Source organism: Ambystoma mexicanum, chromosome 9, assembly GCF_040938575.1.
Source record: "Ambystoma mexicanum isolate Mex_15411 chromosome 9, UKY_AmexF1_1, whole genome shotgun sequence".
NCBI classification, from domain to species: domain Eukaryota; kingdom Metazoa; phylum Chordata; class Amphibia; order Caudata; family Ambystomatidae; genus Ambystoma; species Ambystoma mexicanum.
In genome coordinates this window covers 713495179-713567267 of record NC_090931.1, presented here as the reverse complement: position 1 = coordinate 713567267, position 72089 = coordinate 713495179, and the positions used below count along the sequence as shown (strand labels likewise).

The following is a 72089-nucleotide window of genomic DNA, read 5'->3' as shown; positions in this document are numbered from 1 at the left end:
GGAGATTCTGGGCCCTGAGGTCGCCACCACTGGTGCAGCCACCACAGGCTGAGCCAGGGCCGCCGCGACCGTTTCGATAGAGGGCTTGGTCGGATGGATCAAGGCCTTCACCACCTTAGGTGCGCTCACCGCCTTATCCTTGAGGGAGGGGGCACTGCCACGCTCCTCCTCTGCCTTAGAGCTCGACCGGGGCCTCTCCAGGAGCTTCGCCGGGTGCTCGGCCTTCCTCTTACCCGACCCAGAGCGTTGGCTCGTGGTTGATGGTGCCGGGGAGGGTGCGCCCTGCCTGGCGCCCGCAGAGCCCGACCGTTCGGCGCTCCCGGTGCCAGCGGACTCGCGGTGCTTGGCCTTATGTTGGGCCCCCGTCGCCGGGGCGCCCTCAAAGGTCTTAGAAGACCGCTCGGATTTCTTCTTCTTCTCGCCAGACGGGCTCTTACCCTCCAGCCAGTTGGCGAGACGTTGATGGCGGTCCTTCATGGTCCGTTCCGACATGTTGCCGCAAAACGCACAGTCCTTCTCCACGTGCGTCTTGTCCTCATGAAGGCAGTAAAGGCAGAAAGAGTGTTCGTCCTCCTTGAAGACGTTCTGCAGCTGGCATCCAGGGCAGACCCTGAACAGCTTTCCGGGCGTCGAGCTTCCCTTCTCCTGGGCCATCTCCGAGACAGGGCCTGAGAAGCTTCTGGAGTCCTCCGAAGTGTAGCTCGACGAAATCTTCACCCTTGAGGGGCACAGATGAATCCGACACGGGTCCCCGTTGATCGGATGTAGGATCGGTGGAGCTTGAGGCTCTTTTGACCGAAAGAATCGAAGTTTTTGTAAAAAGCGCGAAAAAATAGCACTAACGCTCGAGAGCAATAGCACGAGGATCCCAACACATGAACGTGCGGTAAAAATCTGAAGATGGCCGCCAGAGGCGGTGCTTAGGTAGAGGGCAGTCATTGGCTGTGATCAGTATGACGCAGAGACCAGTGATTGGTTATTACTACGAAAGACAGATCAGAAACGAAACTGATACTGGTTTTTTCTTTACCGAGGATTCCCAGCCTGACGACGGGGAATATTCATGAGCATGTGAATCCATGCCAGACCCCATGCTGGAGAAAGACAGGTACAAAACCGAAGAGAATGTAGAAGGATCCCTATTGAATGGAACTGGAGGTGGATTAGATGTCATAACAAATGAGAATGGAATGTTTTTTTTTTTAAATAGATTAGATCTTGACACAATAGTCGCCACACGAGTTGGGGCATAATGTCGGACGAAGAAAGGGAGGAAAATGAGGGTGCATGCAGGCTTTTAATAGAATGGAGTGCAGAAGAAAGGGGGTAAAATGGTTCTGGTGTCCTTTTTTTTTTTAGGGCCCTCTAAATCAGACCAACACCATATACTGAGCGACCACAAGTACAATCACGCAGTGTAGGGGATTCACATATGTAAGCCGGTAAAGATCATTACCAGGAAAGAAACAAACGGGCGAGGCTAGCTCAGCCTTGTAGACAAGGCGTGTAGGCAAGTGTGATTATGGACCGGGATTTTCACAATTTCCATTATTAGAGAAGGGGGAGGATGACCACAATATTTACCATGGCCACAGATGGATAAGGCCAATTAATATGTAAGTGGTTGAGTTTGACTTCTGGTGCAGGGAAAAAGGATTTATGAGTTAGAGAGAATGACATCAGGAACGATGTTAGCTATAGGTGATGCAAAAGGGCTGCTAGCAGCTATCCTAGGGGAGAGGGCTGACATTTGGAAGCAAGCATGATATACATGTGTGACAGGACAAAACACGACACATGGAGCGACATTTAATAATTGCAGAGCGGATGTATGGTGGGCGCTGAGAGTAAAATACCCCGATACATCAGACATGAATAGGAAAATGAGAAGTATGAAGACTGTTTACATTCAAGATATTCAGGATAAATGGCAGCAGGAGACTTGCACACCATGGGATAAAACGGTAGCATTATTTTGCCACAGGCAATTGAAACGGGTGGGAATGAAAGTGAAGCCATGGCCAGAAATACAATTGACAATCGTGCATCACTGCCAATTAATGCAAGAGAAAAACAAGAAGTTGAGAACAGAAAGCAGTAGGAGGCAAAGTTAGTCTAGAAAATGTTGTCCAAAATATCCATCGAGGGAGTGGTATTGAGGAGTAATGAAGGAAGGGGGTGACATAGGCGATGCAGTCAGGGCAGCAAAGTAACGCAGGGTATCCAACTGACGAGTGGGATAAATATTTGGCTTAGAGGATATGGACCGAGGAATAGGACAAGGTGGATTTCAAAACTCTCAGGGAAGGAGGATTTAATGGTGGACAGCCACAACAATGTTGGAGTTGTGGAAGAATATGACACATAGCTAGGACATGCAGATGCAGATGAGGCATGCAACAGAATAGGCAAGCTCCAAGAGGGGGGAGGGTATGGGGAATACTCTGCAATTTAATACAGAAGCATCACAGGAATATTATTTCCAAGATCACACGCAGGTTCAGACATATGTGCCGCAATCACAACAAATTTAGCCAGTACCGCGTTAAATGCAATCACCACATGAGCACCCACAGCAGGTACCCCATGCAAACACAACAGACAACCACAGCAAGTACAGACAGCAGGCTAGGATAGCACAATGGAACAGGACCTCTGGAGCCCAACAGGCACCCACACCAAATTGGGGCTTGTGGTTGTGATGGTACTGGGATGAATTTGTATCCACAATAGGCCAGCCCACAGAGCAACCTGATGTGTTCAGTACCATCAGTGACACCAGATCCCCCTCACCATTCCCCCACCCAAGAGGAACCAAGGGTCAGGGTAGCGATGGCAGGCAAGACATTCTCATTCTAGTAGACACTGGAGCCACTCGTTCTTGTGAGCGCGAGGGAAAATAACCAATATGAGGTACTGCCATGAATGCTCAAGGATTCTCTGGGGCAATGAGTTTAGTACCTTTTACAGATGAATGGCCAATCTCTATAGGAGAACATGATATGTCAATGCCATTACTATATTCTAGCAGACGCCAGTTGATATATTGGGACATGACTTAATGACAAAACTTAAAATGACAATATCTTTCACAGATGAAGGAATAGTGTGCTCTAATCCAGGGATACACTATATGAATGTGGGAGTGTTTATATTAGCCTTTACAGGCCAGAAGGCATTACGAGGAGTGCCTCTAGACAAGAGTATTTCTGTATGGAGTGACTATTCTATTATGTTGCCCAGGTTGGTAGATAAAATATTGAGACTACCCGATGAATTCTTGTTTAGACCAGAGATTGTTTAGACCAGAGATTTCCATGGATAACGAGGAATGGCAGATAATTCCCTTAGAGTAAGAAGCAGCAGTGATCAGAGAAGAAAGGGTGATGCTTCATGAGACAGATGAAGGGATGGAGGACAGTGATAGCCCTCAGTGAAGGATATAGGTTGACAGACGACTGAGGACTACTCAGACAATGATAGTGTATTTTTTAAAAGTATTACTTATAGGATCAAATTAAAGAATATAGAAATACCGGAGAGAATGGTTTTGCTAAAAAGAAGACTGTCATTCTTTCAGAAAGACCAAGAAAGTGCCAGAGATTTTATGGACTACAAGCCTATGATGCGGGTTTCTTAAAAAGGATGCGTGCAGGAAACATTAAATTAAAACCTGTAGCTCATTTACCATAAGCAAATCAATACCCCATATCCAGAGAGGGAGATGAAGTAATATTTGAGACCATTATCACTTTAATGAAGCAAGGCATATTGGTGCCATCAGACTCATGCAACACGGCTGTGAACCCCATGAGGAAATCAAAAGGGAGTGGGGTGAATATGCCGATTTATTCAGGACCTTCACCCCATAACAATATAGTTGAAGCCGAGTTGCCTTTAGTTCCAAAGCCTGTGACAATATTGTGCCCATTTACAGTTAATTTGAAGAATGCATTCTTTTCAATTCCCCTTCTTGAAGACTCACATGTAACGCTCACCGGATTCCCGCAGAGGCGCCGGTCTTGACTGGGTGAATGCCGTATCTTCAAAGGTGATGTGTAACACACGGTTGGCTCTTTGGGCTGGACCTCTGTGCACTGTATGTCTGACTCGAAGAGTAAGATGTCTGCAGATAGAAAATATGGGATTAATGAACTGGGGTTATTGGGTGCCTCTCTCCTCCTCCCTTTCTCTTCTCCTGTAGAACCCCAAAGGTTAACGCCCTCACCTTAGGTAAGTGAACGCCGAGCTCTCCATCTGCCTCGGGGCAGGGTGCCGTAACCAGTTTCTTCACTGGATAAGGGTGCAGGCCTCTTGACCTCAGAGGACTGCTGTCCGTCGTTAACTGCACGAACGGTAAGTTCTGGGCACTTCAAATGTCTTAAAAGTCTTTTGTAATGATATCTCTTGTTTTGCAGGGTTCCGGCGATGGTGGATGGCGGGCTGATGAGAGTTGAGGATCGAACCCGCGTGAGGAATAGAAGCGCCTGGAAGCACGTAAGTAAGCGCTTGTAGCCTGCTTCACGATGCGCACTAACTGTCCCTTTTATTTTGCAGGTACAAGTTCGGAGCTTTAGAGAAGCTGAAGGGTGATGGAATACCCACTGGATTCGGCGTGGGAAGGAGTAATGGCACGTGAGTAATAAAGTTTCCCAATGTCTTTAAACGCACCTTCTTTTGTCTTTCAGATGCGGGATGCAGCGCCGAAGGCCTCCGGAGCGTGCGAAGAGCTGGTAAGCTTTTGTCTTTCAGATGCCGGAATGCAGTGCAAAGACCTCCGGAGCATGCGAAGAGTAGGTAAGCCTTTGTCTTTCAGATGCCGGAATGCAGCGCGAGGCGTTGGTGACAGCCGATGGACCAGGTAAGAGATGCGCTGCCACTGAAGACCGTAGTGCTAACCTGTTCTTTCTTTGTCTTTACAGGTGCTGCTGAAGACTGGATTCCAGGATGTTAAGCCTTTGTTCCCTTAGGCCCAGGATCAGAAGCAGAAGACACGATGAGCGTTCTGCTGCAGAGAATGCAGAATAACGCAAAGCAAGATTCATCCATCGGGTGTGGTTTAAATAGCCTCCTGTAGTGCTTAGGTGTCTCCTTCCACAGCCTCACCTAGGTGAGAAAAGAGTTCCTGCTTTCCAGAAGAGTTCCAGTGTTCTGAACCTAGGGAGTGGCTCCTGCCCCACCGAACAGGAAAAGTAGTCCCAAACAGAAGAGGATCAGGGGCTCAACTGGCAGGTAAGTAAGCAGCATGGTCTGCTGCAGGTAAGTCCACCCAAGCATTATGAGCCCAGCGCTTCCAGCGCTGGGACTGGGCATTTTTATGAGCCTGGTGCCACTGGTGCCAGGACAGGGTCCAAAAGGTCCCAATTGGGACTGGCTGGCACTCGGAACCGGGGTTATGGGTCTGCTTCCAAGGGAGTCGGGCAAGTCCTGATCTTTTGGAAGCAGAGATCATGACAGCACCCCCCCTCAAGGCCCCTCCCAAACCGGGCTTCTCCGGGGGTTTGGGCTGGTTAGGAAATGTTCGATGAAATCTTTCGATTAGACGAGGGGCGTGGACATATTCTGCAGGTTCCCAGGATCTTTCTTGGGGACCGTAGCCTTTCCAGTCAATCAGGTAAAATAGTTTAGATTTGGAGATCTTGGAATCCAGGATGCTTTTGACTTCAAACTCGAGTTCTCCATCAACTAGAATAGGTTTTGGAGATTTAGTTAGTCGGGTTTGAGGTTGCACGGGTTTTAATAGAGAGACGTGGAAGACCGGATGTATCTTCATGTGAGGGGGCAAGTCCAACTTGACCGCTACTGGATTTACTATGGTAGTGATGGAATAGGGACCAAGGTATCTTGGGTTGAATGTGCGTGGTTCTTTTAGAGGTAGATATTTGGTGGATAACCAGACTTGATCTCCTACTTGATATTGGGGGGCTTTCCTTCCGATGTTGGTCTGCTCCTTTCTTGTATTGTTCTTTAGCCCTTTGAAGGTGAGAAACGGCTTCCTTAAAGGCTTGGGCGATTGTAGAATGCAGGTTGTCTACTGCTGGTGTTCCAAGATCTTGGAGTGGATCCAACTCCGAGGTTCGAGGGTGACTACCGTATAAAAGAAAAAACGGGGTCTTCCCAGTTCCCGAGTGGACAGAGTTATTGTAGGCATATTCGGCTATCCAAAGGATATCTTTCCAAGTTTTTTCAGTTTGTTGTAGCATGCAGCGCAAATACTGTTCCAGAGTTTGATTGGTCCTCTCGGTTTGTCCGTCGGTTTGAGGGTGGTGGCTGGTCGAAAGTCTCACATCAATTTGAGCCGACCGACAGCAACTTCGCCAAAAATGAGAAATAAATATGACTACCTCGATCCGAAATGAGAACTGAAGGAAAACCGTGCAGTCGGACGATGTTTGAGAAATTCTCGGGCCAGAGTTGCTGCTGTTGGTAAGCCTTTGAGTGGAATGAAATGCGCCATCTTGGAGAATAGGTCCACGATTACTAGGATCGTATTGTATCTGGAGCATGGAGGTAGATCGGTGATGAGGTCCATAGAAAGCGTATGCCAAGGGCGAGGTGGGATGTCAATAGGGCGTAAGAGGCCGGCTGGTTTTTCCCTTTTGACTTGTTTTGGGCGCATACTCCACAGGACATTATAAAGTCTCCGATATCTTTTTTCCAAGACGGCCACCAGAAATAGCGCTTGATCTTTTCCGAGGTCTTGGTCATACCGGGATGTCCTTCCATTAAAGAATCGTGATAACAAGAGATTACCTTTTTCTGTAAATCTGTGCTGGGCAGGTATAACCGTTCTTGGAAATATAATAGGTTATCCTTCACCGTAAAGTCCTTTCCCTGCAGATGCCAATTCTGTATGTCTGCTGGAGTTACCAGTAGCCTGGCTTTATCCTTAACTTCCTCTATGGATTGTGTGGCGATTACACCTAGAATTCTTTGTTCGGGAATGATAGGTACAGGTTTAGGATTGATCAAATGTTCTTCCACTCCCATCCGAGAAAGGGCATCAGCTTTACCGTTTTTTGTACCAGGTCGATAGGTAATTATGAAGTCAAACTCGGCAAAGAATAGTGCCCAACAGAGTTGCCTAGAGGATTGAGCTTTTGCGGTTTTCAAATATTGCAGGTTTCGGTGATCTGTAATCACAGTAACGGTGTGTCGGGCCCCCAGAAGATAATGCTGCCAAGCCTTAAAGGCGGACTTGATAGCTAGAAGTTCCTTATCAGTAATAGTGTAATTGATTTCAGGAGGCGAGAATTTGCGGGACCAAAATGCCATGGGATGCAACTGATTGGTTACTGGGTCCTTTTGTGATAGAACTGCCCCCATGGCAAGGCTCGAAGCATCAGTTTCAACGATGTAGGGGAGTTCTGGGCGAGGATGTTTTAAGATCGGTGCAGAGATGAATCTAGTCTTCAAATTCTGGAAAGCTTGTTCCGCCTCGGTAGACCATTCAAAACGTTTGTTTTTCTTTAACAAGGCGGTGAAGGGCTGGACTATTCGAGAGAATTCGGGGATAAACCTGCGGTAAAAGTTAGCGAAGCCTAACATGCTTTGAACACCTTTTACGGAGGATGGCGATGGCCATTTGAGAATTGCATCGACCTTCTTTGAATCCATACGCACTCCGCTAGGTGATAATATGAATCCCAAGAATTCAACTTCAGTCACGTTGAAAACACATTTTTCCAACTTAGCGAAAAGTTTGTGTTGACGCAATCTCTCGAGGACCATTTTCACATGTTTCCGATGTTCAGTTTTCGATGAAGAATAAACGAGGATGTCGTCAATGTAAACAACAACACACACATCTATGAGCTCTCTGAGGACATCGTTCATAAAATATTGAAAGGCGGCCTGGGCATTGCAAAGTCCGAAGGGCATGACCTGATATTCAAATAGCCCATACTTGGTGCGGAAGGCCGTCTTCCATTCATCGCCCTCTTTTACTCGTACCAAGTGGTAGGCTCCTCTAAGATCCAGCTTTGTATATATGCATGCTTTTCTGACTTGGTCCAGGAGTTCAGGGATCAAAGGTAACGGATATCTATTCTTAACAGTGATCTGGTTCAGGGCGCGATAATCTATACAAGTTCTAAGGTCCCCTTCTTTTTTTGGAACGAAGAACAAAGCTGAGGAAACAGGGGACTTGGAAGGACGAATAAACCCATTCGCTAGGTATTGATCCAGGTATTGTCGGAGGTGAAGATTCTCAGGCTCGGTGAGGGCATAAATTCTACTACAAGGAGGAGTAGATCCAGGTATCAGGTCTATCTGGCAGTCATAAGACCTATGAGGAGGTAGAGAGTTAGCCTGATCCTTCCGGAAAACATCTTGGAATTCTAGGTATTCAGGAGGTAACTGGGGAGCCTCCGAGGAAATTGCTGCCAGTGCAACACCAGGTCGAGGGTGACAAGTAGAGACACATTCTGGAAACTGAACTGTTCTTGCCCGCCAATCGATCTGAGGATTGTGCTTCTCTAACCAAGGAATTCCTAGAATAATCTGGAACTGAGGGGCCTTGATCACATCGAACACGATCTTCTCATGGTGTCCATCTTGACTTACTAGCGTCACTTCTTGGGTGGTATGCGTTACTGGTCCGGAGGCTATCTCCGTACCATCCACCGTAGTAATGACGTCCTTTACAGCCTTTGGACAAAGAGTCAGATTCATCCTCAAAACCATTTCATGATCCACATAATTGCCGATGGCACCGCTGTCGACGTAAGCTTCAATCGCATGTAATCGATCCGGATGTTCAGGGCTAATGAGGACCATAGGTATCACGAAATGCGAGGTCACGGAACTGGTTTTAACGCTCGGCAAGAGGACCTCTATTCTTGTCGGGCGAGGTCGTTTCCCTGCTCAGAGTTTGTGACCCTGGTAACTGCAGCTCCTACTGCCTTCTTGGCTGGTTTCACCGGACAGTCTCGAAGAAAGTGCCCCGAGTTTCCGCAATAGAGGCATAATTGCAGCTGTTTTCTCCTTTCCCGCTCCTTTTGTGTTAGTGGTCCTTTCAGGCCCCCTATTTGCATGGGTTCCCCGGAGTCTAGTCCTTTGGTAGGAGTTGGTGGTTTGGAAAATACTCGAGCATCAAACTTGGAACGATCGGCCTTCCTGTTCTGCAGTCTGTGGTCAATTTGAACGACTAAGTCAATATAGTCCGAACAGTCTTGCGGGGGATTCACTACTTGGGCTAGCACATCTGAGCTCTCCACGTAGACCTCTATAAAACAGCGTAATCCTTTTGTCCTCAGGCCATCGAGTTTCCACTATCAGTCTGTTGAAAGACGCAATATAAGCCAAAAGGTCTTGATTACCCTGTCGCAATGAAAGGAGCTCATTGTCCAAGGCCTGCCCCTGTGAATGTCTTGCAAACAGTTTTTCCATACTGAGCTGAAAAGCATGAAAATCATGGAGAACCGGATCATCTTGATTAAATAGAGGGATCGACCAGTCTGCCGCATTGCCACTAAGGTACGAAAGCACGAAAGCTACCTTCGCTTGATCAGTTGGAAAGGCTGCTGGCCGGCATAAGAAGTGCAACCGGCACTGATTAATAAATACTGCAAACCTCTTTGGGTCACCAGAAAATCGTTCGGGCGGAGCCAGAGGTACATTCCCAGGTAGGTTGATCTGCACTGGGTTCGTAGAGGATGTTGAAGGAAGATTTGTCCCTGATGCGGGTAACGGAGTTTGTCCGGCATGTGACTGTAGCAATTGTCTAGCGAGATCGTCTGTTCGCTCCTTGGAAATAATCAGTTCCCTTCTTAGAGCATTCGTTTCCTGACGGGCTGCATGCACTTCTGCTCTTAGTTCCCCAAGTAACTGGGCTAGCTGGTCGGTATCCGAGGTTTCCATAGCGCCTGGGTGGGAGTTTTGCGGTCGGCTTTGCGTTCTGTAACGCTCACCTGATTCCCGCAGAGGCGCCGGTCTTGACTGGGTGAATGCCGTATCTTCCAAGGTGATGTGTAACACACGGTTGGCTCTTTGGGCTGGACCTCTGTGCACTGTATGTCTGACGCGAAGAGTAAGATGTCTGCAGATAGAAAATATGGGATTAATGAACTGGGGTTATTGGGTGCCTCTCTCCTCCTCCCTTTCTCTTCTCCTGTAGAACCCCAAAGGTTAACACCCTCACCTTAGGTAAGTGAACGCCGAGCTCTCCATCTGCCTCGGGGCAGGGTGCCGTAACCAGTTTCTTCACTGGATAAGGGTGCAGGCCTCTTGACCTCAGAGGACTGCTGTCCATCGTTAACTGCACGAACGGTAAGTTCTGGGCACTTCAAATGTCTTAAGTCTTTTGGAATGATATCTCTTGTTTTGCAGGGTTCCGGCGATGGTGGATGGCGGGCTGATGAGAGTTGAGGATCGAACCCGCGTGAGGAATAGAAGCGCCTGGAAGCACGTAAGTAAGTGCTTGTAGCCTGCTTCACGATGCGCACTAACTGTCCCTTTTATTTTGCAGGTACAAGTTCGGAGCTTTAGAGAAGCTGAAGGGTGCTGGAATACCCACTGGATTCGGCATGGGAAGGAGTAATGGCACGTGAGTAATAAAGTTGCCCAATGTCTTTAAACGCACCTTCTTTTGCCTTTCAGATGCGGGATGCAGTGCGAAGACCTCTGGAGCATGCGAAGAGTAGGTAAGCCTTTGTCTTTCAGATGCCGGAATGCAGCGCGAGGCGTTGGTGACAGCCGATGGACCAGGTAAGAGATGCGCTGCCACTGAAGACCGTAGTGCTAACCTGTTCTTTCTTTGTCTTTACAGGTGCTGCTGAAGACTGGATTCCAGGATGGTAAGCCTTTGTTCCCTTAGGCCCAGGATCAGAAGCAGAAGACACGATGAGCGTTCTGCTGCAGAGAATGCAGAATAACGCAAAGCAAGATTCATCCATCGGGTGTGGTTTAAATAGCCTCCTGTAGTGCTTAGGTGTCTCCTTCCACAGCCACGCCTAGGTGAGAAAAGAGTTCCTGCTTTCCAGAAGAGTTCCAGTGTTCTGAACCTAGGGAGTGGCTCCTGCCCCACCGAACAGGAAAAGTAGTCCCAAACAGAAGAGGATCAGGGGCTCAACTGGCAGGTAAGTAAGCAGCATGGTCTGCTGCAGGTAAGTCCACCCAAGCATTATGCGCCCGGCGCTTCCAGCGCTGGGACTGGGCATTTTTATGAGCCTGGTGCCACTGGCGCCAGTACAGGGTCCAAAAGGTCCCAATTGGGACTGGCTGGCACTCGGAACCGGGGTTATGGGTCTGCTTCCAAGGGAGTCGGGCAAGTTCTGATCTTTTGGAAGCAGAGATCATGACATCACAAGATTGGACTTCCTTTTTGTATAGATACTTTCTGAAGCATACTTGTTTGCCCCAGGGGTACTGCAAGTCCTCTTCAATCTTAGAGTCCTCCAGATGGACCTGGGTAATGTCTAGCTAATTCAGAATGTGGATGACGTGTGTAGAGAGACAGAAGAAAGATGTAAAGACTTAAACTCAAGACCATACTCTGAGAAAGGATAGAAGGTGGACAAGGAGAAATTACAACATTGTCAGAAGAGGTCTTGTACATAGGAAGCACCTAAAACAGTGAGGGAAATGCTACAGTTTAAGCTAATGCAATTATTGCAGGGACTGTTTTTTTTTTTTTACAATAGCACACATATTCAAACACTTAATCAGTGTTAGTTGGTCTCTATCAGTCTTACATTTTGTCATGCCTGGCCATGGTTTCCAAAAAGTCTCAGAATGTTGTCCTCGCAGGTCCACGACAGACGGTCCTGTGAGACTCTGAAGGATGTCGGACCTCTTTCAAATTCTGAGCAGAGACCACTGTTCTGAGAGTCCATTAAAGGGCTCATTCGCAGGCGAGCCTCTGGCACCAGAAAAATGCAGGATGCCATGAGGCCGAGCAACCAAGTCAAAGGATGGAAAACACTGCGCGCTCTGAAAGTTGGTGACCATCTACAAAAGGTCTTGAGCCCTCACCTCGGGTGGCGGGGTGGCGAGGTTCCCCCCCCCCTCTGTTCTCCCCCTGGTTCACCCCCCCACCCCTTCCTGGTTCACTCCCCCCCCCCCCCAACCCCACCCATAGCCACCCCCAGCCACCCCCACCCACCGTGCATCCAGGGCCACTCGAATTAATTGGAGTTTGAGAAGTATCATGTGGGACTTCTTGCAATTGAGGGAGAAGCCCAGTCTGTGGCAGGAGTGGCACACACTACCAAGCTGTTCTTGGCCCTGTTCAGGTGAACAAGCCCTGACCAGCCAATCATTCAGGTAGGAGGTAGACGTGAATCCCTGCTGCCAAGACTCGCTGCCACCACCGTCATTAACTTGGTGAAAATCCTCAGGCGGAGGTCAGCCCAAAAGGCAGAACTTGAAACTGATGAGAACCGCCAATGGCGAACCTGCAGTACTTCCTGTGCTTGTAATTTGGCACACGATAGTAAGCATCCTGAAGGTCCAACGATAGCATCCAATACTGCCACTGAAGGGCCTGAAGAATCTGAGACAGTGTGACCATCTTGAACTTCTTCCTGAAGTAGTTTAAGTATCTGAAGTCCAAGATAAGTCTCAGTCCTCCATCCTTCATCCTTATTGGAGATTAGGACGTAGGGAGACTACCATCCTCCGTTTTCTCTCCATCACAGGTACTGGTTCTACAGCACCTTTTTCTAGCAGGGTCAAACTGTTCTGCAACAGAAATGGATTTGGAACATTGAGCGAATTGCTTCCCAGTGGATGGTCCAGCAGTCTCTGTATAAAGGGGGAGGGAGCAACCCTGGGCTACTGTTTCCAGTGCCCATGCATCCAAATTAATACCTCACCATTCTTTAAGATGCTGTGACAGTGCCTCCTACCGGGTGGCACGAGTCAAGACATCATGGTTTTGAGGCAGCAGCTGATGGTAAAGATGCTGCTGCTTGGGCAGGCTTAACACCTCATCCACCACGAGGGAATCGATCCTCTTTGACCAGCCGGTCCTCACTCTTCCAACATAGTAGTAAAAAGACCTAACCCTGCAAGATATGCTGGGGGTGAAAGGCTGTGGCTGCAGCAGTCTAAGGACTTGGCTGCAGTCTTTGAGGTCTTCAGCTTTTCAAAACTTCATCAGCCTTCTTTCCAAATTACCAGGAGCCGTCAAAGGGCAGTTTAAAGAGTGATTGTAAATCTGGTGCAAAAACTGGACCTCAACCACACAAATCTGCGTAAGACAGTGCTTGCCGCCATGGCCTTGCTGACGTGATGCAGTAGCACTTAGCATCTTTGCCATCCCTCATCGGGTTCATGAAGCCGGCCCTTTCCGCACCCTCCTCGGATGCGATCAGCTGCCATTGCTATGCAGTCCACAGAGTGAAGGTAAACTTTGCCAGGGAACACGTGGAATTAGACTAAGTCATGCTGCTAGCCGAAAAGACTTTATTTGCCCAGGAGTGAATGGGTCATCCCCATCAGGGGGTATGGTTGAATACCCAGATTGCTTGGAGGCAGATGTAGCTGCTTGTAATACAAGGCTTTCTGGAGATGGATGACAGGTAACCAGGGTCACTACTGGATGGCCTGTATTTTTGTTTACTGCCAGGCTGGATGGAGCCTCTAAATTGACCGCAACCCTTTTTTTTGCAGTACCACGTGTAATGGCAAAATGGGGTCAAATTCAGGACCCTTGTCCAAGGTCATCCTGTTCAAACGAGGGAGCTGGTCTACTCTATCCCAAAAACTCCACCACTCTGGTCATTAGGAGTCTGTAGGACACATCCGCATTACCAGCCGGGTCCAAGGAGGCAACTCCCCCACTACCAATTGTAGTTCTCTTCTGAAATAAAGCATTCTGGTATATTCGTATTTAGGGTATCCAAATGGAGGGAAGGTTTCAAAGCCCTCATAAATGTAAGTCAAGGACCTGATAGGTAAAACCTTCCTGGCTTTTTTGACGTAATAGTGTCAAAGAATCAATTTTTTTGTACTGACGTTGAAGGCATCAACGTCAGTGGCGTTTATGGCTTGACTTTTGTCTTGTGCTTCGAGGGACTTTGCCCTCAACTATTTTTGGAAGACTTCGTCTCATTAGTATTCCAAGACTTGTGTAGTCTTAGGCTTATGACCCGGGCTTAAGGGCATGCAGGTTTTCACCTTGGCGTCATGCTACCATAGCATCTGCACTTTAAGCTTAGAGGAGATTGGGGCCCGATCCTCGAAGATTAAGCACATGAGTTCCCACCCCTCTTTTGAAGATTTAGTTGGGCAAACCCTCTGAGGAAGGTAGTGATCTGTGCCTTCTCTTCGATAGTTTCAAAGAGGAGTGTCTGCTCCTCGAGTGGGAAAGTTTCTCAAAATTTTGTGACGAGGGATCTCTCACCTCATGAGATTACCGAAATTTAAAGGAGTGGACAGGGATTGGGAGGGGGGACCATCCTGCCCACTGCCAAGGTTAGATTTGTGCTTTTAAGGCCTTACCGATCGTCGACTGACAGATCAAGTCGTTATGCTCGACACCCAGGCACCAGAGACATCTTATACGGGTCCGAGTTGGACATCTAGGCACTGCATTTTACACACTTTTTGAAGCCCGTCTTATTCCAACCGAAGGAGGCCATTTTTGAAAGTTTTCAAAGAAAACTGAAGCGCGGCAATAATGTAAGCCATTGCATTCACAACAGAACTGAAGCCAATGGGCGCTGTGCATGGTATATGTACTGACATCAGCCAAGATGAAGCCCTTGAGGGATGTCGACCATCTGGACGAACACCCTCACCAGGAGAATTTCTTTTCCAAAGCAGCTAAAGCTGGAAATTCATACAGCTGAGGAATACGTGGTAGGACAAACCATTCGAAAGGGGCAACTGGTTAGCTGTGGCTTTGGTTGTGATAAGGGAAATCACAGCCATCGTCAGAATTTACAGGGTATCATATTTCCTCTTCTCTTAAAGTGTTTGCTATGGGGGCAGTACACCAATATAAAGGTCTTCGTTGTCAGAGCTGCTTTGTAAAGACAAAGCAAGAATGCAAGCTTCCAAAAGTGCAATGGATAGGATAAGGCGGCCCGCAGCGGCCTTTGTCGCCTGAAGGGCGTGTCGTCTGAACACATTACAGCAGCACGTTTGGTTACCCATTTCATTTTCAGCCGGGGCGCTGGCATTTAAACCCTTTTCTAATCTCCACAAGATCAGAAACACTATTAATGCAAGGGAACAACCCCTCGTGCTGCCTACACAGGATATAGCCACAACTCCTATAGGAAGCAGTGGTCAGTTTTGATGACCTAATTTACTTTCAGCAAGCGTTTCATTGAAGACCCTCAGCCATATGGCTGGACTAAATATTATAATTTGATGTCAGAAATTTTATTAAAACAATTAGTGCTGGGATGCATTGTGCCTAATATGTTCTTCCTACTCTGCATTAAAATAAATGCTAATAAAATCATGCCTGCTTTCACAAAGCATTCCGAGTTTACAAAACCTGAAAGTGAGTGCACTCATGAGCAATCAAGTTCATTGCATTCTAGTCCGAGAGAGTATGTAATCATTTTGTTGTCAGGAATTGCATAATACAATCCCACATTTCACTATCCACTTGCTTTTGTTTTGCTTGCCTACTTCTGGCCACCCTTACTCTTTAATTGCGCCCATCCTTAGGTGCATATGCGTCGAATGATTTTTAATCCTCCCAAGGCGCTGCTTTTACTCCACTGTTGCCGTCAGTCAAACCGATAGAAAGCGGTTATTGTAGGTGATGCTTTACAAGTATGCACATATCCAAATGACTATCACATCTCTCCCTCATTGCACACATCGCTCTCCCTGCGCAGTCGGTTCCCACATCCTGCACTCTTGAAGATATCCCCTTACTCCACCTTCACCAACTGATCCCAGCCCTTACTTCCTCACCCTTCCTAACATCACCCTTTCAGATTTCCTCTTGCTCATCAGCACCATAATGGCTTCCTCTGTTACTTGAAGCCTCTTCATTGATGACACAGCTGCAACCCTCATATCCTCCTTTAAAGCACGCTTCTCTTTGCACTCTGGTGCTTGTAAATGCAAATAACAGTAAACGCCCAACTATTGGCATTGCCAATGTTTGTTCCCATAGCTTGTTGGCCAAGTCGAACATTCCCGGAAGACTGCTCGTTTCCAGCTACGACTACCATATTCACGTGTATAGCTTTCCTTTGTGGTGTCATGGCATGCTGCACGAAAACTCTTGGAAATTGTTTATTTTTTGAGCACACTACCTTCCTCCAAACATGCTTGTTCGAGCCATTGCTGATATTGTAACTACGCTACAAATCTAATTAACCATTAACTACTCTGACATTTACATGACCCCACTCACATGGAGCCACTTGCTACAATTATGCAGACATGCAAATCTACAAAAGCACTACCACTAGAGCGATAGACCAAACTCTTAACTGCCTCACAAACAGATGAATGGACAGCAACAGCTTTATCGTGATCATACCAAACCACCCCTCGACTCACAGCACATGCCAGGGCCCATCGAAATAGGGACAAAGAAAAAGCCTCCAAAGTAGTGAAAAATCTGGCAATGGACAACAACCTAACTCTAGAAGCACGTGTCCATGCAGCAGTGAATAAATGCTTCCATCTACACACAAATGGATACTACCCCCTCATCATCACACACCGAACATGTGCCACCAACTTCCTTGTCATGTCAAGAATAAGTGAACAATGTTATACCTCGGAATGCCAGACTTGCATTCTCAAAAAAAAGAACAGAACTACACAACAAAACTAATACTCAGTACTGGTATTTGATATCTTTGTGAATCTAAGATCCTTGCACTGGCTACCTATCAAAAATAGTTATCTACTTCAAACCACTCGGCATACCCCACAGATCAATTTCATGGCCAAGGAGCAGAATTCTGGCAAGAAAACCCCTTCTACAGACTGAAGCAAACCCTGAAAACCACAATGACATCTCGAACCCAAACCATATTCTAAAAGTAACATCTAACCTTAGGGAAATCACTAGAAGCCTGGCTCTTTAGTTTGCCAACCTAAAAGCAAACAGTCCAAAAGAAACACGCAAACAAACAAAAGCTCTACATTACAATTTATGGGTGTGTCTTTGGCCTCCTGGAACAAAGTCAACCAAACTAGGCAGGCCTAGAGAACAACATTACTAACCATCAGAGAAGGCATTTCAAGCCAAACAATTTACCCTAACGTCCGTATCTCCTGCTTCCAACCGTTCCCCTACTAAAACAGTCTGCAAACACACCACACAAGTACCAAATACAAACAGCCACAAAACAAAAAAAACAAATGCATTCCTCCACCTAGAACGCTCAATCACAACATGCTCAAATGTCAACTTTGAAACACAAGTGGAGAAACAAACTACAGACCTCAGAACACTGAACCGACACCACCTAGAACCAAACCGCAACAGTACCCATTTCCCCCAAACTAAAGCTACCAACCCAACGGTAAGACCTCCTGCGCTATCCTTCCACCAACAAACCCCCCCACCCCTCTATTTTCAGATATACCAGGAGACAATGCAACTGGCAGGAGGATATGATATTTTATTTATATAGCGCCTATACACAATGTGTTTCAAAGCGCTTCAAGGGAGGGAACAAGGGAAAATAGGACATTCTTACAGGCCGTGAACAGTAAGGATGTGAAATTAACTATTGTACTCTGCCTGACGACATTTCAGATAGTGCAAGAGCTAAGACATAGATAAGGAAGGAGGGAGGGGTAAGTGGGATGGAAACGGAAACAGATAGGGAACTAACATACTAGGCCCGACGACATTTCTGTTGGAGCTGGAGAAAAACGAGAGGTGAGGGAGAAGGGAAGAGTTTCTTACCTGTAACTCCATTTCTCCAGCATTGGTATCTTTCATGGATTCACATGCTTAGAATATTCCCCGTCGTCAGGCTGGGAATCCCCGGTACATTATATAGACCCTTTCCCGTATGAAAACTTTGACGCTTATGCGTCCTATCCACCTCGTTTTGTATCATGCGTGCCCGCACCGTCAGGACGTCATGATACAAATACAGGACCCGCCCCCGCGCTCCCTCAGATTTCGGCCCCCAAAGTAGTGGGGGAACCGGTTTGCATGTTCAGGGGAGGCAGGAGGGCGCATGTGAATCCATGAAAGATACCAATGCTGGAGAAGGAACAAGTTACTTACCTGTAACTGTTGTTCTCCAGCATGGGTCTGGCATGGATTCACATGCTCATGAATATTCCCCGTCGTCAGGCTGGGAATCCTCGGTAAAGAAAAAACCAGTATCAGTTTCGTTTCTGATCTGTCTTTCGTAGTAATAACCAATCACTGGTCTCTGCGTCATACTGACCACAGCCAATGACTGCCCTCTACCTAAGCACCGCCTCTGGCAGCCATCTTCAGATTTGGAAGCACGTGAAGTGGCAGTATGACCAAGTGAAGAGCCGCAGAGGGGTAGGCGGGAGGGTTCGCATGTGAATCCATGCCAGACCCATGCTGGAGAACAACAGTTACAGGTAAGTAACTTGTTCCTTCTCCAGCATGGGGTCTGGCATGGATTCACATGCTCATGAATAAAGAATACATAGCAGTACACACATGCACAACCACGGGAGGTGGCAAAGGCTCAACATTAAGCATAGCATCAAACTCAACATTAAGCATCTTACCTCCTCACCAGGCTCACCTCAGGCGAACAGGTTGTGCAGCACTGCTTGGCCGACCCTGGACTCCTCCCTGGAATCCCGATCGACGCAGTAGAACTTCGTGAAGGTGTGCATCGACCTCCACGTAGCAGCCCTGCATATGTCCAGCAGGGGCACACCAGAAAGGAACGCCGTGGTAGCTGCGATCGCTCTGGTGGAATGGGCTCTCGGACGGCCGGGCAGAGGTCGGTTTGCCAACCGATGACAGTACATGATACAGCCGGAGAGCCATCTGGAAATGGAAGCCTTCGAGAGAGCCTTCCCCTGATTAACAGGTCCAAAGTTCACAAAGAGTTGTGACTTCTTCCGAAAACACTTCGTGCGGTCCACGTAGAACTTCAGCGCTCTAGCTACATCCAGCGAGTGCAAAGTCCTCTCAGCCGGCGACGAAGGCGACGGGAAGAATACAGGCAACACCAAGGGTTCGTTGAGATGGAATTCCGACGGTACCTTGGGCATGAAGGAGGGGTGCGTCCTGAGCACTACCCTTGTGTCGTGGAAAGTCAAGTACGGGGCCTTGCAGGAAAAGGCCTGGATCTCTCCCACTCGTCGTGCGGAGGTGATGGCCACAAGAAAAGCAGTTTTCCACGATAGAAACTTCAACGGAGCCGAGTGCAGAGGCTCGAACGGAGGTCCCATGAGCTTGGTCAGCACCACGTTGAGCTCCCACGCCGGGGCCGGAGCCTTCACCGGCGGGAATGATCTGAACAGTCCCTTCATGAACTCTTTCACCAGACGATGAGACCACAAGGACGTCCGCCCCGTGGTTCTGGTGTATCGGGAGATCGCAGCAAGATGAATCTTGATGGACGCGTGTGCCAGTCCAGCTTTGGCCAGCGTCAGCAGGTACGGCAGTACTTGGGGGACCGTAATCCGTAGAGGGTTAATCTTCTGTGCGTGGCACCAGACAGAGAACCTCTTCCATTTGTGTCCGTAGCATTTAAGAGTCGAGGACGCCCTGGCCTTTGCAAGAACCTCTCTGCAGTCGGCCGGTATGTCGTATCCTCCAAACTCTAGTGCTGCAGGAGCCAGGCCTGCAAGTTCAGCGACTTCGGATCGTGGTGGAGGATGGCGCCTCCTTCCCTGGAGAGTAGATCCGCGTCCGCCGGCAGCTTGATCGGCGGGGACGCTGACAAGTCCAGAAGGTCCGGGAACCATATCTGCCTCGGCCACGAAGGTGCGACGAGGATCATCCTGCACCGTGACCTCTTGAGCAGGTTGACTAGCCGGATTAGCAGAGGCAAGGGAGGGAACGCGTAGAGGAACAGGCCCTCCCAGGGGAACGAGAAAGCATCGCCCATGCTCCTCGTCTGGGGAAACCTGCTGGCGAACCTCCGGCACTTGGTGTTCGTCGCCGTCGCGAACAGGTCGATCTGGGGTGTGCTCCACCGTCGGAAGAGGCGATCCACCAGATCCTGCCGTAGTTCCCACTCGTGGCACGAGCGCAGCTCCCTGCTGAGTGAGTCGGCGATGGTGTTTTTTATCCCTGCCAGATGAAACGGCACCAGAAAAATCCTTTGGGCGACGGCCCAATGCCACAGGTCCTGCGCCTCCTTGGACAGCGCTGGGGACCTGGTTCCGCCCTGTTTCCTGATGTAAAACATGGTGGTGGTGTTGTCGGTGAAGATCCTCACCACCTTGCCCTTGAGGGACGGAAGGAAAGACCTGAGGGCCCAAAACACTGCACGGAGCTCCAGGACGTTGATATGCAGGGACTTCTCCGTCGGGAGCCAGAGTCCCTTTGCGTGCAGATTTTCGGTGTGCGCTCCCCACCCTTCCAGGGAGGCATCCGTAGTCACAGTCTCCTGGTGGACTGGGGTCTGGAAGTCCATGCCCGCCGTCAGATGCGCGCGGGTGCCCCACCACCGTATTGCTCGTCGGAAGTTCTCGTCGAGCTTGATCCTTTCCTCGAAGCTGCCCGTCGTCTGGATCCAGCGTGCATCCAGGAATTCTTGCAACGGGCGCATCCGGAGCCTGCACATGGGAATGAGGTAGATGCAGGAAGACATCATCCCGAGGAGGGACTTGATGGACCTCACTTTGGCCGCGTCGGCCACCAACATCCGTTGCACCTTGCCCAAGATGGTCCTGGTCCTCTCCTCCGACGGGGAGGCCAGAAGGGACACTGTGTCGAGCCTCGCTCCCAGAAACAGTGCGACTTGCGCGGGCACCAGGTGGGATTTGACGTAGTTCACGAAGAATCCCAGGTCCGTGAGGAGTTGGACGGTCCTTGCCGTGTGAACCACGGCGAGTTCCCTCGTCTTGGCGCGGATGAGCCAGTCGTCCAGGTAGGGGTAGACGTGGATCCCCTCGCGGCGCAGCTGCGCCGCCACCGGTGCGAGGCACTTGGTGAATACCCTGGGTGCCGACCGTAGTCCGAAGGGGAGGGCTCTGAACTGGTAATGACGCCCTTGCACCACGAACCTGAGGAATTTTCGGTGCCCCTTTAGGATGGGAATGTGGAAGTAGGCATCCTCCAAATCCAACGACGATAGGAAATCCCCTTCCTCCAGCTGGCCCAGGACGTGCTGGAGGGTGACCATCCGGAACTTCTGCGCCTTGATGAACTTGTTCAGACGTCGGAGGTCTAGGATGGGGCGCCATCCTCCCGTCTTCTTCTTCACGAGGAAGTATCTCGAGTAAACTCCGGAGCCCCGAAGCCTCTTTGGGACGATTTCGATGGCGCCCTTCCTGAGCATCGCCTTTACCTCCAGAAGAAGTTGAGGGACGTGAAGTTCTTTCCTGGCCACGGGGGGGGACACGCGGGCACCTTTTTTGAAACTCGAGCGCGTGGCCCCGGGCCAGGGCGTCCAGCACCCAACGGTCGGTGGAGATGGACTCCCACACGCTGACGAAGCCCGCCAGCCGGCCTCCCACCGGGGTGCTCCGGTGGGGGCCCGACCCCACAGCCGGTTCAATCCTGCTTGGACGCGGCCTTGCCGCCTTGACCTCCTGGGCGACGACGACGGGGTCCGCTAGACTTGCCTCGTCCTCTGTAGGCCTCTTGCGACGACGAGCGGGCCGCTTGCCGGTAGGAAGCGAAACCGCCGCTGGAACCTCTGGAGGCGCCCTTGCCTCCGCTGCTCCGAAAGGGCATCCGACGTTGCTGTAGAACTCCGAGGGCCCGGGCCGTCTCAGTATCCGCCTTGATGGCCTGAAGGGAATCGTCCACTGTCTTCCCAAACAGGTTGTTCCCGTCGAAGGGCATGTCCAGGACTCTGGTCTGGACGTCTTGCCGGAAGTCCGTAGCTTTGAGCCATCCACGACGTCGAAGGCAAACGCTGTTGCCCAGCTTGCGGAACCCAGTGTCGGCGATGTCCGTCGCCACGGTGATGGCGTGGTCCGAGGTCACCTCACCTTCCTGCAGGATCTCCAGGGCCTCCGCCCTCTTGTCCGGCAGAAAATCCAGCAGGGGAGCTATCTTGTACCAGAGCTCCCTGTCGTAGCGAGCCACGATAGCCAAGGCGTTGGCCGCTTTAATCGTCGTCGCTGCCGACGAGATGACTACGTCCCATAGCATCCAATTTCTTTCCCTCGCCGTCCGGCGGGGAAGTCGATGTGGAGGCCGCACCCCCCCCCCCCCCGCTTTCTTCCTGGCTGCCGCGGAGACGACGGAATCCGGGGTAGGCTGCGCCCGGAGGCACAGGGGGGCCGTGTCCGGGACCCGGTACTTTTTCTCGTACCGGTCTCTTCTAGCTGGCGTCGTGGAAGGGTTCTTGAGGAGGGAAAGGCCCTCATCCCAAATGTCGTCCAACAGAGGCACTGCGAGGACCGTCTTCCTCTTGGCCTCGCGCCGCTGATAAAGGAAGCCTTCCTTTTTCTTCTCCTCAGGGCAGAGTTGGAAAAGCTCGGAAGCCCTGGAGATCATGGAGTGGAAAGATCCGATCTCGTCGGGCGGAGACGCCCTGGCGGGAGGCGACGACGGAATATCCTCGTCGTATGCCTCGTCGTCCGTACCCGTCGCTGCCGTGTCAGTTCCCGTATCATCCCCTCGGGTGGACGGGGGAGAGGGCTGGACGGGGGAGAGGGCTGGACGGGGCGCGACGGTTGAAAAGGAGGTGGTGGATGGATGGATCCTTCTTTTCTTGGTAGGGGGAACACCAGAAGGTCCCGGTTCTGGATCCCCCGACGGGAAAGGTTCCTCCGTCGGTAACGGTAGTCTCGTCCTTATCTCGGAGCATAAGGACTGTATAGCCAACAAAATGGCCGCCGAGTTGTCTTGCGGCGCTGGCAGAGGGGAATCCGACGGGCGAGCAGGGGCCCCGTCGGTATCCTCGACGATGTCGTCGTCACCTGCGTCGGGGTCCATTCCGACGGGCTGGCCTTCTTCCACGCCTAGGCCGTGGCTTAAGACCTCGATCAGCTCCTCTTCTGAGGTTGAGGCCGAATCTACGACGACGCCCTGCCCCCCCCTTCTTCCCCACGGAGGGTTTCACGGGGGTCCTATCGATGGGCACAAAAGAAGACTCCCTCCGAGGAGGCAGGGAGATTCTGGGCCCCGAGGTCGCCACCACTGGCGCAGCCTCCACAGGCTGAGCCAGGGCCGCCGCGACCGTTTCGATAGAGGGCTTGGTCGGATGGATCAAGGCCTTCACCACCTTAGGTGCGCTCACCGCCTTATCCTTGAGGGAGGGGGCACTGCCACGCTCCTCTGCCTTAGAGCTCGACCGGGGCCTCTCCAGGAGTTTCGCCGGGTGCTCGGCCTTCCTCTTACCCGACCCAGAGCGTTGGCTCGTGGTCGATGGTGCCGGGGAGGGTGCGCCCTGCCTGGCGCCCGTAGAGCCCGACCGTTCGGCGCTCCCGGTGCCAGCGGACTCGCGGTGCTTAGCCTTATGTTGGGCCCCCGTCGCCGGGGCGCCCTCAAAGGTCTTAGAAGACCGCTCGGGTTTCTTCTTCTTCTCGCCAGACGGGCTCTTACCCTCCAGCCAGTTGGCGAGACGTTGATGGCGGTCCTTCATGGTCCGTTCCGACATGTTGCCGCAAAACGCACAGTCCTTCTCCACGTGCGTCTTGTCCTCATGAAGGCAATAAAGGCAGAAAGAGTGTTCGTCCTCCTTAAAGACGTTCTGCAGCTGGCATCCAGGGCAGACCCTGAACAGCTTTCCGGGCGTCGAGCTTCCCTTCTTCCTGGGCCATCTCCGAGACCGGGCCTGAGAAGCTTCTGGAGTCCTCCGAAGTGTAGCTCGACGAAATCTTCACCCTTGAGGGGCGCAGACGAATCCGACACGGGTCCCCGTTGATCGGATGTAGGATCGGTGGAGCTTGAGGCTCTTTTGACCGAAAGAATCGAGTTTTTGTGAAAAAAACGCGAAAAAAATAGCACTAACGCTCGAGAGCAATAGCACGAGGATCCCAACACATGAACGTGCGGTAAAAATCTGAAGATGGCTGCCAGAGGCGGTGCTTAGGTAGAGGGCAGTCATTGGCTGTGGTCAGTATGACGCAGAGACCAGTGATTGGTTATTACTACGAAAGACAGATCAGAAACGAAACTGATACTGGTTGGTTTTTTCTTTACCGAGGATTCCCAGCCTGACGACGGGGAATATTCATGAGCATGTGAATCCATGCCAGACCCCATGCTGGAGAAATGGAGTTACAGGTAAGAAACTATTCCCTTCTCCAGCATTGGATCTTTAAATTCCACAGGATGCAACCCCTCAGCCGGGGCTTACCTTATTGGAATAGGTGTTGAAGCACCGCCTGTCCCATCCGGGTATCTTCGGCATGTTGCTGCGACAGGCAGTAATGGCGGGTAAAGGTGTGCGTAGCCGCCCAGGTAGCCGCCATGCAGATGTCCCCCAAAGGGACTCCGGCCCACAGTGCCGTCGACGATGCCGCTGCTCTAGTTCAATGAGCTCTTGGCCGTCGTAGAAGAGGCTTCCCTGCCCTGGAATGGCAGTACGAAATGGTAGATGACACCCAGCTTGACAGTCCTTGCTTTGAAATGGCTTTTCCTCTAGCACCCAAACCATAGGCCACGAACAATTGTCTCGTTTCTCTGAACGGTTGCGTACGATGAAGATAAAACTTGAGAGCCCTTTTTACATCCAATGTGTGTAACGTGCGCTCCGCTCCCGAGCATGGCTCCGGAAAAAACGTAGGCACCACAATAGAGGAGTGTTTATGGAACACCGAAGGAGCTTTCGGTATGAACTGTGGGTTAGTGGCTAGGACTACCTTGTTCTTGAAAAATCGTAAGTATGGTGGGTCTACCATTAGAGCCTGAACTTCTGAAATACGCCGGGCTGAAGTGATGGCCACCAGGAAGGTCAATTTCCACGACAAAAACTTTAGAGACGATGATGACATTGGCTCAAAAGGAGGCTTCATAAGAGATGTTAAGACCAGATTGAGGCTCCACTCCGGCGGAAATTTCTTCTCTGGAGGGAAACTCCGAAAGAGGCCTTTAAGGAAGTGCTTAATCAGGCGGTCGCTGAACAATGGTGCCGAATGCCGTTGACGAGTAAACCTGGAAATGGCAGCCAGGTGTACTTTTATTGACGATACCGATAGGCCCTTTTGAGCTAAGAACAGCAAGTATGGAAGGAGCTGTTCCGGCTTAATCGATTGCGGAGCCAACCCTGGTTGATCCTCACACCACTGACAGAAACTTCTCCATTTGTACGCGTATGAGGCATTTGTGGAAGGTGCTCTTGCAGGATACGCCGACAGTCCTCCGGAATCGTTAGCCGACCAAATTCGGCGAAGTCAGGAGCCAGGCCGTCAACTTGAGGCTGTCCAGGTCGTGATGCCAAACGACACCCTCCTGTCGAGACAGAAGGTCTGGGGTCTTCTGGAATCTCATCGGTTCCGCCACCGCTAAGTGTAGCAGGTCTGAAAACCACACCTGTCTGGCCCAGTACGGGGCCACCAGAATTACCCGACATGGGTACCTGAGGATCCATTGCAGCGTCCTCCGGACAAGGGGAAATGGAGGGAATGTGTACAGGAATTTGTTCGTCCATGGGAAGGAGAACGCATCCCCCAGTGAGCCCTGCTGAGGCCATCTGCTTGCGTACTGATGGCATTTCCTGTTCTTCGTCGCGAACAAATCTATGGAAGGATGTCCCCATTTCTTGAATACTTGTTGTAGTTGTTGGTCGTTCAGCACCCATTCGTGAACTTCCTTCATTTCTCTGCTGAGGGCATCGGCTTCCACATTTCTCACGCCTGGCAGGTGGAACGCCAAGATTTGCATGTTGTGTTGCAGGGCCCAATGCCAGATTTTCTGTGCCTCCATCGATAGGGATCTGGAACGTGTCCCTCCTTGTTTCCTCAAGTAGAACATCGTAGTGGTGTTGTCCGTCATGACACGCACCACCGAGTCCCTCAGTTGAGGAAGAAAAGATTTTAGAGCCCATCGCACTGCTCTCAGTTCTAGCAGGTTGATATGCAGGGAGGACTCTTGCAACGACCACTGGCCTTGTACCTGCAACGTATCCAGATGAGCTCCCCATCCGCTCAGCGATGCATCCGTCACCACCGTCTTTTGGAACTCCGGTTCCAGTAGAGGCATTCCTTTCGTTAGATGAGTAGACACTCTCCACCAGCAGAGTGCTTGTACTAGTTGTTCGTCGACGACCAGTCTGTCGGACCAGCGACCTCGGCTCTGCGCCCAACGGTCCGCTAGAAATTCCTGGCAAGGCCTCATAAACAGACGGCAGTTGCTTATCAACGGAATGCAGGACGACATGGTCCCTAGCAGGGACATGTATTTGCGCACCGACACCTTGGTACCGCATCTCCATTCCGACGCCTTGCTTTGAAGTTTCTGAATTCTTTCGCTGGATGGTCTCACCAGGCTTGTGTGTGTAAGAAACTCCGCTCCTAGAAAGACCAAGGTCCTCGAAGGCTCTACGGAGGACTTGTTGAAGTTTATTGCGAAGCCCAGTTCCTGTAAGAGGGACATTGTGGCCCTTAGACTGTTTCGTGTTTGTTCTCTGGACGAACCTCTGACCAGTCTAGATATGGATAGACATGGTGACCATCCTACCTTAAATGGGCCGCTATAGGGGCCAAGCACTTGGTGAACGTCCTGGGGGAGGACTTGAGCCCGAACGGGAGGACCTTGAACTGAAAATGCTTTCTCCCCGACGACGAACCTTAAATATCTCCTGTGTCGTGGGCGTATTGGGATGTGAAAATAGGCGTCTTGAAGGTCTAGTGACGATAGATAATCCATGGGTTGCACCGACCTGATAACCTCCTGGAGCTTTAGCATTTTGAATTTTAAGCTCTTTAGCAATTTGTTGAGTACCCTCAGGTCGAGAATGGGCCTCCATTTTCCATTTGGCTTCTTGACAACGAAGAACCGGGAATAAACTCTGTGTCCTTCCTGTGCCACAGGAACTCTCTACCGCTCCTTTTCGCAACATAAGCGCCGCCTCTTGTCGTAGGATTCGGAGGTGGGGCTGGGTCGAAAATACAGGCGGAAGACATGGAGGCTTGTCTTTGAATTGTAGCGCATGACCCAGGCGGATCGTGTCCAGAACCCATCGATCTGTGGTGATGCATTTCCATTGGTCGAAGTGATAAGAGACTCGGCCCCCCAGGACGTTCCGAAGGCCGTCATTGGTTGATGGTCTGCTTGTTCTTCGTCGACGAGGGACCCGAGCCTCGCCGCCTGGAAGCTTGATAGTCTCTGCTTCTACGTGCTGACTGGGACGCTCGTCTGAACCCTTGTGAAGAGTACGAGGGCCTGTTAAATCCACGGTCCCTAGAGGCTCCAAAGCGGGAGTTTCCAGAAGCACCCCTAAAGGAGCGAAAAGAGCGAAAGTTTCTACCCGTTTGGAGGGCGCCGAGGGACCTAGCAGTATCCGTGTCTTCTTTCATCCCCTTCAACGCTTCATCAACCTTTTCTCCAAACAGATTTTCACCTTCACATGGCATGTCAAGGACTTTGTACTGGACTTCAGGACGGAAAGTAGTACATTTGAGCCACGCTTGTCGACGAAGTACTACGCCATGGTTGATTTGTTTGAAACCAGACTGCTAGGTCTACTGCAATATTAATTGCGTGGTTCGAAGCCTCTTCGCCATCCCTCACCAGTAACATGGCTGCTTTCCGGTGTTCATCTGGCAGATGTTCTAGGATAGGGGCTAGTTTGTGCCACATTTCTCTATCGTATCGTGACACGATCGCCAAGGAATTGGCTGCTCTTACCGTCGTCGCGCCGACCGAGAGCACCTTTTTCCCAAAGGCGTCCTGCCTCCTAGCCTCGCTTTCTGGTGGAGTTGAACATTTTTGCTGTACCCTGGCCTTCCTAGCCGCTGCAGCCGACACCACCGAGTCTGACAGAGGTTGTGATGTTAGTCATTTTGGAGTGGACTCCGGAGCTTTAAACTTTTTCTCAATCCGCCCCTTTACAGCCGGCTCCGAGAACGGATGGCGCATCGTCTTGAGACCTTCTTGCCACACGTGGTCCAGAATTGGGATGGCAAATACAGATTTCCTCCTTTGACCCATATGGTCAAAAAGGAAACAGTCTTCTGCTCCTCAGGAATCAAGCCGAACTCGGAACACGCTTTTCCCATCATTGCATGGAAGGCTCCCACATCATCCGGAGGAGATTGCTGTGTCTGGCTTCTCGTAGACTCCACCTCTACATCCGAATTCCATGTTGGGTCCCTCGAAGGGGACAGGGAAATGTCTGACCCTGAGTCACCCAGTATAGAATCGGACTCCGACAACTCACCCCGCTCCTGCGCTCGAGGACGATCTTTTACCGCCTGGGGGGCCGATGGGTTTTTAGTCGTCGAGCGAGCCGCACAAGTTTGCTAGTCGACGGAAGGTACAGAAAAAAGTGACGATGAAGTCCCAGGTTGAGGGATCTGCGTATCCAGCCGCTGCAGGAGCTTCTGAAGAGTATTAAGCACATCCAGAGACAAAACTGTCTGGGGGGTCAGTAACGATGATATAGGTACCATACCCCCACTCGCACTCGTCGTCGCCGACGTGGAAGGCCGTAAGCCCAAATCCGACGGCTGCAGAACCATGCCACCTTCTCCTTCCGCCGAGCAGGCCGTGTCTGGCTGCAGTAAGACTTCAGGGGGGATCGGGTCATAGCCCTCTGGCAGCCAAGCCATAGACTGAGTCTCCGTCGACGAAGGAATCCCAACCGCTGCTGCCTGAACGGTAATCGGCATCGTCAATGACACCGAGGTCTACGAGCAAGTAGTCGGCGTCGAGCCCTTAGACTTCGTCGTCGATTTCGATGCCGACTTCCCGGCTGAAGCGTCTCGACTCACGGAAGACCTAGGACGGTCCCGTGAGGAGGATTTTGACAGCGCTTGCTTCTCCGTCTTAGATGATGAGGAGGAGGAGAGCTTTTTATGTGATGAGGAAGACCCAGCATGCTTCCTCGTATGCCTGTCCTCAGCGCGGTTTTCCGCCAGCCGTACCTTCTTCGATGGAGGTTCCGACTTGCTCCTGAGGCCGTGGAGCCAACTTCCGAAGCCGGGTAGGCACCCGCTCCGTCATTAAGCCAGTCGACCAGCCTTCTTTTACGGTCCTTAAGGGTTTTTTGAGAGAAACTCTGGCATATCTCACATGTATCCGCCGTGTGGTGCGGGTGGAGACAGTAGATACAATCCATGTGGGCATCTCCTTCATAAACTTTTTTGAGGCCACATGTCGCACAAGGGCGAAATAACGCTTTTCCGGACATAATTCTCCGGAATTTTAACGTCGCCGAAGCGAAACAGAAAAAACAACCTAGTTTTCACTAGCAGTAATCACGAGGATCCCACTACTTTGAAAGGCGGTTGAAATCTGAGGGAGCGCGGGGGCGGGTCCTGTATTTGTATCATGACGTCCTGACGGTGCGGGCACGCATGATACAAAACGAGGTGGATAGGACGCATAAGCGTCGAAAAAGTTTTCCTACGGGAAAGGGTCTATATAATGTACCGGGGATTCCCAGCCTGACGACGGGGAATATTCTAAGCATGTGAATCCATGAAAGATCCAATGCTGGAGAAGGGTGCAGAAAGGTAGGGGAGGAACAAAACAAGCGACTATCATACTAGGCCTGGCGACATTTCAGATAGTGCTGGGGGGACAGAAAGGGGAGGGGGAGAAGACAGACAAGGTTGCTAAAATACTAGGTCCAGATACAATTCTGATAAAGTGCATAGAAGAAAGGGGAGGAGATAGGAAGACGGGAAAGGAGGAGAGAACAGAGTTAACAGTCAAAAGAGTGGCGAAGCAAGAGGGGAGAGTGAATACAATTGCAGAAGTCAGTAGTAACACAATGTTGCAAGCCATAACACAATGTTGCAAGCCTGGATACAAGATGAAGATGGGAACAGCATGATTCAGGGCCACCATGAGTACAAGATGCAAAGGAAGTCCAGCATGAGAGTTGAGACAGGGTGACGCACCGTGAATGAAATCCATAGAAGTCAAATCCAGCATTGGCCACAAGACGGTGATTGTGAAACCAGAATTTATCAGGGGTGAGCAGAAGCAAGCAAAACAGGCAACACCTGTGTGCGAGAATGGTGGGGACAAAGGGAACATCAGGAGGGACCAGAGGGGGTGGGGATGACCTGTGGGGACAGAGGGAGTAGCACGTTGGTGCATGCTTACCTGTCTGGGGGGGGGGGGGTGCGGGGGGGACTGGGGGTTGTTCGTCAGTCAGGCCCTGGGTCCTCTTGGTCCGAACAGGAATTGCCCTTTTCTTCATCTGCCCTTCGCTTAGGACGCCTGGGCGAGACCCACTTGATCTAAAAGAGAAGGAAGAGGCAGGGCTAAGAAGGGAAGGAAGAGGCAGGGCTAAGAAGGTGGGTGGTGCTTAGGCCAGGTGACCTAGATCCACTTGCACCTGTTCCCCATCTGCAAAGGAAAAGAGGCTGGAGGGCTCCTTAAGTAGGGAAAGAGCAGCAAGCAGGAAGGCACCAGGTGGACGGGGCTTGCTATGTGGTGAAAAAGAGCAGCATAACATTAATAGCATGTATAGGGAGATAGAGATTTAAAATACTGCGAAGCCTAACTAGACTTGTAATTTGCAACACCCAATTATATTTTAGTAGGGGAGATTTATGCAATCTTCCTCATAAAAGCAGCAACTAACTGCAAATCATATTGTGCCATTTATGGTAACTGTTCATTCAACTGCTGGTGAAGGACAATTGTCCAGTCTAATATGGCCACCTTTATGTGTCACTTTGTGATTGTCCAAGTAACCCAAGACGGCTGGAGTGAGGGGAGCCAACAAGACTGCCTGGTGCATGCCTGGTGCATGCCTGGTGCATGCTCCAAAGCACCTTAGGGCACCTTCTTCCTCAGTATGCATTGCAGAGCGGCCAGAATTACTAAGGCGCAGCTCTCCCCAGTGCTGTGGGAGCACATGCAGTGTGGGAGGGGTGGGGGTCCAAACAGTAAGTCACACCAGCAGAATGCAGCTCTGAGCTGAAATCACAGCTTCAGGACAATTCTACCAAGTGCATAGCAGTCACTCAACCTCTCCGCAAAGAGCTCTGCTTCAGTAACTGCTGCTTCTTTCATTGTATGGCCTCAAGCACACCACAGAACCTGCACTGTCACACCCAGAGTTCAGCCTTGCCCAAAAGCTCACTCCACGAGTGTGCATTGCAATGGAATCATGTATAGTAGGTCATATGGTATGAGAACAAGGTGTTGGGCATTGAACCATGTATGTTCTGCCATATCTCCCCTCCCTTAAGCCTTGCATCCACCAATAAATTGCTTGATATGTTTCCCATAGATTTCCACCAACGAACCTTCACCCAAAAGTGTACATCAGCAAGAGTGCTTTGCAACAACCCCTTAATCTTGAAAAACAATTTAACAAAAAGTTCAACTGATAAAAAAAACATTCGTTTTTGTTCATGTAGGAACCATGTAGCAGTTTGAATATGCTGTGTAAGCAGAGACAAAGTAAAAAACCTCTGCATTAATGGTATGATTTGTATTATACCAAGAGAACGTGGGGTTAGTGCTCTAAGTGCAAAGTTGTCAGGGAAACTGCAGACCTTGTCTCCCAGAAGTAGCTCCTCTGCAGACACGTGTTCAATGCATCCCTATATTTGTTCCACAAAGAATGACGAACACATTTTAGGGTTAGTTATACATTTTATTATTACAAACAAATGTAACCTGGAAGCTTCTACCAAGAAAAAGATTTTGGAAGGTCCATGTGAGGCTTAAATCTTGCTGCTGATTAGCTAGATCACATCAAGTATGGCAGAGAATTGGTCCAAGAATTGTCCCCAGAACACACACGTGGTGCTTATTAAGCAGTATTCATAGTCCAGAAAAGCTGGTGCACCATGTGCATGGATGGCAATTTACTTGGATCGCTGCCTCATTTTTCTCCTCTTGCGCTTCAGCCTAAAAATATAAAAAGGTTAGATCAGTGAGCTACGTTAATCAAACATGCAAATGCAGCTATTTTATTGGTAACACTTTCTGTAGGCATTAGAACAGTCATGTCAATCTCAGTGCAAAATTACTTCCCAAAGGCACTATATGACGCAGGTATTGCCAAGAAGAGTGCGTGAATAGCACAAAGAACAAATGGTGAGCCAGATTGTGAGGGTGTCGCACAGACCTAGATTGTGAGGGGGGCTGTGGTGAAGTATTGGTAACTATTTTACTATACGAATACAGAATTGGTTTAAGAGAAAATAAAGACATTGTTGTAGTAGGAGATTCTAGCTAAACAAGTCCAGACCTTACATAGAGAGTTTCCTCTGGGCAGACAGCAGAGGAATACATGGGTATACATTTATTAATGGAATATCAGGAAGGATTGAGTCAGGATGTGTTAATTTAACCTGCCTTTTATTGCCTAAGCAGACTTCCATGAAGTCACAGTACAATCTGTTCCCATTTTGTTTTATCCACTTCCCCGGAAGTGTTGCATGCTCTGCTGTGAATTAGTGTGGTTGAGTGCACCGCGACTTGGAGGGTCTGTCAGGGGTTCAGCAGCTCCTGCAGACACTTTGTCAATACTCAGCCTGACAACCACCTCAGAGGTAATCCTTCTCAAGTTCCCCCATAAATTCTCTACAGCCCTGGTTCTCTCAAGCTGGACTACTGCAACAGACGCTTTCTCAACCCACCCTCCACTAATTCAGGACTGAGAGACTCATCCTTGGCTACAAGCCCAGGGACCATATCTCTCCAGCCCTGAAATCTCTCCTGGTGGCTGCAAGGATCAAGTTTAGGACAGTCTGCATCGTCAAGGCTTTCCAGGGCCGTGGCACGCACTACATCCAGCTCTCTTCCAATATACCTTCCCCTCAAGCCTTCACTCAGCTACCTCCAACTTTGAGGTAGTCAGACAGTTCTCTAGGCAGAGTGTGGGGTGGTAGATCTCTGCAGGTGCCTCCCTCAAATGGTCTCCCTGCCCCACTCAAACTGGAGCTGGACCAGCTGAAGTTCCAGAAGCAGCTCAAGACCTTCCCTTCATCAGATTTCTCTCTCCACCCTCCCCCCTGCTGACCACCTAGGTGCAATTTTCCCTCCATTTATGGACCACCCAAACTTTGATTTCGTTTGCTCTACTGGAAAAAGTCAGGTTAGGTAAGCCAAAGCCTTCAGCTGCACTCCTCTGGGAGTTTGCTCATCTGTTATGGGGAAGCAGACATGTCCTTCTGGCTGTCAATACTGGGAAACTAGGTTTCCCTTAGACTGTTGCAATGTGTGCCAAGTACCTTCCATTTATACAGAGTCCTTTTGTTTTATGGCCTTAGTAATCCTTCCATGGATTTTTTGGTGATAGTGTGCCTAGGACGAACTGGTGGCAGAGTATTTTTACTTTAATGAACCAAAATGTGTTTACCGCATTTGGCTCAATACTGGCCAGTGCCGAAAACCATCATGCCAAAGTCTTTTGTTCTGTCCCGTTTTGTCCCTTTGAGTGATGGCCCACATCAGGCGCGAATGCAAGCATTGGCTATCCCAGATCAGAACACAAAATTAACCTTGGATAAGAGGGGCTCTGCATCCATTCCAGTTGTGTTCCTGGGCAATCCAGCAAACTGAGCAGCTAGACCCTAGGGTATTGTATAGGAGCACCACCATCCAGAGTACACGAGACCTTGGAATCGGTCCTGGGCCCTCTCCTGCCAACTTGTCCTAGACCCTCTGGGTCGCAATTTATGAGAGTGCGCCAGGCCACAAGCCTCTGCAGTCCCTGTGTCCCACTGTTGTAAGAGCCTTACATACCTGCCCCCCTGTGCACTGAGAGGTGCTGCACTGGAACAGCCTTCCTTTCATCGAGAGCTGAAAAAAAGGCTGTCCCATCCCACAGCAGAGCCACTGCAAGGGTTGAACCTAAAAGCAACCTAAACTGGTAAAGTTTGGCCCAGACTGTCGAGGGTCAGCAAGTACTTGCATCAATTACTGGTGGCCCCCTGGCACAGCCATTTTTCTTTCTGCACAAGAATCCCTGAAAAGCACCTTAGTAGGGCTAGTCTGTGCGCCATAGCTATTTCCGAAACTCTCAACCTGCAAGGTTAGGCCCTGCTCGAATAACAGGACCCTGTTCTTTATCGCCCCCTTCCTGAACTGCTACAGCTCCCTGAAGGAGGCTCCACTTTTGCTCTTACAGACGACTGCACGTTGTTAATGCACTGCTGTACTTCATAAGGCTCCCCACTTCATAGGGCTGGGGAAGTTAAGTATCTACTCTAAGGACTGTCTAATGGGATATTTGTGTTAACTTACCTCTTCAGTTGCAGGTTGGGTTCTCCTTACCCACATTAGGCGAAACGCATTTGTATATATGGTAAATAGTGAGGTGTGTGGTAATGGTTATTCTTACTGTGGTTTATTCATGTTTAGTTATAAGGACGATAATAAATGTATTTGATATACACAAGTATTCTGGAGTTTTACTGTGTGTGTGCTCCCCATTGTGGGCTTCCGATCACCCTCACCCCTCCTGGGACTTAGCCTTGACTACCTGCCAAGCTACTGTAGATTGGTCTGGTTTGTCCAGAAGGTTCCCCTGTTCCACTAAACTAGGGTGGCCGCCTAAACTACTGCCCACCAGGTCAGTTTAGAAATACAGCTTAACAGCAGCACCGACTGGTTGCTTGGTTACCCTCAGAGTCTGACTGGGTAAAAGGCTCCTCCATGATCAGCCGCCCCGCACTGCCTCTGGGCCTACTGCGCACCTGGGGACTTAACCTCTACAGTCCAATCCCCTGCCTCCTTGCACTTATCCAGAGCCACATTGTCCTGGCTACACTGCCCTCTCCCTGACACTTCCCACTCCTCCATCCCCCTGTACTTTGCATTGTCGCACTTGCACTCTCTAACAAGGTTTAGTAAGATTGCTGGTCTTGTCCCTCGGTCTGCTCTTTTGTTGCGCCTAGAAACACTGTATGACTTATACCCATCAGCCTTTGGTTGCAACCCACCACCTCCCCTCCAATGACGTGGGCGTACTCTACAATCTCACCCACTGTGAGGTAATTAACCATAGATACTCACCCTCCAACAAGACCCTCATCTTAGATCTTTGACAGTTTATAGTCCCAACAGGTGTTCCACCTCTGGATAACAGGGCTTGTGTAGCATACCGATTAATAAACAAATCCTCATTTTAGAGGAATGGCCACATAAAGGTCACATCATTAAGAGGTGATGTGAAGGGTGAGGAGAGTAAAATAAAACAAGAAATTGTTAGAAAAGCATGAGAATGTTAGAACTATACAACAAATTTACATTAGCACCCTGTACCGTAAAGCAAATGCTTGGAACACAGGTGGCATTAACCAAGAAAGCCCATGCTCTGAGCACGCATTTGTTTAGGGTACTTCCCTTCCCTACACCACCCATTTACCTAGAGGGGTGCTAATGGTGTTACAAAAAAAAAAAACATTGTTTTGATGGCACCATGCAGTGTTGCTGTCAGCAGAAGTCTGGAAAAATCGACTTACAGCACGCAGCACCTGTCCACAAAGGTTCATGATCAAATAAACCATTAGCACCGGTGTAGCGAACTACACAGGTGCTAACAGCAATGTGCCCCTTTGGTAACGGCATCACCACCCTCATTAAGGGACCCTTTCTGCCTTCAGGTTAAATTGGGCAGCGGGCCCTTACCTACAGGGTCAGGCCACCACCTCACTGCACATCGCCTTGTGACCTCTGCATTACCAATCTGGCTGAAACCCAGAAGCTACTTTCATAGACTCCATTCTCAGCATGCATGCCTCCTGCCAGTTTTTGCAGCTACCTACAAGGATGGTTGCAGAAGAGTTGCAACCATTATGAAGTACCTGCATTCAAGGATGAATAGACTCAAAGTATAACTTCTAGTCATTTGGGGACCCATACAGAAAGCAGAATTCACCTGGCAAAAGATATAAAGCGACCAGATAGTTTTGCGACCAGATTTCTTGATGGTTATGGGCTACCAGATTTCTTGATGGTTATGGGCTACTTGAGATCCCAGTTTATCCACATCTATAGTGGAATCACAAAACATCCAAGGCAAGGGCCAATATTTTATATTGAACAGCTAATTTTATTATTTATCCTTTATTCACACCAGGGGAATCAGGTGGCTGGAAGAGCAGAGAAGAACACCATTGCCTGCCGTTTCCACCCACACAACGCCCTTCCACAGGTTGCACAACCTGTCCATGCCCAAAAACAAGCCAAACACTCCCCACCTCCCATACCTGCTGGACTGGTGCCTTCTGCTCTGGTCCCAGAGCTCCTCCCACTCATCAAAAAGGAAACGCGACTATGCCCCTTTGCCTGTCGGGGCAGCATTGCTGTCTCAGGACAGAAATTCCCAAGTTAATGTTGCATTCAACAAGGGGTCCCCTAGTGGCACCTGGCATGCATGCCCGCCCCCCCCCCCCCCCCCGCTCTTTGCAGGATATTGGGACTTGGTGAACTGCTCTGGTGATGAGGTCGACGTTAGAAGAACCTGTGTATGGGCGCAGTCCCAGCATATTGGAGTGGTATGGGTACCATCAAAGCTTGCCTACTTTTGGTGGTGGCATCTGGTTGCCAGTAACCTGGACTGCCTGTTGCTGTTTGGGACCTCTCGGGCCAGTGACATAAGTGCTGCTGCAGCGACTGCGTTGCCCTGGTGGCGACGCCGAGCATGTGACGGGCTACGCACAGGTGGTGCCCTCTTGGTGTTGGCTTGGCAACCCGCCATGCAGTGGAGGAAAGCACCTGGCAACAGCTGCCAGCAGCCATTTGTGGATTCAGCATTGCAAGTCAGAGCCCTGTGAACATAGTTTGATTTTGTTCATCTAGCGGATGATTGTGAATCCTGCTGGTCAGGAGGTGTTAAGTTACCAGATCCAACAGACATGCCCGATGAAGGCCCATATGAAACTTTAGCCAAGTTGGACAAGCACTACTGTGTGGAGGAGAACACGTTAGAAAGAAATTTGCCACTAGAGAACAGAGGAGTGGGGAAAGTATAAGAGTTCACAGCACTCAGGGGTTTGGCGGTAAAGTGCAGATTTGATCACTGCCAAGATGAACACCTAAGATCAGTCGATCGTTCCAATGACATCAGAAAGTAAGCTGTGGAAGGAATGGAATCCTTTGGAGCGGGCCGTTAAAATAGTAGCACACTGAAGGGTGCAGCAAGACACTTCAAGCAGATATGGGGGGGGGGGCAAGTAGCAGGTGGACCCATGCAGCGATCGGAGACTGGAGAGCTGGGGGACCGTCAGGAGAACAGGTTTACTGGCAACAGAGTCTGGGGCGACAATGGGTGCCTTTGAAGGAATAGAGGATCGCCCAGAGAGACTGGATTCTCCAGAGATTTCAAGGGGGTCCACCAAGGAGAGGGGAGCATTTCACATCTGGCTTTTGACAAGGAATGTCTGGCAATTCATATAGTGTCATGAATGTGGTAGGAAAGGACATCTTGCTCGTTGCTGCAAAAATTCCAGTTGTGGTCCAGGTCAGGTGCATGAGGTCAGAGTGGATGGTGATTATGTCTTTTGTGATGTTGGTAGGGAGGTTGTGAATTCAGTGAATGCCACTGAGTGAAAGGTGAGTAAGAAAACCCCTATGCCACTGAACGATATTGGTGCAGACTACTCCCCGATTAGTGTACAAGTGTGGAAAGAAGTTTCGTTGTTGCACATGGGAGGATGTGAGTGCGAATGTACCTATAGACATTATAGGACGCTTTAAAGAGGAGCTACAATTTAAGGAGAGGAAGTCCCTGGGCACGGTTTATGTTGCAGAGGTCAAGAATTACTTTCCTGGAGCGATCAGGCAGAATTTAAAAAAAAAAAATTTAAAAAAAAATAAAAAAGGCTTGACGCGAGTCACCCAGAACAGGTGTGTCAGTGAAGAGGGTGAACATGTGCAATGGTAACAAAGGGTGTTTGAGAGGATTTGTGCAAAAGATTAGATTGAAGGTGTGCAGTACCCAAGATAGCAAAATTATGCACCATACCTTTGGCTTCACAGAGAAGTAGAGGATGAACTGAGGAGAACGGAAAGAGATGGAGCGAGAGGGTAGAGGCATCAGAATGGGTTAGTCCTATAGTAGTAACTGTATTAACCTCAGGCATTTAAATAGCATGGTGGTAGCAGACAAAGTTTCCCCTAGCGAGGATAGATTTGCTGGTGGGGGTGTCTGGGGCAAAGATATTTTCGATTTTAGATCTGAAATTGGCATAGCATCAAGTGGAATTGCATGAGGGGTCCAGAGATCTTTGTATACGCAATGGTCTGGGGGTCGGCAAGTGTTTTCCAGAGCATTATGTAGAAGTTACTTGAAGTGAGAATGGGGTCATGTGCTAGTGTGGAAGTAATGATAATGGACTAAAAAGGGCCATTATGTTTGAGGGAAGTGGGATTAACTATATCAAATGGAGAAATGCACATTCAAGGCACAGTGATATATTTAGGCCATATAATTTCACGGGAGGGTGTTAAACCCAAGGAAGATGCCATAGAGGTGATCAAGAGAATGAAAGCGCACAATTGCAAGGGTGATTGTGCTTGCATTTCTGAATCTAGTGGCATTATGGGAAGTTCAAGGGACTCCCGACAAGATGAGGAATTTCAGAATTCATCGCAAGGGTGTGGTCTTTAAGTGGGATAAGAGTTTGAGGAGATTAAAAGGGCCATTGTTAATGCACCCATATTGAAGATGGTAAGGTTTGTGGATGCCAGTTATGGCATTTGGGTGGTGTTGATGTAGGACTGCATACTGTGGTGTTTGCGTCCAGATCTTTGAAGGGTCCAGAAAGCAGGTATGTTGAGGCCACCCCTGGCTTAGTGGTGACATCAGGAGATATGGAGCCATGGAAGGCTATGCTAGAGTAAGCAAGAAATTGTGGGTTCAGGAGAATTATTTGCATAGGGGACACCAGTTGGTGGTGCCATGCAACATGAGATCAGTTGTGGAGCTGGCTCATGTTGGACATTTGGGTGTAGCCAGAACAAAGGGTTTAATGAGAGCCGAATTGGCGGCCTGGAGTGGATAAAGATATTGGAGGTGACAGGATGTACCGAGTGTGTGGAGGGTGATAAGGGACTCAGGGTGCAGAAAGTGACCATGGTGATGAGGAAATGCCCCAGGGTGCCCTGGGATAGATTGCATTAGATCTTTTGGGCCTGTTTAACATCTGATGGGCAAGAGATTTGTTAGTAGTGATTGATTTACTATCGAAATGGCCCAAAGTATGTGTGCTAAAAGATAGTGGCAGCATTATTAGGTTTCTGGAGCAACTGTTTTGGAGGGAAGGGTTCCCCAAAAGGTGTTTACCTGACAATGGCTGTCGGAATTCAGGGATTTTCTTTGCAAGTATAGTGTGGAACAAGTCACCACCTTGCTGTACCACCCTCAGAGCAATGGGTGCGTAGAGTGTTTCAACAGGCCTCATGGAGGCCATTAGATCATTGTCGTCACGGGGGGGGGGGGGGTGAATAAGAACTAAGAACGGTAATGGAAAGAACTTTCCATTACAGGTTGGCCGCCATTAAGTCTTGCGTGGGAGGAGACCGAAATTGCATTTGTGTCCAGGTTGGATGGGCAAATCAAAGTGTGTGTGGTCGGGAGAGTTTGAAAGGTATTTGCGTGGTGTCAATGCTAGAACACGCTATGACCAGAGGAACTGTTGCAGATATTCCAGCGTAAAGGAGGAGTGGATAAAAGTGAAGCTTGCCACCAAGGTGTGGAAGGGCTCTTTTTCAGAACCCAAGCAGGTTGTGAATGATTTGGGTTCTTATGTGTTGGTTAGAGGTGGGGGGTGCCTGGAACAAAGTGGCTGTGCTCAGAATTGGAGTGATGTGTTAGAGGTCTGCTTTTTATATGCTAGTGGTTACTTGTATGTCATCACTGACAATGCACATTATAGTTCATTACATTACTGTTCATAGGTTGCTAGTATTGTTATTATGGTTACTGTACACAAGGTTCAGTGGTGGAATGTATTGGTTTAGAATGGTGGACTTCTACTTGTGAAGGTTGGTGGTTGCTCCCCTGGCTGGGGGCGGGGGGGGTTGTATGCTCTCCTCTGAATAAACAGAACTAACCTATTCTGCTGGTCTCCCGCTTGGTTTGTACCTACATGTGGGGACGTCAAAATAAAAGCCATCGTACAGTTAATCCTGGCCTGAGGGGCCAGACAGACTGCTCCAATTACCTCAATCGGTAGGGCCAATTTATGGATGTTTGAGTCAAGTTCATCTTTTGTAGACTTGTCAGGGCCTTGTTGTAAAGAAGTGTGAACCGGCCAGTTGAGATATGTAGATGGTGCCAATACCAACGAGAGAATTTCAGAAGCCTGAAACTTAGTCTGATCCTTCTCTAAAAAAGAGAAGCCCCTGAATTGGTAATTGACAAATCTTTGGCAAAGCACAGACATTCCTACAGGATCAAGATGCGGACATAGGTACCCTGGAGAGGGGGCAGGATTGAGGACGTACATCCTATTGAATGTCCCCAAAGTCTGAGCCACTCACGATCTGGAATGTTTCCAGCGTTAACAGATCAGTATCTGAAATGGGTCCAAAACCACCGGAATCACTAGAGTAAAAACACCTGACCTTTCTGATGTTTTAGGACATCTCCATTACATGAAAGCCCCCTTAGTTCGATGCAGCCCTGGAGTGGATTGCTGAAACTGAGGTGTGGCACTGGCAGAAAACAGTTTGATAGGAACCAGAAGATTTGAGTCAACTGAAGGAAAATATGAAACTGCTACTTCTTGGATGAAATGCTTTAATGGAAAAGGGCGACAATCACCCCTCTTCTGAAAGCCCAACGTATGTAAACCAGTCAGGTTGCATAGAATGTCCACAACAATGCGGTTTGTAGATTGGACTTCAAGCCCCTGCAGATCATTGAAGTTCTTTAAAGCCGGAGGACAGAGCCTTTAAATTTAGGGGGGGTGGGGAGAGGAAGTTTGGGGATTAGAAGCAGAGATTTTCTAGTAGCTTACCCAGATTTGACATTCTACAACATGTTCCTCTTGTAGAGCAAAAAGAATTTGTCATGAATGCCTTCCCGTTTCTATAGCTGAATCTGTGGCTGAAATCTTTAGCTTCCTTCCCTACTGAAGGACAGAAAGAAGGTGCACTCCTAAGGCTCCAGTGAGAAGTTACCAGCCTCATGCAGGTATACCCCATGTTCATGTAATATGACAGTGGTAGCAAGAAGCTGGCACAGGAACAGCATGGTATGGTATATTGTATAGAATGGTCGAGGGCATGGAATGGGCCGGAGTGCATGGAACTATTGGTGTGCTCGATCTCAACCACCTAAGGTAAACCACCATATCACATCTCCACGCTTATCCTCTTCTTTACACCACCACTCAACTAGAACACAGCGATACTGACACCATTTGGAATAGCTGTTCTCATGCCATCACTTGCCTCATACTCCCCAGCATCCTAACTAAACACAGCTGGTTACACACCCTCCAGCCTAGGCGTTCTCAGGCCTAACGCAGCCAGAATTGGTCTGGATAACAACCCGTTAGGCAGAATCCAGGGCAGTTCCCTTAGGGAGCACTACCCCAGATTAGGACTACAGGTGAGAGCAATAATACCCCTTTGGTATCAGTCGGTACGACAAAGATTTAGTTGTTAGCTGTGGCTGAGCAGTCAGACTTATCTCAAGAGGGAGATGAGCAGTATTCAGGGTTGACACAATAGGTAGTACAGTACTAATGAAACACTAACCAAAGTTTTGTATTAAAAAGAGAATATATATTTTATATACTTGTAAAACACAGATCAGTTAATAAAGTTAGTTTAGTCAAAAGAAAAGCATATACAACTCCCTATTCAATGATAGATATGTTTGCGGTAGAGTGAAAACTGAGCAAAATGGCACAGTGAAAACCAACTACAAATGGCACTAACAATGTACCGAAAGGGAAGGAAAGCACAAGTTAAAAGAAATACCTTCAGACACCCCCTAGCAACACTTCCCTGAAGTTGTGAACAAGTAATGCACAGTAAGACTTTAGCCAAATGAATGAAAACTGAGCAAAATGGCACTCCACAAGTTAAAACAGTAGGAAGGAAGAGGGGTTTAGAAGATTAATGTGCATCCACACATTTCTCATTGAAAACTAATCTAGTGAGAGCAGACCTAACAAATAAGCCAGAGTCAATAGGCCAGAGTCAGTGGTACAGGACCAGGAGCTTCGGAGCAAAAATCTTGTAGCTGCAGTCAAGTCTTTAGTAGAAAAATTGTTGAAGAGGTAGATGCGAGGCGAAAGACAATGTTGAGAGAGGGCGGCCGATCACAGAAGTAGTTAAAGGATTTAAAACACTTTTAGGGCTACCACAGAAAAAGGGCTGCCTGGCGGAACAATGTACCTTAAACGTGAAGTGGCTCCTGCGGTGGTGGTTGTTCCCAGTAGTTCCTGCAGGTCAAGGGATCCAACAGAGGAAGAGAGGCTCTCGTCGTGGAGGAAGGTTCAAGTCATGCACTACCCAGGAATGAAACCAGCCGCGGTGCTGCCAAACGAAGTCGGTATGCTCCTTTTAATCGCGGTGCGGGTCAATTATCCGGTCTCCAAGTTCTGGGCACTGTCGATTCGACCAAGGGAGGTCCGAGGAAGCGATTAGTGAACTGGTTGGCCCCCACCAGCTCAAGGGAAGGAGGCTCTCGCTGAAGATCTCCTCTCGTCATGTGGAAGAAAAGTGGCGAGACGATCTGGCAGGGCTTCACCAGTGGTGTAGATGCTGAAGATGTCTCCGGCTTCTCTCCCCCCTTCGGTTCCGTAGTTCCAGTGGCAACATCTTGCTCTTCCAGTCCTCAGGACCCTGCTTTTATGCAGAAAGAGACCCATTCATACAGCCTAGCTTTCACTCACACAGTGGAGTGGTCCTCCTGGCGGGAGATTCTCCAGCCTATCAGGTTAGAGTGTGGCCTGAGTTGCTGTGGCAACTCTGTCCAGGGGTTCTTCTCCCCCTCCCAAACAGACCCACCCCAGACTCAGGAGTGCCGAAAGGAGGGCTTCTGGGCAGAAGCCCGCCAATAGAGCGAACAAAGGATCCCCGACCTAGGTTAGGAAAATGGAGTAAGACTCAGTTTTATCAAAGTTCTGGCAAAAAAAAAAAAAACTACCGGAGTAAAGGTAATAAAATAAACCAACGATATGTTAGACTGTCAGTAAAAGTATGAGCCTTGAACAATGGGAAAATCCCATAAGAAAATATTTGCGGTTGAATATAAAAAAGGTAGTAACCACTGCCACCAGCCAGAAACTTTGTAGAGGGGGACTTTAAGGTACCCTCTCGAAAATGAACAGAGGGGAAAAACTATTAACCCCTTCCAGTACTTCCATGTTAAGATGGGGTGTACTGGTTTAGTTCATAGAGATGGACTAGTAATGTCAATGGGGACTTTACATGCCCTGGGAGACAGTAGTCAGTCCCAGGGAGTCTATTGTTTGGGGGTCGTTACAACACCCCTGTGTCACTGCACAGAGGGTGCAGTGTAACACGTGTGCATAAGGATGGTTCCTATGGATGAGAGAAAAGTTCCCATAGGCATTAAACACAAAAATAGCCTAGAACATACATAGCAAAGATGCCCAAGAGTGGGAAAAAGTCACTCTTAGCAGGCAAATAGAAATAAACCCTTCAAATCCAGCAAAGCTGCTGGGGGACTCTATAGGTAAGGGGAATTAGCTATTAGTGAGAATTCTCCCTAACACTACCTGCAAGAACGAACACATACTCCTGATCTCCCATCAGCCACACCAACCGCTAAGAAGCAGCTATCACACGAATACCACACCTGCTGCACATATCCGGTACTCACTTATGACTCTCTGACTTGAACTTTGGTTCCTGAGGGCGTTCAACCTACCAGTGCCTTGAGATCATACCAATGGTACATAAGGCGCTATACAAAATGCAAAGTAACATAACAGGATAGCAAAAGTTCCCCCACCCCCCCCCCCCATCCCCAAGCCTCAACTTCTAGACAGGACCAAAGACTGATGTGGAATAAAAACGAAATTCAAGGACTTCATACTTCTGAACGAAAGATTTTGGAGTGTGTGCACCCCCGTTCCCTCCCCATGTCTCATTTGGAATAGGACAAAAGGTTGGTCCAGACAACACTGGATGTTGAACCACCAAGACAGTGCAGGATCCGTCATTGGCACATGTTGTAGCCACAAGGTCCCAGTTATCCAAAGATTATAAAATGGACCTTCACCCTAGCTACACAGAAATCCAGGAAGTGGTCAAACCACCATCACCACAAGTCACCCACTATGCATTGCTCAGTACGGAGCAGAGACTCTGCAATTGGTGTAGGTTTCACAGAATGAAGTCAAGCACTCACCCAGAACATGGGACAAACAAGAGCTTTGAAAAGCAAATACTGGCTCAGTGAAGTCCGCCCTTGAGGTAAATTAACGAGACCATTAAAATTGGGGCTAAACTGCTATTCGTACTGAGAAGTGGAAAGAAACCAGTCGGTGAACAGTCCAAGAGAACTGGTCAAAAGACCAAGAAGAATCAGTGTGGTTGCATGGCAAACGTTGACCTCAAGCAGCGTCTGAACCCAAACTTGTGTTGCGTCAGTAGGATGTGGATGCTGAAAGAAATATGCCAAACAGATGAGTCTAACCAACGTGCCAAACAGCTGCCCCAATAAAGAGCATATTGATACTGGTGGACAACCCCGCCCAAGTCTGCAAGAAAGGCTACTCTGATCTTGGTACTGCTTAAATCCCCAACTGAAGCAGACTTGGTACGAGAAAAGAATTTCCTTCATCCGCAAAGAGCATGTCACCCTCATCTAGTCACACCGTTCCCTCTTGTGCTTGGTGAACTGGGACAAAAGGCACTTCTTGCATCAATGATTTTAAAGCCTACTTAAAAATTTATTTCAAAAATAGATAGGCCACATTAAAAAAAAAAATACTAGCATCCTCCGTTTTAAAACTTCCTATGTAAAATTTTGAGCTATTCAAGCTCAAAATTCGAAAAAGCAAGCACAGGGGCGCCGCCATTTTGTGAAATGGAGGCCCTCCTGTGCTGGCTTTTGCGGCACTAATGAAGGAAAAGCCAGCCAGCTGTAGTAAACAAAGTCTACCGCTGGGTGGCTTTCCCTTCATTAGTGCCGGGACTCGGAGGACGCGGACCGTAGACCAGAGCAGGAAAGCTGCAGCTGAATCTCGGTAAGTGCTATACAAAAAATAAGCACTAGCTGCGGTTTTTTTTTCTAGGTTTTCCGGGCTGGAGGAGCCCGGAAAACTTAGAAATAAAACCGCAGCTTTAAAAACGTTGTATTTATGTTTGCGGTCGCTTTTGAAGCGACCGCAAACATAAATACAACGTTGTGTTTGAAAACGCTGCGGTTTTTCTTTCCCAGTTTCTCAGGCTCCTCCGGCTCCTCCGGCTTGGAGGAGCCTGAGAAACTCGGAAAGAAAAACCGCAGCGTTTTCAAACACAACCGCGTGTGTTTCTGCCTGCTGTTGCTATCACTTTGGGTCTCCGGTGCTCCCAGGGGAGCACCGAAGACCCAAAGTGAAAGCCACAGCAGGCAGAAACACACGCGGTTGTGTTTACATGCCGCATAGTGTTTCTACCTGCAGCTGATTTCCCATTTGGGGCTCTCGGGCTCCCCGGGGGGAGCCCGAGAGCCCCAAATGGGAAATGCTACGTTGTCTGCCTGAATCTTCTTTTCCATTTGGGGCTCTAAATGGAAAAGCAGATTCAGGCATACAACGCGGTTGTTTTCCGCAACGCCGCGTTGTGTCTGCCTGAATCTGCTTTTCCATTTGGGGCTCTCGGGCTCCCCGGAGCCCGAGAGCCCCAAATGGAAAAGCAGATTCAGGCAGACACAACACAGTTGTGTTGGAAAACGCTGCGGTTTTATAACCGCAGCGTTTTCCAACACAATAACGTTTTATTTATGTTTGCGGTCGCTTCAAAAGCGACCGCAAACATAAATACGTTTTTAAAGCTGCGGTTTTATTTCTAAGTTTTCCGGGCTCCTCCAGCCCGGAAAACTTAGAAAAAAAAACGCAGCTAGTGCTTATTTTTTGTATAGCACTTACCGAGATTCAGCTGCAGCTTTCCTGCTCTGGTCTCCGGTCCGCGTCCTCCGAGTCCCGGCACTAATGAAGGGAAAGCCACCCAGCGGTAGACTTTGTTTACTACAGCTGGCTGGCTTTTCCTTCATTAGTGCCGCAAAAGCCAGCACAGGAGGGCCTCCATTTCACAAAATGGCGGCGCCCTCGTGCTTGCTTTTGAGCTTAAATATCTCAAAATTTTACATAGGAAGTTTTAAAACGGAGGATGCTAGTATTTTTTTTTTAATGTGCGCTATTTTTGAAATAAAATTTTTTACTAGAGTATGCCTTTAAACTAGTCACAGCTAGCAAGGAAGAGTCACCAACAGCCACCCATGTCTTGGTGGTAGGACCCCAAGGAAAGGGTGAACTCATGAATATGCCAAAGAGGAAGGATTCAGTACCCATAAATACCTGAATTGCAGAAGCCCTGTGTCAAAATGGCCATTTGTCCATGCTGAGCCTACCCCCACAGGGTAGGCATTTGCAGACTCAGTTGTGCAGTGCTTGGGGATGAGAGGGTGCCTCCGCGAGACCCTGAAGCTCTAATTACTTCCTCTGGGAAGGTTTTGTAGCGAAGGCAGGGGTACACCAAGAGTAAGGGCAGGAGATCTTACTGGCTGCAAAAATACAATGCCTGGCAACCACAGAGGCTCAGCAATTACCCCAACAGCAGGAGCAGCAATTCAAGAACATTTTTTTTTTTTTTTTTTTTAAATAGTGAGCAATCGTTGTTGTCAAGTGCCAGAGCCCACTAAAAAAAAAAAAAAAAAAAAGCCACCTCTAGAAAACGAACAAAAAAACATACTAAAGTGTACAAGGGTGGCAGTGATACTAGCCCACTCACATTGGTGGGATTTGATCAGGGGAGAGTAATCATTTGCATGGCACTTAACAAGTGTTAATGACACTTGTGTGGCAGCATTGCACCAAATGAAGTGTGCTTATGGGGACATGCACCATTTTTTATACAAACGGTGGTAAATATTTTGCCACCCCTCATGTGGAGCATGCCTTTCTCCTTTGTTGAGCATGTAAACTACGTGATTTTGCAAGGCCAGTTTCAACTTTACACCTCCTCCATTATGAAATAAAGCTCCATCTGGCTTGGGATTTGATTACCATGCAATGTGTGAAAGATTTTAGATTGATCATTTTTCCTATTCAATCTTTGATCATCTCTGTACTGATCATCTCTGTACTGGTTACTACAGAGTTAATTTTGTCATGTTATGCTTGGACTAAAGATGGGTGGGTAAGAAAAAACATTTTGAAAATGGAGCATAAATGAAATTCTGATGTGCTAAAATCGCAAGCCAAGTGCAGTGTCCACTGCAACCAAGAATGGTACTTCAGTGTGCAGGTACGAAGTATCAAATCCATTGCAACCACTTGGGGAGGGGGAACATTAACAAGTACTGTACATACAAAAAAACAAAGAAAAAAACCCCATGAATTTATTAACTAAAACCAGACAAAAATTAGCTCATGCATTTTAGAATTGACAGGACGACGTGAGGCATCATTGTTCATGCTCTAAAACTTCCCAACAAAGATTCATCGCAAAAAATGTAACATTTCCCAGATAATAGCAAAAGCCACATACCTCCGCATCCGCTTCTTGCGCCACTGCAAGACAAAAATATGTAGGAATACCGTCAACGTGCAAACAGATTAGCACAACATACCCAACTACAAACGACCATACATAAATCAAAGTGTAGCCTAAGCAAATAGGGTTGTCTTAACATGTTCCGGTAGAGATTGACAAAATACAACAGAAAAGTGATAGCTAATAATCCAACTTGTGTATTTGATTTTTGTGTTTGATGAAGGTTTAATCCAAATAAACTTTGATGAGCCGATGATAGCTTTGAATGTTTACTAAAGACTTGGCTGGGCAGATTCCCATTAAGTCAGTCTGCACTATTACAGAACAGGATCAACCATGGTGCGGCCACCAACATCAGCAAAACCACTGCTAGGCCACTTCCCATATGGGACAGGATTACACACAACTAAAGACATGGTCTTATTCAGAGTCAGTGGCAACAACTTAATCCCCTAGACACACCTACGTCCGAGTACGGTCTCCCTCCTGTGTACACACCAAAAAGTGAGGATTAATTGTAACCAGTGGAATTGCCTTGGCAGCTGCCAATCGTTGGGCAGCCAGTTTGTGCAATTACAGAAGGAGACTGGGGTGATTTTGCATAGCAATACACCACTGCCCCCCACTCAGTTAGTCAGGGGTCGGAATTGCAAAAGCTGGAGCTAAGAGCAGCTCCTCTGTGTCCAGCATTAGCCAGTGACCAGGGGCCATCAATGGCAAACAAAGCAGCTAATTGCATAATCTACTTACATGTAACATGCAAACCTAACATTTTGACTATTTGCAACCCATTATGCAGGTTAACCAGGCTCTTCTAGGCTACAAGCGGGTGCTAAATAGCTCCCAGCTCCCCTCAATTTAGAGCTATGTATACACTCGCTTAATATGCAGATATTGGCAATACTTCATGTAAATGGCATTAAAAGCATGAACACTGCTGCAATGAGTTGCCATGAAACGCTTGGTAACCATTATTTCCGGTTAGTATTGAGTCTAGATTGCAGGGCATCAAGAATGCCACAGTCCACCTGATCTTTGGGATCAAAACAGAAAACCAGTCTCTTCACCCCTCGGATCTCGACCGACTACAGAAAAATGTTGCCGATATTCAAGATAAGCATTTAAATCTGCCACATTTTTAAATACATTTCATAGTTGGGTGGTCTACTCCACGCTCTTATCCACCAATAAAGTCAGTTGGACAGCACTGCAAACTGACAGTAAAACTGATTTTTAGGACACACTGCTCATTTCTGCCCACTGTTGATTTTAGTCCTCTTGCGCAAAATCGAATCTGGCCGACTGTCTAAACCACACTGCATACAATGATGCCCAGTAAGTTCTCCACCTCCCACCACTTGGCTCACCTCCCTTATCATACTCTCTGCCATCTCACCAATCACTGCACTCCCCCCATCCCAAACAAACACCGCCTAGCCCGGCCACCACTAACTCTCAACTCATTACCACTGCTACATCTCTACTCAATCACCCATCGCCAGCAGACAAATCCTCTTCACCACCTTACCACACAGCTATGTGTAGACTGGAAAGACTCAGCTCTTACACCGATTGCTGAACGCAGAAACCATAGACTAGGCTCCCACTCTACACACAATCTTCCCCCCCGCCCCCTCGAACAAATGAAAGCAGTCACCCATCAACCACATCAGGCCCAACACTGCCAGTACACACGACCCACCTAACTCCACCCCCATCTAGACCTCTAAAAACCTACATACACCACACGTTAAAATGTGCTCTCATCAATGTATGCTCCCTCCCGGCGCATACACATGATTCACGACCTCATAACCGACAACATTGACCTACTAGCATCACAGAAACCTGGCTGCACGTAGCTTCTGGCCCCGCTATCGCACTTACTTGCTCTACCACCAGGATTCACCATCCTCAGGCAAGATAGCACGAGTAGGAGGCAGAGCATCTACAAAGATCCTCCACCTTCGACTTGTCACCCCTGGACCAGCAACTCTGACCTTCTATCTGCCAAACTTACGCTGTCTCCCAACAGCACCATCAACATTCATGGCTGGTACCGCCCCCCAGACCTCCCCAGACTCGAACACCTACAAATACTATGCAATAACCTCAAAAGCTCCACCAAGACCCTCCTGCAAGGAGACTTCAACTTAGATTCAATGATGACAAAGACAAACTTGCCGATTCCTTTCACAAGGATCTCAACGATCTAGGATTCACCCAAAAAGTGTTGTCTTAACACACAAAAGGCTGCATCCTAGACTGGATCGCAGATCATAACTGCCACTCACCATCACCTCCAACACCACCCTGCCCCAATCACAACTGAATCGAATCATCAGTGAAACCCACAAAGTTCTCACCCCTGCTACCGCAGCGCAAGTGAGAAGCTCAACGAGGACAACCTGTGCCCCTACCTCAATATCCCTAACTAGCACCCCCCTTTGCCAATGACCCCAACACCTTAGCAGACAATCTACAAGCAGCCCTCCAGATAAGGGGCGTAATGGGCCTTTTTATGCATTTAATTCTTGCCAGTACGCCACATTTCACTTTTAAATGCGTACCATTTACGCCGGATTGTCACTGAATAAATTCCTCTGCCAGTAGATGGCACTGCAGTATGAACCATTAGTTTATGCACACACGAGCTTCGTGAGAAGACTCCGAAATTGATTTGGACTTGGTGGGTTGCGTAGAAATAAGCAACATTTTCTTACTCTGCCCCAAGTACCCAACCCCCTTTTATTTTGGACTTGTCAGCATTTGTCAAGGAATACATGGTGATCTGAACTTTAAGCATTACCAACCGTCATTATCTATAATCAGCTCACTAACTTTTTTTTGTGTTACCAGTAGTGGAAACATCTACCGGGGCCCTCGCCCATTCACACCCAAGTGAAATGGCACATTTTTTTTAATTAATTTTTGTGCCAGCAGACAAAGGATTTTGGAGCTGAAGCACTCAGATCTGCTACTCTCCTGTACAGGACACTCTGCAGGGACAAATCATCTGTGTGCCGATCCCCTGCCGTTTATGCAAATTAAAACCTGCGTCATAGCGATTTTGAAACCTCAATTTGTACTAGCCGGCAGTGGTCTGAAAATGGGTGTGGGGATGCAAGGGTGTGTAAGAAAAGCATAAGTAATAAAAAGCAAGTGTGCGAGCGTGCACGGGTGTTCAGATGCGAGGCTACATGAGACCTAGCACAAGTGTGATAATGATGAGTGAGAAGGCGTGTAAAGGATGTGAAAGTGCAAGGATACATGCAAGTGAAGGTGCAAGAGGGAGCAGGGAGGAGCGCTGGTGTGGATGAGAGCGGGTGAACGAGAGGGCGATGAGCTGCAAGAGTGGAACTGAAGATTGAATAAAATTGTGCCATGGTGGCGTCACCTCCCTGCACCTAGGACAGCAGATCATGGGAGGTGACGCCACCATGGCAGCAAATGTCTGACCAGGGCCTGAAGAGAGGCTTAGCGAAAAGGGGCAGCATGCATGTTCTTACTGAGGCAAATAATGGCACTACTGGGCTCACAAAGCACAAGTTTTCTTACAGTAAGTAGAATGTGAAGCCCATATGCAGCACAAGTGTTCACACAGTGGGATGGGAAAGGTTGGTGGTACACAAAGTCCTTCACTCGGGTGTCCTGTATAGTGTCAGTAATGGTGTAATTGGGCTCAGGCAGCACTGGTGTTCCTGCATTGGGAAATACTGGCCTTAGTTGGCAATGGCATCCTCTGTGTTCTTACAGTGCATAATGCACTGTGCATATATTTATACCAACTTCGAACACTGGCCAAACTGCTCCAGAAGAAGTTCAGTAGACAGCCAGACACCCAGGGCGATGGAGGCAACAGGAGATGCCTGGACTCCCTTTACCCACAAAGAGGCTCCGTCACTGAAGGTGTGTGTTCGCCAGGTTCTGTACAAGAAGTAATTTAATATTTTCTACAACCAGTACTCCATTTGTTTTTCCCTGTATTTCCAGTTTATTGTATTGCTCTTCTATTTCACTGTGTATCAGTTGATACTTCACACAACGTGATGAGAAAACTATAAGCAGGGGAGGTGTGACAGGATTTTGCTTCAAGCTTCGGGTCTCCAGATACCGTGAGTGAGCTCATGTTCTGTAGTGCCTTTGCCACTTGATGGCCACGAGACACTATCTTTTCAGGAATGAAGCAGAAGATGTGCCCCATTGTACAGCATTGCTCTAGAAAGCAAAGGTATTTTGAGAATCCTGCACCCGTTTGTAATGCAGTAAGACAGTTTAGCGCCAGCTGCATGCATCCTGCAGGTCGTAGGGTCTAGGCCCTCAATGCTGGCTCAGCCCTTCTCCAATCTTTGATTATTCCTATACCGCGTGTTAAAACATCAGGTGAGACATTAAGTACCAAAGTGCAATGGGATTCCTATATTAAGTGAAGCCAGCGGATAGCAGGGCTTTGTTATAAAGTCCACTTTCAGGCAGTTGGTACGACTTGGAGACCAGACAAATATGTACACTGGCAAGTGCATGTATGTGTGTCTGTCTAGAATGGTATTGCATGCACCCTGAATACTGAAGCAGGGTACGCGTTAAACCGAAAATGCACCTGCTGCAGAGATAGTTTTATCAGGTTCGCGAGTTTGAAACTTGGCAAGGATGAGTCTGCTTTTTATTTCCGGTTATTAAAAGCGCTAGCTTCCTCTATATTGGGAAACCTTGCCTGGGTAGCCTTTACACAATTCAAAATGAAAATCCCTCTGGTTAATTTGTTTTCCTTCCTCATTGGAGCATTGCACCACACTAAAAATGTACCACAAACTGTTGCTTAAGTCTGTGTGCACAGCTGGTAGGTGCCCAAGCTGCACACTGTGCCTTTCCATGAATTCAGGCATGCTGTTGGCGCAGGCACCATTCCACTGTGCAGCTTACCACACCTCACCCCCACACTGGTCCAGTTACCATCTCAGTGCTGACTGATTGGTTAGTCAAAGTCAATGCCTGCAATCATGCCTAAAGTCCTCATTTCTATCACTGGCTGAATGCAGGGACAAGTTTTATTCCCCAAATGTCTGAACATTTCAGACACATTTTACACTTGTGAAAGTGAACACATTTTTACTCGCTTGAAATTGCATTTACTCTCCAATTGTAAAAACAGGGAGTAAAATACTCCCTCAAAATCTTATCTGGAGCACTGCCCATAATCTCCAATAACTTCATATGCTAAAAATTAAGTTTACTTCGATGTCTTTAGTTGAATGTTCTTTAACCATATATCAACAGTGGAGGTTTGTGACGAATCGCCAAACCTGAGTTTATGGCAGAACTTTATTTTTTTTGTGTGTTTTTAAAGCGCTGAAAATAAAGTGGGTAAATCAGGATGTTTTGCCTTTTGCATCTGAAAGTTTTCCATTCAGGATGTGGAAAATAAGGTACAGTGATATTTCGGCCCAACATGCTGCTATAAGCATTTACATGTTGTCATGATGCTTTACTATGCAATTTGTTTATTTTGCAAATAAACTCTATAGGACAGTATTATTGTAGGTCTTGTCAACCAAAACTTACATTTTTGTTCCAAGTAAAACGCGGAAGGTGGCTGTTCCCAAATTGAAAGAGTGGGTTAAAATCAAAGTTTTGCTGTTTAGCGTAACTGATCCTGGGCAAATAATGTAATCTCACCCTGACTTTAATTGCAAAAATTGGAGTGCTTATAAAAGTTTACACCCTTACAATGGGACCGCTTTAATAAGTGTAGGGACACATTGGTGTATCCTGGTGCTCCTCTGCTAGTGGCTCCAATACTGCTGCATAGAATTGCATTATTGCTGCACTGGCCCTCCCCAGTCTTGTAACACTGTATGTGACAGGCCGACAGTCTCACCAGCCAGTGCACCAGAGATTCTACTACAGCGGACTGCGATAGAACCAACATTACATTTTCTCCCCTGTTGCTCCCAGCCACTGAAGTTGCTTGAGCCGTCCAGAGTACTGCTCCACACTCTGCAATGTCCTGTTGTGCTATGATATTGAGTCTTTCATTGCACAACATCTGCCATTTTCACACTTTCTAGGACCTTCAGGATCTGCAAGAAGTGGGTGTTTCAGACTCAAAGGAGAAAGCAGTTAACTGATTGTCACATTGAAGCTGCACTAGAATAGTCTTATTACAACAGTTAATGAAGGTAGATACCCCAACAAAAGTTTGCCACTCCTCCAGTCTCTGAAGTTAGTGCCTCTCAACATTTGAAGGGTTAGCCCATCCCTACATTTTAGGCTAGGTGCATTCCTGGATGGGCGCACTTGCATTTTGTTAGGCAGAGGTGAGCCATTCCCCAAACTGACAGCGTTAATTTTACTGTGTTGGTTCAGAAAAATGTACTTGAACACAGTAAAACTTTAAAGCTGTTACTTTCAAGAAAGTCCTCCATCACCTCTGCATATTGCGCTTTAAAATTACTAATCGATAGTTGGTCCCCACAGCAGACCATGAGGGAGGTGGTAGAACAGTGGGGGCAGAGCCTCCAAGTTTGCCCTGCCTATTTTAGTGGCCCCTCCCATCACAACTTAAACCCCCCCCCCCCCAAAATGTAGGTTTTGTTGCGCACCGGCATGGGAGGGAGGACAAGTAGGTCAGCTCTCACAAGTCACCAGCCACCCCCACCATTCCCCTCACAGTGCTGAAATAAAGCAGCGGGAGCCAACACATTTGCAATAATTCCTTTATTTTTTTTTTTTTTTTTTTTTTATTTGTATATAATCTTTCTAGATTTTTTAACAAAAGTTGAGAGGAAAGAATTGTTCGAGAGAAGCGGAAGAAACGGTGGAACTTTTCATTCTGTCTGTGTTGGAAGAAGCACGTTAAGGATGTGTTTCATGATGTTTATAGTTGCCAACTGCCATGCCTGTTTGTCTCCGTCCAACAGTTTGTTCCAACACGTTTCTTCGCTTTGAAGAGTAAAATTTGTAAAAATGTCTGTCAGGTATCTGTCACGAATTTCTATCGTCGCCGGACAGTTCAGGAGGAGGTGGCGTATGGTTTCCTTGTCCGTGGTGGACTTGCAGAGACGGCAGAAGCTGGATAAGGATTGATGTCTAATCGCCAGTATTTCATTGGTTTCTAGAAGGTTCAATCTTATTTTTAAAAAATAATTTCGGGCCGCTCTATTTGGGAATAGTTTCAGAAAAGGTTGGATAGCGTCGAGTTTCTTGGAGAAAGGAGGAAGGTGACTGGAAAGTTTGTATTTTGAGGCAGAGTCATTGGTGTTGATCCAGTCAAGTTCTTTGATTTTCTTGACAACTCGAACGGGGTTGGCGATGAGATCTTCTGTGTTACAGGCAACTGAGTCTAGGATGTTCAAGACTTTACTTTCCCATCGAGTGAGCATATGGCAAGTGCCCAGTCGGATTTCTTCACTTATCAGTTGGTATGCGTAAAGCGTTTCTTTCTGTCTACATTTTCGATAAAGCATAACGCTATTGCAATCCACAATTGATTTTAGCGAGGAGAGAGTTAGTTCTCGTCTAATTACTGATATCGGAGTTGTTTTCGGCAGGCCCAAAATTGGGCGCCAGAAGTTTGCTTCTAATTTTGGCCATAAGTCGTGGGGAAGGTTCGGCATTGCTTCGGCGCCATATGTCAAGGATGGGATAACTTTCATTTTGTAGAAATCTCTTACAGGTCTAATTGAGAATCTACCATATTTAATGTCAATCGCCTTTCCTTGTGTGGCTAGCTTGGTAGTTTTGGCGCGTAGGGACTCTTGCATTGCTTTTTCTTTGTATGAGCTATCTAGGGTGACTCCCAAATATTTAAAAGTTGTGACTTTTTCAATGGTAGTAGTGCCAAGTTTCAAATTCGGTGCCGATTTCTTTTTAGAGAATTTCTCTATTATCATCATTTTTGTTTTGGATTCATTTATTTCCAAATTGTTTGACGTCATGTAGAATTGAAGATTTGTTAATTGACGTTGAAGGCCAATGGGGGTATTATCCAGCAAGATTAGGTCGTCGGCGTAGAGTAGGCGACTGATTTGTTCTCCTCCGAGTTTAGGCGGAAAAACTCTAATCTTTGTTTCCGTTTCCTGGAAGTCGCCTAAATAGGACAAAAACAGAGCCGGTGCTAGTGGGCATCCCTGTTTGACGCCTCTGTTTGTTGTTATTGCTTGTGTTAGAGTGCCTTGCTTGTTCAGGCGGACCCTCATGGTAGTATTTGAGTAGAGGGCTTTAATTGGGTTGAGTACGTCTAATGGACATCTCCATAGGGTAAGCTTTCTCCACAGTCTTTCTCGATCGACTTTGTCAAAAGCTTGTGTGAGATCGACGAAGATGATATATAGACGTGGGCGACCCTCCCAGATTTTGCTTTTGAGGGCACTCAATATCAAAATGTTGGCGTTAGTCCCCAGGTTCTTTTTAAAGCCAGTTTGGAGGTTATCGTGGCACGGGGAGTCTTTGGCCCAAGTAATAAAATGTTTTAGCAGCAAGGACCCAAACATTTTGCCTATTGGGTCAAGGAGGGCAATAGGGCGATAATTCGCTGGGTCTAATCTATCCCCTTTTTTGTAGATAGGGACGACGTTTGCACAAGTCCATGAAGATGGAATTGATTTTGTGGTTGTGCAGCGTTTAAATATTTGGCTCAAAAGGGGAGCCCAAGTCTCTGGATGGGATTTCAAGTCGAGGTTCGTGATGCCATCCGGTCCAGGCGCACGTGATGGTTTTAACTTTTTAATTAAGGCAATGATGTCCTCAATGTTGTCCACACTGATCCAGGGGGTTTCGTTTGGTTCCATCAAAGGGGTTTTGATAGTTGGACTCTTAAAAAGGATTTGAAAGTGGTGTTCCCAGGTCAGTTGACCAATTCCATTTATTTGGCATGGTCGATCTCCTGGTGCAGTTGAATGAAGTAAGGTCCAAAAGTCTCTGGCGTTGTTTCTGGTGATGGCCATGAGAATATTTTCCGCGTCTTGCTGGTACAACTTATGGCGGTAGCCTTTTAACCATGATTTGTAGTCTTTGACGGCCAATTTAATGGTCTCGAGTGCTGATGAGGGCTCCAACCCTTTTGCTTGTCTTTTTATTCTCCTCAGTTCTCTTTTTTTTTCCGTGACTAATGTGTCATAGGTATGGTTTCGGTCTAGTGGTGGAGTCTTCTTTTTTTTTTGAGGAGCTTTAAAGATGGTCAATAGGGGCAGGTAGTCCACGTCTGTCCTAGGGGGTTGATTACTGTAGTCTTTGTATTGCGCTGTGATAGTGGTTATTGCTTTTTCCGTTAATCTGAGTCTTGTTCCTTGCGTGGAGAGTTCAATATCTGAGGTCATGGTGTGGTTAATCGGAGAGGAGGTAGACCAAATTGTTTCTAGTAGATTATGGTCACTTTCCTTTGTTTTAATCACTTTAAAGGAGATTATGTGGGGTAGTAGAGAACGAGATACAAAGATGTAGTCAATTGTGGAGGATGAATTTGCTCTTTCCCAAGTTGGAAGTCTATTAGAGTCGGGAAATGTTAGATCTAAGTTGTCAAAAGATCTAGACTTCATTAAGTTTTGCCATTTTGTCGGCCTCTGGTCTGTTACTAATTTTTTCGATCTATGTCCCTTTGAATTTGCCAAGGGTTGACTGTTTATGTTGAGGTCCCCACATAAGATTACGTGGTCAGGCTTATGTGTAACTTGCACCCAGTCCAGTTCTTGTTCTATTGTGTTAATAAATCTTGAACTTTCAATAGTGGCTGGGTTCCAGTAGATGGTCACAATTATAAGTGTCTTTAGCAAGGTTTTAGACGATTCTCTTTTTTTGGTAATCCAATTTAACTTTACCATTAGCATGAAGTGGTTTTCTTTTAGCTTTTGCGAATTTACGAGACCTCGTCCGCTACGGATTGCTATCAGGAGACCGGCCGTTGGACGGCCTAGAGAGCCTTTCTTGGCTAATACTGTGTGGGTTTCATAGCCATCAAGTACTGGAGAGTGTATAAGCCATGTCTCTTGTAAGCAGACAATAATTCCTTTATTTGCTGCACCATGGCCCGTTGCAAACCTGCTCTTTAATGTATAATTTATAAAGTTATGCTGGCTGTAGTAAGACGTGCGCTTGCTGGTGGGCTATACCATGATGGATGGGCCGTTAACCCATGCAGGGATAACGGTTCCATTACCCTGCACCAGAGATGGGGGGGGGGGGGGGGGGGGAGCAGCCCTTGCCATTAGCACATGCAGGGAGGCCATTTGCCACTGGCACATGCAGAAAATAGAAGCTTAGTTAGCATGTGCTGATAGGAGATGTGCTGCTGCATGTGTACAGAGGCTATGCCAATAACATGTGGAAAGGGAGTATGTGTTCTTATATAGCGCTTTTAGCAAGATTCCCTCAGCTTTTAAGCACTGTGGTAACAGTTATCCCAGTTTGAATTTTATTAGAGCAACACCAAGCAGAATGCCAGGGAAGCACTGTTGGGCATTGTGGTGGGGCTGGTGAGGACGTGTTCGAGTCAGGCTGAATAAGGAAAGGGGAAAAAATATATCGGCTACATTTGGCCCCAGTACATTTTGTCCATTTCCAGCACCGATAGTAACTTGTGTGAACGGTTATTCTTCATTATTGGATGTCTTGTAAGAAAGAAGCGACTCCTCTGCGGTCTTCCCTCTGTGCCACACCCATCAAGGCTGCGTCATCCCTCCACGTAATTGGAACTTGGGAAGTACAGGCTGCCCTCCTTTCCAGCCTTTCTTTGGATTAAACGCTAGCATATACTTTGCCAACATTAGCCTGTGTAAAAGGGAGCCCTTCCATTAAGACTGGCAGAGAGGAGATGTGCCATTATAGCATGGGCAGAGGAGATGCTATGTTAGCACTCGCAGAAGAAATGTCCTAGTATGTACTTAGTGAAGATGTGTCATTTGTATGTGCCAAGAAGGTGTGCCATTAGTATGGAACAGAAGTGCAATTAGCATGCAGAGCCGAGATGTGCAATTAGCATGCGCAGAGATAGGATGTGGAGTTTGCACATAACTGCAGATCCCGTCGCTGCACAGTATGTTAGTATATGCAGGGATGGGATGTGCAGTGAGCATGTGCGGAGAGGGTATGTCCCATTAGCATGTGCATAGAGAAGGCGTGTCATTAGCATGCACCTCTGTGCACATGTGTGCAGTTAGCATGCATGTACAGAGCTGTCCCACTAGTATGTGCGCAGAGAAGATGCACCATTAGCAGACGAGAAGAGATGTGCCAATAGCATGTGCAGATAAGAGATTGGAGGTAGTTATGGGTAGAGGTGTCCTGTCAACGTGTGCAAATATCAGGCTTGCTCAACAGAACGTGTACTATCAATACTTGAAAACAATGTCTGCCATTAGCATATGCATAGAGATGTGCTTTTAGCACACGCATGTGTAAAGGTGCAATTTAGACATGCAAATGACACAAATTTGCTCTTTAAATGCTAACAGCACATCTCTGAAAATTATGAAAGGATGTTCCTTTACCATATGCAGGCATCATCCCCGACAGCCTCAAAGAGGCCTGGGTCCGCCCTCTACTAAAAAAATAAAGTCTTTCGACCCCCTGCAACCCAATAACTACAGACCAATAACCACGGCACCATTCCTCCTTAAATTACTGGACAGAGCGGCTCATAATCTAGCTTCCGGAAAGGACACGGCACTGAAACAGCCCTGGTGATCTCAAAAAATCAGATCACACAAATCATGGACAAAGGCAAGCCAGCCCTGCTGCTTCTTAGACCCCTCAGCAGCATTCGATCTCGTTGACCATAAGACTAACTCACACCTCACACATTCTGCTAATTTCTCCAAAGAAGCAGCGCTCTGGGTCACCTCCTTCCTCAAAGGAAGAGCCATGAAAGTATTCTAAGATATAGCAAGCGCTACACCCACCACAATCCACTGCGGAGTGCCTCAGGGTTCTTGCACAGCACCCACACTATACAAATTGTTCACGAAGCCTCTCATCGACAAGCTTGACTCGTGTGCACGAACTACGCTGACAACACACGTACTTCTACCGCTCACTGGAGCCTACTATGAAGATGCTAAGACACTTAACACAATCTACTCCACCATCCAGGCATGGATGGCGGTTAATGGCCTCTGCCTCAATGGGGACAAGACAGAAATCATGATACTAGGCCAAAAGAACACCTTAGCTAAACTTATTGTACACCAACTTCACCATCAACAACTCCACTATCCCCGTATCCACAGCTGTCAAGACGCTGGGAGTTTATACTCCTCACTAACCATGACAAAACAGGTCAGCGCTATCAAGTCCTCCTCTGTGCATACCACACTTATCAACGCCATAAAACCTTCTAGCCAAACCCAACTGCCTCAATAGCAAGAGCAACCATTGGCGCCAAACTAGACTATTGCAATGCCCTTCTAGCAGGCACTACAGCAAAAAAACCTAAACAGACAACTCACACAGAACAATGCCCTCCGTGCAGCACCAAGCATTCCTAGAAGAGAGCATATCTCCCTGGCCAGACAAGAAGCTCATTGGCTCCCAGTCAAAGAGCGTTATCACTTTCAAAATCTTAACCCTCACACAAAAATGCCTCTCTGCACCCTCATACTTATCTGAAACTATCTCCAAATCCTCTACTACACGCCCCACCAGGTCACAATACACCAACCAACTTCACATCCCACGCAACAGAGCCAAAGCCGGCGGCCTAGGCTTCCCATAATATTGCTGCCATATCCTGGAACGCACTACCCGCAGACATCAAAGCAGAAAACTCACTCCCTGCTTTTTGGAGAAAACTAAGCTTTCACTCCTCGCAATGTAAAGTGTAACTACTTGCTAATCATAACGATCACTGTAAATATGTACAATATCATGTATGTAACCTTTATATATGCTCATTTTATTTGCAACTAAGTTATCTAACAAGCGCCACAATGCCCCTGGGCTGATGTGCGCTTTACAAATCCAAATACACCCTGAAGGTTTGTGCACAGGACTCAGTTTCCGGACTGGCCATCTCTGGAGCTAGATAGACAAAGACAGCCAGATTACTTTCCCCGACCTTAGAGCAGGCAGCTTCCATGCGTCGCAAGAAAGAAATAACCACCTGTTTTAACCAAAGCGAGAAGCTAAATGTGGTGACGCTGACCCCTCCCACGAGGTAGGGAGGGCATAAGGGTAGTCCCCACCAATTCTAGTCATGATTGACCAGTATACATTCCTCTCCTCCCTGCCCCCCCCCCCTAATCCTAGAGGAGAGGAGTTTCAAGACGAAGTGAAGGACTCAAACGTAATGGGATTACCATTAAATATTCAGAAAAACAGATCTTACAGCAGGAGGATATACCAATCTATGTCAAGGAGATTTGAACGACAGTGGAAATTAATAACAGAACAGCACTGAACCAAAATACTGCCTCAGGAGGCAGACATTTAGTGAGTGAAACATTTCAGGGGAAGCACATGTGGCGGCCCTAAAAATATCCCCTATTGTGGCACTTCTGAGCTGCACAGGTGGCAAACACTGCGCAGCTGGATCTTCCCAACACAATCACAGGCGGGGCAGATCTTAATCCTCATACACCAGCTTCATGACTGTCCTCACCCACCTACAGAGGATTGTACATTCACTACCCTTGCCATATCCTACAGGTAGAGCAGAGCAATGCCAGAATTGCCCAAGAACTTACTGAGGGTCGGAAGGACACCAACCCCTCCAGAACAAATGTCAGATAGGGTTCAGTTGCAACCAAACTCCCAGCCTACGGAACAAGGCGATTGCCACCAAGAAAAACAGTTTATAAGTCTCCAATGCTTGAAAGGGGATATAGTAATACACTATGCCCAAGTAATAAAACTGGCCACCACAGACCACGATAATTTTATTTTTTTTTAAAGTGGAAATTCAACTCAGCTTAGCAGCATGGAAATAACACGAGGCCTTCCAAACATTCAGCAAATGCCACCAACGTAGACAGCAGCATTGAAGACGAAAATGGCTGCCCCTGTAAAAAAAAAAACATTCTAACTCCACATCCCTCTCCCAGTACTTCCATTTGAGGCCTTGCCCCTCCCAACAGGAACATTTCACAACACTTTAAGGCTCTCGCCCTGGCTTAACCAGAGTAAGAATAACCCCTCTGTACTATAATCCCTAGTTAAAGACAGTCTCCATCTGCTGCAGGGGAGTGCAGCTACTCCCTCATCTCTCCACTGCAGGGAGTTAGGAAAGCAACGATTTAGGACTAGCCCATACCCTGCTTATTAGGGAGCATTTTCATTTCAGTGCTAAATTCCTCCCACATTAGAGACACGCAGCTCTTTTTCTGGAGTCTCTTATTTTTAACCCTGAAGTGAGCGAGACCTGTCTCACTCATGTGTTTATACCCGATACAGATCACCGTTTCTGGAGTCCGAAACTCCACAGGCATCTGCTTTTTGTATGGTGGCACAGCATCTTCAGTGCAGAGTCCTAGATTTCTGTGAACTACAGTTCCTAGGAATAAGTAAAGTGAAATTGACTTACCTTTACCATTTGTAGGTCCAGCACACACCATTTTATGCGGAGGGCTGCGGCCCTTACCCGCCCTCCCTCATGCATGTTACCCTGACTATTTTAAATGGCTGGTGGCAGTGGTTTACTTTTTCCTACCATTGTGCATTTCCACTGCAGGCTGAACCCTCAGCTGCAGTACATCACCCATGGTTAAGCATTTTGTCAAAAGTATTAGTCTTTTTTTGCCATTTTCTGATTCTGGTGTCGTTCTTGGGTTTCTCTGTGTTGAGACAGGTTCGCCCTTTGGCGAGCTTCAGCTCTGAAGCCCACCCATCGCTCCAGTGTCTGGAAGGACAGGATGTGAGGGAGGGTCCCCAAACTCCAGTACTTTGTCTCCAGGAATGCAACTATACCCAATTGGCTGCATGTGCTTTGAGGACAGTCACCCTGCTGTGTGATGGACAGCCTAAACTGTGCATGAATGAAGAAACTGCTTAAAAGGAGAGGGCTTTGGGACTACAGGCAGAGTCGACCACTGGGAGAAACACCCGATGTAGAAACCGTGAACGAAGCTTGCTGCAACCTCCTGGACCTTGAAAGGCCCAGTGAAACCCTGCTGCTGTGCCAACTCCTTTTTCACTGACAGAAGCTGCAGGTGGCACGACTTCTCCCCTTGGGTTAGTGGAACCAACTAACCCAGAGACGAACTACACTGGACCACTATACCACTTGCTGTGCCTCTCCGTTGCTTCAGAAGACCAATGCCAGGGGTCGAGTGTCTGTAGTAGAGTGCAACGTCTGGCACAGAACGAATCCGGCTAGAAGCTCCAGGAGTCTCACAAGGACCCTCCAGAAGCAGGACCTCCAGAGTCCCCTCACCAGTACAGGACCAAATGATTGAAGAGGGTCAACTGGTGTCCAAGATCCGGAACAGTGCTGTTTGCCAAGTGCTAAAACCGTGAAGTACCGCTGAACAAAAAGGATCAAGTAGCTGCTGACGACCTCCCAAGTACTGCCGCAGGAGCCCTCCAGACATCCTCCCTCTTGTACCCACCTCACCCCCCCACCGACTGAGTCTCAGGAACAAGGATCTATAATGCTGTAGCAAGACAGAATCCTGCTGGACCATTCTTCTTCAAACCAGAGGTACCATAGGCGTGGGGTACTTACCTTATTGCCTTTTAGCCATGCTCTTCTCAGTTGGGAATTGCATTGGCTTACTTTTTAGAGTTGAGTCCAACTCTTTACAAGTGATGGTCTAACAAACTAACTTTAAGACTTTGATCCAAGAAGTGCCTCAAATCCATACTGTGTCCCAAACGGCTGGCTGTCCTGGCTCCCTGAAGACTCTAGTCCATTGTCTGATACTGTTGGTCCCTCATGGGTGGTAGCTGTACACCGTTACTGCTGGGAAAGGCTTATCTAGATTTCATTTGAAGATTTAGTTGTCCTCACATACTGAGAAACTTTCCTTTCTGCAACCTCAGAATCTGCAAAGTATACTAGTGCGATATATAAATGCAATTACTGTCCTTGTGATGGGTGTAGGAATTGTGTAAGAAGCATATCCAAAGATCCAACTTTTAATTCTGAAAGTGATGTTTAGTAAATGTATATGGTTACATGAATTGCCTTTACTTAAACATTGATAAATAATTATTTATAACTGAAACCCTGAGTGTAAGTGTTACTTGGCTACTTGTATTTACGGATTTCATTTGTACAGCTCACATTTACCCCTCGAGATGTGACTGAGCTGCTCAGTCACACTACCAGCTTGTGTAGTAGAGACATATACCAAAAGGTGGGTTACCCAATACCAAGCAGACCCAATACCAAGCAGATAAATGTTGGGTAGTCTCACACAAGGCTGAACGGGGCAAAGCGTAAGGTGATTCTCAAGACTCTAGGGGCGAGCAGGCCCGAACTGATGCAGAAGGGTCACACCCCCTGAACTGAAGTCAGGGCCAGTGGAAAAGTGTAAGCCGCAAGATACAACATACCCTGCTTCAGACAAGATGCAGCAGGATAATCCACTGGAGTATTAAATTAGACCTTGCATTAGCATGTTTGGGGGTACATGGGGATTCACAGATCCAGCCACTAGAAAACCTAATGACACAAGCATACCCCCTCCCCCCCCCAATATTTGTCAAACTCTGACATAAAAGATTCCAATGGAACAGGACGGTCCAGAGCATGTGGTAATGCCTCAATGCACATCAAAATCTATCCTAGATGGGAGGGCTTTTGTGGCCATAGACAAACTGCAGTAAGAGATGCTGTGGAAAGAAAAACTGCCACAGCCCTAAAGAAATATTACAATGGAACAGTATGGTGCATACACAGCAAAGGCAGTATGGTTTTGTTTTTTCCAGAAACTGTGCAAGGCACTGGAAGAGGCATACTGTGCTCCATTGACAGATTTTGCAGAAGCAGATGGGGCTGCTCTGTAGGATTAGATGAGTGGGCAGGCATGGCTATGGGAGCCAATATCGCAGCCAGTTGCCGTATTCACTTGAGGGTTTGGCTCAACAAGGGCTAAGGCACTTCAAATTCTGCAAATGAAGGCAGCAAATGGTTTGGCGATACACATTTGCCCCGAGTACTTTAAGACAGACGATTACCCCTTTGTGATATTGGAATTGACTGGGCAACAAAATCACCAGCCATCAGGAAGCAAGGGAAGGACTGGGCGCAACACTCAGGGGAACAGTTCAAGAGAAAGGCTGAAAAATCCTGGCAACGGCAGTGGATGGAAGACTTCAAAAACAGTCAACACCTGGGACATGCAGATGTGCGAGAAGACCATGTGACTAATCCAGTTCTCTTGTCTCGAGGACAAAAGTCCCTTTCTCTGAGGCCGGGGAGGTGAGGCCGCTGCCCGATAGTACCCATGGGAGTGGTACTCAGCAGGTGGCTCTCAGGGGGCGATTAGCTCCCTATGGGATTAGTGATGACCTGGGGAGAACATGTTATCTCACAACCCACCTTACCCTAGCCCATCTTCGTCACCAACACAATCAGTACCATTCCCACTGTTACCATGCGTTTCTCATACTTCTAGTACACAAAGCACTAGAAAGAGTAAGGACTATCTGAGTAGAGTTCCCCTTCACAATACCAAGATAAAGAAGGGCTCCATCAATCCTGAGACTGACCCTTTTAGTACTGGGACAAGGAAGCGTAGCGACTACCTAAATAGAGTCCCCCTTCATAATACCAGGACGGCCCGTTTGTTCTTGAGACTAATCCATTTAGTGCCGAGACGAAGAGGCGCGGAGTACCCCGCGGAACCAAGGTGAGCAGTTGTAGTCAACATGGACTTGATGTATGCATAAAAACTAGACAAACGTCGAGCCCTCGCTGGAGGAACCACGAGTCCAGAGACGGATGGGACACTATGAAGAGATCACACCACCACATGGAGGGTGGTGTGGAAGGACTTCTCTATAAAGGAGGAGGAATCAGCTCCAGGTACCCCATTGGGACGGCAAAAGTGCAGTGCAGTAACCGTGATCGCAGGAATGAAATTTCCCCTCAGAGCTGCCACAAGCAACAGGGAAATTCTGACTGGCGAGGAAACACCAAGGTGGGCCAGAAGCAGCATGTAAGCCCCAAGATCAATGCAGACCATAGAGACAGGTATGCGAGTGTGAGGCGAGGTGAAAGGGGCCCATGGCAATCGTTTAGAAGCAGGGAACCTGGAGAGAAACAAGAGCCACAGGTCTGGGACCCCCAATCCCGAGTATAAGAAGTTGTGAAAGCATAAACCAGGCGGACTGAACAGGAAGCGAAAGTTGGAGTCAGGGACCTACACCCATAAAGGCGATAAGAGGCCTGCAGAATAATCACTACAGTGCCTGGCAGGAAAGAATAAAGGTGGATTGTGCATGCAGTCCGGGAGCCACAATCACTGAAGTATCGTCACAGCAAAGGTAGTCAAGTTGACTGAGTCCAAAACGAAAAGCATTACCCTTGACAGTTTTGGGAGCCTTGTGATCGTAATACCTGGCCAAGTGAAAATCCAGGTTGGTGATGAAACAAAGTCTGAGACCAGGGGAAGGGAGTCAGACACCCCCCGCCCCCCCCCCCAACCCCCAGACAACCCTGGTGTAGTGAACAATTTGCAACAAAGGGAGGTTCTCTTGGCATCCTAAGAAACTTAAGACCTTCAGGGAGGGGAAACATTCCGCCAGGAGTGGTATACATTGTTAAGAGACTATTTTCTTTGTGCCTTGGGGGGTCAGTCCAAAGAACCGTTGAGACTTGGTTTTGCTGTTCTGCCCTTGGCGAAGAACATTTTGCCCTACGAGTGAAGGTACCACCCAGAATAAAGAAATTCTGAATCAAGATCCCCACTTTAGTTTCCATTCAAGTGTAATCAAAGGAAATAGGTTTGACACCTTTGTTTGACATCCTTAGTAATGGTTGGTGCAGGCAAACTCCTTAGAGTTCTCTTTAAGTTCCCAAATAAAACAAAAATGCCATCTGTGCGTCAGTCTCCTACCTTGCTCTGACAAATTATTTTGACTATATGTATTACTAGAATATTCATACAACAGTAATTACTAAGAATGGTGCCCACCCCCCCCCTATTTTCACTTGAGGCACACATGGGTGGTGGCACACCAAGAAGGATGTCCTTTGAAGATATGGTCAGGCTCCTACTTCTACACCCTTACAGCTAGCATATGGTCCCTGGCAGCACTCAATGGGCTGTCCATTCTATGATGTGATATACACAAGTGTTTCTAGGCGTGACAAGACAGGGATGAAAGAGGTATGACAAGACAATGATATTACTAGGCCTTGTGTGATTCAGATCGTGCAGGTGCTGTGAAGTGCATGGGGAGGAAGGGAAGTGGGAACGGAGGAGGGGGGCGCAATAAGGGCAGCTTTGCTCCAAGTAAGGGAAGCGCGACTCTGGGTAAGTGCAAGGAGGCAGGGGACTCAAGCCCCCAAGTGCTTGGAGGCAGTGCAGGGGAGATCATGGAAGCTGGTACCCAGTAGACTGAGGGTAGCCAAGCAACCAGTCGGCACAGGAGACAGGTAGGTACACAAGAGGGGGTCTGGGGAAGAGAAAAGAGAAAGGAGAAAAAGAGCAAGGGAGAAGAAAAAAAAATGAAGGTCGGTCTTTGGCTGCTTCAGCACTTCAGGTAGTCCAGCTCAAGTTTGAGAGGGGCAGGGGGCCCATTTCAGAGGGAGGCACCTGCAGAGGAGAGATCTTCCCCCCACTCAATACCTGGAAAAGCGTCTGACCCTCAGAGGTAGCCGACCGAAGGGCTCGAGAAGCAAGGTATTGTGGAAGAGAAAGCATGATGTAGTGTGGGCCCCAGCCCCAGAAAGCCTTGTGGACGATGCAGAGGGTCTTGAACTTGATCCTTTGAGCCACCAGGAGCCAGTGGAGAGATTTCAGGGCTGAGAGATATGGTCCATGGGCTTGCTTGAGGCCAAGGACAGGTCTTTCAGTCCTGTTCTGGATTAGCTGCAGAGAGTGGAGCAGAAAGTAGAGGAAGGCAGAAGTGGCTAACCAGGCACTCTGCAAACAGATTCTGGGGGAAAGTGAGAAAAGGAAGAATACCTCTGAGGTGCAGCTGGTAGTGGGCCTTGGGGTCGAAGAGGACACCAAGGTTTCTAGCCGCAAAGGAAGAGGGCCCAAGGGGGGCAGCCAGAGTGAGGAAATGTGGGAGCAGGGGTCCCAATGAGAAGGATCTCATTAAGGCACAGATCATTGGAGGCACACCAATCCTGAATCGCAGGTACTCAGGAATGATTGAGAGAAGGAGGCAGAGAGGAGCCCATTCATCCCAGCCCGGCTGTCGCACACACAGCAAGGTGGCTGTCCTTGCCGGACAGCCAGCCGGCCAATCACACCAGAGTGCAGTTGAATCTCCTAGGAAACTAAGCACAGGGAGTTTCGGGCAACTCATTTGTCCATCCCAGAAACTAGGGCGCCAGAAGAGGGCTTCAGCACTGAAGCCCGCCAAAGGCCAACTAACAAAGGGACCAAACCTGGTTTGGCGCGCAGAGACAGGACCTTTCCTAATAGAAATGGCAAAAAAAAGTCGACCAGAGTCTGTTTTTACAGATCGGTCTTGGGCACCATCTTGAAAAACATTTTTAGCTACTGTTAGCGGTCTGGAAAAATCATGGTAGTTGGCTTTAAATAGGAAAGGGAAACATTTGAGTGCTTTGACTCAGGGGAAGCTAGGCAACCCCTCCAGCACTCTAAATTTACAGACCCAGCTCACACCATCTTCCTATAAAGAGACTAGTAAAGTCAATTTAACTTTACATGCTCGGGGAGACAGTAGAAAACAGGCAATTCCACAGCAAGTGCCCATATAAAATCACCAGGGGGGGGGACACGATCAAGGAGGTTGGCGGCCCTGGCTAAAAACCAGGGGAATCAGAAGGGTGTCAAAGACCAATGGTGGCAGCTCACATTCATGGAGTGAAAATGTAGTAGTGGACAAGCCAAGCAGGGTTTCCTCCCAATGCCCCCACTCCCCCAGCTTGCAGGAGGTGGACTTGCCCAGGGAAATCTGAGATATGCTTGAGGTTTCAGAGTTCCTGAAGTAGACCTGTTTACACCCCCAAAGTCAGTAAAGGTAAACCTCACATTTCAGACAAAAAGATTCCAGAATATGGAGAGCAAGGGAAACTGGGAACCTTCGGGTGGAACGTCCGGTTTGAACCGATTAAGGTGCCTGCAAGCTTACTCTGGTCCAGTGGTAGTAACAGCCTATACCAGGGGGGTGGTGGGGTAAAAGTGGGTAGTGTGTGAATTGGCCTGTTTTATGTGCTTTGACGAAGGGAGTTTTTGTATTATCATTCTTGGCCTTATTGTCAGCACATAATACTGAAAAAGGTATTGAAAAAACAAAGAATTTAAACGAAAACAATGTTGGTTGTCCTTAATCGATGCATGTCCACTTATGTATTGTCCCATTTACTCCCCTCCACAACCTGGCCAGAATGTTCCTCAAACTCACTGCATTGTAAGAAGCTCACTGTTTACGGGCAAATCTGATCCTTAGTTATTGTGCGTTCTTTTGTGACCAAAAGAGCATTGGTCCTCCTGTATATACACATTTTTAAAAAATATATCTAATCCATCCGAGTTCTATTTCTCACCTTCCCCCAAGAAGCTGAAGGTCTCCAGAGCTCTGGTCCTCTCCAGGCTGGACTAAGCCTCTTTCTCAACCTCCCCCTCTAATCCCTTCGCCCCCTCCAGCTAATCCAGAACAGGGCTGCAAGACTTCCGTATCTGGCAGCTGCCTCCCAGTGGCTGCAAGCAGCAAATGCAAGACCCGATGCATCATTCACAAGGCATTCTTTGGTCTGGGACCACACCATCTCCAAACTCCCCTGCTAGAGCCCTATGCTACTCTAATTCCAACTCTAACTGTCAAACGCTTCTCCAAGCAGAGTGGGGGTGGGGCACAGGTCCCTCCCTTTGAACAGCCTCCCTGCCCCTCAGACCATATGTGTTGGAAACTGTTCAAAACTCTGCTCTACCCCTTTCCCTTCCCTGCTAATCACCCCACTGCTACTGCGACCAGTGGCCTGTTCCTCATGAATATCACAGGATCCCAGGCCCTTCCTCCCAGTCAGAACCAGCCTCCAATTACACTGTGGGCCACTGCTCGGTGGCTCCACATTCCACCTTGAGTCGCCTGTACCAGCACTTAGCAGAGGTTCTCCTCCTTGGCTCCCTTTAGCACAGCTCTCCCGGGCCCTCCTCCAACACTTGTCCACTTCTCTGTTCCCCTGCCACCCACTTACCTTCTCCTTAATGCACTTGCACAGCCAAATGCTACAAGGCCTCGTAGGACCACGACTGTATATTACTGTCATGACATTGTTATTTCCCATTTAGCCTTGTGGCACTTTGAAACAATGCTGTTGTATAAAGCACCTTACAAATGCTCAATAAAACACCCCTTTGAAGGGTGTAAATTACTAGCATAAGTGTTACACTCCTAAAGTACTAGCAAAAAGAAGGTGTAGTAATGTTGCACTGGTTTATATGCGCTTTTCCGTTTTTGAAACGACACAAACCAGGCGTGTTATTAGGCACCATATACCGACTAGTGCAAAATATAGCACCACTAACAACGCAATAATCTTAATTTGCACCTTACTGTGCGGCCATGCAGTCTGCCTCAGGCCTTCCAGATGCCACGTGTTCCACCATACCCACACATCCATTACAAGTTTTCCCATGTGGCTGCGACACTTTATATTGTGAATCAACTTAAAACAATAACGACAAGTGATTTAAAAGTTTAAATATATAAAATCATGACACCGATAAATAAAAACGTATGGCAACCGTTCTTTTTAGCCTTCACCTTTAGTTAATACTACGCACCGACAGGCAGTGGGTGCTATATCGATTGAAAGTATGTCCTTATAATTCCTGAAATCAGAACAACCGGCAGCACGCGAGAAGGGATACGTGGGCCCGATGAGCTGCTAATCTATTTTCCTAAAGAAACCAGGGAGACAAACGTGCCCTTCCACCGTTTGGATATTTTTTTTCATGCAATGTCGCATTGGATTCATGGAACAAAACAACGTGGAACACAAGTGGGCTTAAAGACAACTTGTCACTACACTAAAACATTTGCATGCGGGGGTAGAAATGGCACCGGGCAACGTGCATCATTACATGTACGCTTCGGATTACTGAGGAAAGACCAGCACCAACTAGCCTTTTCCACTCGCCATGTGCGTCAAGCGTCTGTGTAAGCAAGACATTAACCCTCCTTCCTCTTGTCACTCACCTTCGCTCTCATGGCGGCGGTTCCTGTGTGTGTAAAGAAAAAGAAAAGTTAGAGCCGCGGTGAGCAAACGCCACTCTATGACAGTCCCTGACTGCCAAAAACCTCTCCCCCACCGCAGCCCAATCCAACCACAAACCTGACAACAAGCGCAACCGAACTGCACTAAAGTCGACTCGTGCTAGGAGCAGCAAACTATATATCCTGTTTAAAAAAAACACGCACCGGACGTGACATCAGAATAAGAAACTCAATAGCTGTCACCAACAGCCAATAGGCCCGGCCGATCAAAAAGGCGCCCCGCCTCCTCTTTCACAGTACTTCTCACTGGTGCTCAAGGTGAACTGGCCACTGAAAGATCGACTGCAAGGAGGAGCTATGCATACAGTTTTTTTGCCCCATGTTGCCGTGTTGTCTTTTATGCGCTCTTATTATTATTATTTTTTTAGGATGTGACTAACCTGGCGAGATTGGTGAAACAAGCACACGTGCTTCATAATTTATCAGAAAATAACATGTATCCATCTTGCCAATAGGACATAGTTTGCCGATTATCAATTCGTCTTGTTGCGTAGCAGGCAACACAGCTAGGATTCCGGGCAGGGTGTGAAACTGGAACTCTGTCGTCATGCCCTATTCTCATCTAAACATATGTGGCAATATCACTGAGGAGAGAGAGCAAGGTTTTATTTCATTATCGTTTACAAGTGCTAACAACCAGCACGCCGTAAATGACTACTGTGGTCACTAGTTGCCCACAGTTATTGAATGTACCCAGGTCAAGTGGCTGAATGAATCCAGTCCTGTTTGTTTGCATTCTGTGACTTGTAGTTCTGTATTTATAATTGATTAGTACCATGGGAGGGACAATCAATTGGCAAAAAGCAATCTGATTGGCCCTCTCCGCCCGTTACCATCCCACAAAAGGTTGTCACAACTGTAGCAGCAGCATCCTGGCTGTCATGGAAAGGGAGAA

At 48.0% G+C, this 72089-nt stretch overlaps 1 long non-coding RNA gene across 1 annotated transcript; it reads right to left on the bottom strand.

The window, feature by feature from the left end:
* Positions 1–31772: 31772 nt before the first annotated feature.
* Positions 31773–71363, bottom strand: LOC138488548 (uncharacterized). The gene is made up of 4 exons (XR_011274680.1): positions 71253–71363; positions 71117–71139; positions 47834–47856; positions 31773–32050 (listed from the first exon to the last, which is right to left on the bottom strand). It is a non-coding gene; the product is annotated as an uncharacterized lncRNA (long non-coding RNA).
* Between the last annotated feature and the right edge of the window lie 726 nt (positions 71364–72089).